Source organism: Pelodiscus sinensis, chromosome 30 (assembly GCF_052426305.1).
Source record: "Pelodiscus sinensis isolate ZL-2025 chromosome 30, ASM5242630v1, whole genome shotgun sequence".
Lineage (NCBI taxonomy): Eukaryota > Metazoa > Chordata > Testudines > Trionychidae > Pelodiscus > Pelodiscus sinensis.
Genome location: NC_143081.1, coordinates 12,235,948 through 12,307,261, shown reverse-complemented (window position 1 = coordinate 12,307,261; position 71,314 = coordinate 12,235,948). Strand labels below are relative to the sequence as shown.

General features: G+C 47.7%; 2 protein-coding genes and 4 pseudogenes across 2 annotated transcripts; all 6 read left to right on the top strand.

Moving 5' to 3' along the window:
* Positions 1 to 2,687: 2,687 nt before the first annotated feature.
* Positions 2,688 to 3,623, top strand: LOC102458765 (olfactory receptor 14A16-like; annotated as a pseudogene).
* Positions 3,624 to 11,715: 8,092 nt separating this feature from the next.
* LOC142821201 (olfactory receptor 14C36-like) lies at positions 11,716 to 12,651 on the top strand. Its single transcript, XM_075912043.2, has one exon. The coding sequence runs from the start codon at positions 11,716 to 11,718 to the stop codon at positions 12,649 to 12,651; it is 936 nt and encodes a 311-aa protein (XP_075768158.2).
* Positions 12,652 to 25,540: 12,889 nt separating this feature from the next.
* LOC142821169 (olfactory receptor 5B21-like) lies at positions 25,541 to 26,521 on the top strand (annotated as a pseudogene).
* A 10,244-nt stretch (positions 26,522 to 36,765) lies between these two features.
* On the top strand, positions 36,766 to 37,728 carry LOC142821285 (olfactory receptor 5AP2-like). Its single transcript, XM_075912132.2, has one exon. It carries the CDS (start codon positions 36,766 to 36,768, stop codon positions 37,726 to 37,728), a length of 963 nt encoding a protein of 320 aa, XP_075768247.2.
* A 4,028-nt stretch (positions 37,729 to 41,756) lies between these two features.
* On the top strand, positions 41,757 to 42,734 carry LOC142821292 (olfactory receptor 6C75-like; annotated as a pseudogene).
* Positions 42,735 to 53,336: 10,602 nt separating this feature from the next.
* On the top strand, positions 53,337 to 54,321 carry LOC142821148 (olfactory receptor 5AP2-like; annotated as a pseudogene).
* The last annotated feature ends 16,993 nt before the right edge of the window (positions 54,322 to 71,314 follow it).

Below are 71,314 nucleotides of genomic sequence, written 5' to 3'. Positions count from 1 at the left end.
GAAAATCAATTTTCTGAGTTTTCCACAACACAGGTTTTCCTTCAAGAGTAACAGAACTCCCCAGAAGTTGTTGTGAGTTGAATCGCCGGTGTTTCTTTGATATAATTTAAACAGAAAATGTCTGAGTTTCCCACACTGGTGTCTTAGATTGAAACTGGATGGGAATGCTGGTCTAGTCTAGAAATAGTAAAATCTGCACCCACTCACTATGTTGCTATGATGTGTTTCTGTTTACTTGTTGAATGGTAAGAAGGAGCAAGCAGCAAAGTGGGAAGCCCATAGCACAGGTATTAAACATATTAATGCCTTCAATGGGAACAGTGAATTGACCCCCTCCACCACTAGCCAAAGCCTGTATCAGTTAACTGTGCCCAACCATATAGGGGAGGTCAATGAGATTAGCACCTAGACAGTCAGCTCTACCATCATATGACCTCTCTACTGCTGTCAGCTAACTACAAGTGCTGCAAAGAGAGGCACCGAAAGCACACATAACGCACAGTGCAACCCCCTGACAGCCAGCAGTCCCAGCAGACAAAGCATAGAAAGGGAGGAAAGGGAAACAGAGGCACAGCAAAGGTAAGTGACCAGCCTGATATCACATGGCAGGTCAGTAGTAGAATCAAGAATAGAATCCAAGTGTCCCAATAGCTCCTCAGAATCAAAGAGAGGTCCCAGATGATTGGGAAAAGGCAAATGTAGTATCCGTCTTAAAGAAAGAGCAGAAAGATAATCTAGGGAACTACAGACCAGTCAGCCTCATCTCGGTCCCCGGAAACATCATGGAGGGGATCTTCAAGGAAACAATTTTGAAGGACTTGGAAAAGCAGAAAGTGATCAGGAATAGTCAGCATGGATTCACCAAGGGCAAGTCGTGCCTGACCAATCTGATTAGCTTCTAGGATGAGGTAACTGGCTCTGTGGACATGGGAAAGTCAGTGGATGTGATCTACCTTGACTTCAGCAAAGCTTTTGATACTGTGACCCCCAATATTCTTGCCAGCAGTTGAGTAAGCATGGATTGGATAAATGGACTGTGATGTGGATAGAAAGTTGGCTAGACTGTCGGGCCAAACGGGTAGTGATCAATGGCTCAATGTCGGGTCGGTGGTTGGTTTGAATCAGAGTGCCCCATGGATCGTTCCAGGGCCAATTTGGTTTAACATCCTTATTAGTGATCTGGATGAGGGGATGGATTGCACCCTCAGCAAATTTGCAGATGACACTAAACTAGGGGAAGAGATAGATACATTTGAGGGCAGGGAAAGGGTCCAGAGTGACCTGAACAGAGTAGAGGACTTGGCCAAAAGATATCTTATGAGGTTTAACAAGGACAAGTGTAGAATCCTGCACTTGGGAAAGAAGAATCCCAAGCATTGTTACAGGCTGGGGACCGACTGGCTAAACAGTAGTTCAGCAGAAAAGAACCTGGAGATTACAGTGGCTGAGAAGCTGGAGACGAGTCAACAGGGCGCCCTTGTAGCCAAGAAGGCTAATTGCATATTAGGGTGCATTGGAAGGAGCATTGCCAGCAGATCTAGAGAAGTCATTATTCCCCTTTATTCAGCTCTGGGGAGGCAACATCTGGGGTAGTGCATTCAATTCTGGGCCCCCCATTACAGAAAGGGTGTGAATGCACTGGAGAGAGTCCATCGGAGGGCAAGCAAATTGATTAGTAGCTGAGGCACATAAGTTAGAAGGAGAACATGAGGGATTTGGGCTTGTTTAGTCTGCAGAAGAGAAGAGTGAGGGGGGATTTGAGAGCAGCCTTCAGCTCCCTGACTTAGAGTCCCAAAGAGGCTGGAGAGAGGCTGTTCTCAGTGGTGACAGATGGTGGAACGAAGAGTAATGGTCTCAAGTTGTAGCGGGTCAAGTCTAGGTTGGATATTTGGAAAAACTAGGATGGTGGGGAAGCACTGGGACGGGTTTCTTAGGGAGGGGGTGGAATTTCCATCCCTAGACATGTTTAAGTCCTGTCTTGACAAAGCCCTGCCTGGGTTGATTGTATTGGGATTGGTCCTGCTTTGAGCAGGGGGCTGGACTCGATGACTCCTGAGGTCTCTTCCAGCCATGGGATTCCATGATTCTATGAGAGGCAATGACACAGCAGGGAGGTTGCTGGGAGCTGTTGCTAGCCCACCTGTTCAGAGAGGTGGAGCTGGGATCTAATGTCATGAATCAATACGGAGGCAGTGGGACGTCCATGGAATGTTGCAATGGAATTTGACAGATGAGCTGCCATGCAGGATACTGAGTCACTATGTGTCTCACATTTCCCCAGAAAGTGGTTTTCAGGCACTGATGGAATTTTTCTTTCATGCCCGTGCCCAGGGCTTGCTGCTTGTAGCAACAGGGGATCCCTCTTGGCTGGAGCTGTTGCAGATGGGATTGTGCTTTGTTCCATCCTTCACAGAGCTTTTAATCCAGCCCGATCCTAAGCCATCCTACACCATTCCCAGGTCTTTGGATGGTGCAAAGAGATGCAGCTCCATGGCCTGACTGGGAGCCGGGCCATTTGATACCCGTGTGTAACTCACTGCCGCTAGGGAGTAGCTGGGACTGACACTGGGCATGGTGGACATCCACAACATGAGAGGGTACTGTAGGCCATTCCATGTAACACTCTAATCCCCACCCTGTCTGTGTCCTTCCCTCCTCAGTCAACACACAGTGAACTGAAGAAGAAAATGTTCAACCAAAGCACCGTGACCGAGTTGCTGCTCCTGGGCTTCTCTGACATCCGGGAGCTGCAGGTTTTGCACTTTGCACTTTTCCTTGTGCTTTACCTAGCAGCCCTGATGGGGAACCTTCTCATCCTCATAGCCATCGCCCTCGACCACCGTCTGCACACCCCCATGTACTTCTTCCTGGGCAACCTGTCCATTATAGACCTTGGCTGCATCTCTGTCACCATCCCCAAATCCATGGTCAACTCCCTCCTAGACACCAGGTTGATTTCCTATCCTGCCTGTGTCACCCAAGTTTTCTTCTTTGTAGTCTTCACTGCAGCAGATCTTGCCTTACTCACCCTTATGGCCTATGACCGATACGTTGCCATCTGCCGACCACTGCACTATGAGAGAGTGATGAATAGGGGAGCCTGTGTCCACATGGCCACTAGTGCCTGGATCACTGCTATTGTCTACTCTGCCCTGCACGCCGGGAACACCTTCACGTTACCCTTCTGCCAGTCCAACGTCGTCGACCAGTTCTTCTGTGAAATCCCCCAGCTCCTCAAACTGGCCTGCTCCGACTCCTTCCTCAGTGAAGTTGGGCTTATTGCCTTCGGTGTGTTTTTAAATTTGAATTGCTTTGTTTTTATCATTGTGTCGTATGTTCAGATCTTCAGAGTGGTGCTGAGAATCCCCTCGGAGCAGGGCCGGCACAAAGCCTTCTCCACCTGCCTCCCCCACCTCACAGTAGTCTCTTTGTTCCTTTGCACTGGCTTCTTTGAATATCTGAAACCCACCTCCAGCTCAGCATTGTATCTGGATCTCACGGTGACTGTTGTTTATTCCCTGGTACCCCCCATGATGAATCCGGTCATCTACAGCCTGAGGAACAAGGAGCTCCAAGTTGCATTAAAGAAACTTATTGTGTGAAGGTTACACGCCAAGAATTAAAGTGCCTCTCATTGTGTCTTGACTGCAATTTCATTCTGAGCTTCTTCATAGACCAAAGAAACTGATCATGTGGAGGTTATTCACCAAGAATTAAGGTCTGGATTGTAATTTCACTGCCTGGACTGTAATTTCACTGAGCTCCTTTGTAGATCCAATAAACTGATGACAAAATTCCCTCCTTGATAAGATAGGATGCACCTTATTAGGAAGTCATAAAATCCAGACTAATGTCAATGGCATTGAATGAGTTAATTTTCAATCGTAACAGTGTAAGGAAGATCTGACTGTAAGTATCTGTCCATAAACATGCCTACAGACCTAGCTATGTCCCTTAGGATGATTATGAATTTAAAACTCAACTCCATGGAGAACGGTAAACTAAGACCCTGATCTGGAAATACACGTAAGCCAATGCTTAACTTTAAAAATGACAAAAGTCCCATGGAAAGCTGAAAGTAAATTACATGATTATGTGGTTTTTTATCTTTTGGATTCGGGAGTTATGGATGTAATTTTCAACTGGGCATTTAGGAATGAGACAACCAACTGTGAACTGAGGAAGAAAATGTCCAACCAAACCACCATGACTGAGTTCCTGCTTGGGGGGTTCTCTTGACATTCGAGGGCTGCAGGTTTTGCATTTTGTGGTATTTCTAGTGCTTTACCTGGCAGACTTGGTGGGGAATCTGCTCATCATCTCAGTCATAGCCCTCGACCACTGTCTTCACACTCCCCTGAACTTCTTCCTAGAGAATCCGATACCTTGGCTCCATCTCTGTCACCATCCCAAAATCCATGGCCAACTCCATCCTGGACACCAGGTTGATTTCCTACCCTGGCTGTGTCGCCCAAGTCTTTCTCTTTGTCATCTTCACTTCAACTGATCTTGCCTTACTCTCCATCATGGCCTACGACTGATACATCACCATCTGCCAGCCCCTGCACTATGAGAAAGCAATGAAAAAGAGAGCTTGAAGCCCACCTCCAGCTCAGCATCTAATCTGGATCTGGCGGTGGGTGTTCTGTACACTGTGGTGCCTCCCATGCTGAATTCGGTCATCTACAGCCTGAGGAACAAGGAGATCAGAGCGGCCCTCAAGAAATGGATGGGGTGGAGGTTTATCTCCATGAAGTGAAATGTCCTTCAGGGTTTGTGATTGCAGCCTCAGCTTCTTTATGATAGATGCACTAGTGCCACTGAAATTAAATGGATTAATTTGGCATTAGACCAGTGTAAATAATAGCAGAATGTGCTCCTCATACCCCTCCATCTAGATACACACCTGTCCCTCTCTCACAGGGATTTAATATCACAATTGCACAACATTTTGCACAGAAGATCAATAGCCACAGCTAAGTCACTAGTGGTCTTTGTGAAGTCTCTTCCTCTTCTCCTGTTCGGGGATAAAATTGTGGTGGGGGTATGAGAACTTTGGCTTAGGTATTTGCTTTTTCCATTTATTGCATTTTAGCGATTCCTTGGCTGCCTTGTTTCTTTGTTCCAGCTGACATTTGTGAGGTAGGAATTTGCTGGATGAAATATGTAGAATTAAGTGGGGGCATCAGTTGATTTTGTCATCTATTCAAGGTGTCAATGTCAGAATCTCTTTGAATGGTTTTTTTTAGGCTATGTCTAGACTGCAGGCTTCTTTCGGAAGAGGTTTTTCTGGAAGAGATCTTCCAAAAAGACTTCTTTTGAAAGAGAGCATCCACATGGATGGGACGCTATCTCACCTTTAAATTCTAATTGCTGCGGACAGAGTGGACACCAGGGCACCTGTGCATTTTCCTGGAGGCCTCGTTTCTTGAAGATGAAAAAAAACCTTTTCCCCATCCACACATGCCTTTTTCTGAAAGGGCTCTTTCGGAAAAAAGGCTTCTTCCTTGTAGAATGAGGTTTACCCCTGTCGGAAAGCCCTCTCTGCTCTTTCGACTTATTGTAGCAAGAATACAATTGCAGTGTGGACGTAAGTGTAGTTTTTCTGGAAAAACGGACATTTTTCTGGAAAAACTCTGCAGTGTAGACATACACTGAGAGACTGGAAGATTTCCTTTCCCCAGGGATGAAGAATTCATGATTTCCATTTAAATGATTTATTTCACGTGGATGGGATGTTAATGTGCTATTTATTATACACTAGTAGAGGTGCCTGGCGTTACTCAGGTCCTTAACTATAGTAAAGTTGGGACTTGTTAATTAAAGGGCAATGTATGTGCTTGATTTGAATGATGGGGCTCAGAGCGGAAGGTGGAGTGTGCAGGAGTCAGGGCAGGAGGTGGGGGTTCAGAGAATGGAGTGGGGTATAGGACTCATGGTAGGGAGAAGGGGTACAGGTGTGAGTGCAGGGGTGTGAGGTGTTGGTGGGGCTCAGGGCAGGATGTAGAAGAGAAGGGGTAAAGGAGTCAGGGTTTGGAGATGAGGAGGGACTCAGGGCTGGGGGTTGGTGTGAGTGGAGGGAGCTGGGGTAAGGCACTGAGGTTAAAGAGTAGCTCAGGACAGGGGGAATAGGGTGTTGAGGTGCAAGACCCAAGCCAGGGGGTGGATGGTGCAGCACTCAGGGTAGGGGGGACTCTGGACTATGGTCCTGGAACATTGGGGGAGCTCACAGGGCTTGACCATGATGGCAAGGGGAAAGCTGGAGGCTTTTCCAGGGTCATGGGGCTGTGCTCCCCAGTTTGAGGCTCCTTCTGAGGTTGGGGGTCAGGGATCCAAGAACCATCCCCGGTCTTCAGCTGGTTCTCCTCCACCCTCCATCTGTTCAGGGGGGTTGGGCTCCACAGGCCGTTCGGCTTCCAGGCTGCCTGGCAGGGGGACCGTGCCCGGCATCTTCCTGCTCTCTCCTCCCACCCCCACCCCAGCCACAGGGCTGCAGGGGTTGTCTTGGCCTGCAGCTGGTCCACTCATCCAGTGGCCGGCAACATGGGAAGCTCCTTCCCCAGCTGGCCACTCTCTTGCTGGTGTTGCCCCGCTCCTGTGGTCATCAGGCGGTATTGCTGTCCCCCGCGCTCGCTGCCTCCAGTGGTCATCCTGTAGTATCGATGTCTCTCCAATCAGCCCCCTCTCTATTCATGTTATGGAAACCAGTCCCATTCAAGGCACTTCTCATCGTCCTGGCACAATCAGACTCTGACCTTGCATTACGTTAGGGAAAGAGAAAATAGCCCTTAGGTGGAGATCTTGGACACATGGACTTGCAAGCAGACAGACAGAAGGACTCTCAGACAGACATATACACAAACTCTTTAAAATACAGTGTAGTGGGGCAGAGTGGCAACCCACGGCCCTAGAGCAGGAGAAGCCCCTCCCAGAGCCTTGGTGGGCAGCGCCTGGCCCCAGCTCATCACCTGACCAGAAGTCAGGAGGTGGGGCCAGAACTATAGAAGACCAGCCTGAGAGGTCCATCAGCCCCCAGCCGCCAGAGGAACCAGGATCCTCCCCTGTGCTTCCAAGCAGGGAGCTGGACCAGACTGCCGGAGCCCAGTTGGGTCATGGCCTGGAAGACCTGTTCACCGTGCCAGCGGTTCCAGTCCTACAAAGCACAGAGGAAATGCCCTGGAGCCAGACACTTGCAGAGGGGTAGAAATGGAAGCAACCCAGGGATCGCCAAAAGCAGTTTGGCTGAACCAGAGGTGGGGTCACTGTGTTGCATTGTGGATCCAGGAGCAGGCCGGGACGCAGTGGGGTGGGTGGGACTACATCCCCCCTGCCACCCAGTCCTGGGAAGTAGCCTTCCCCCTCAGCATTTGCTGGACCCCTGCCCGAGCAAGGAGATCCAAGTTTGATGACCATCTGCTTGTTTGCTGTTGCGTCCTGAACTAGGGCTTGGGCCAGTAGCTCCTATTAGCTATTGGGGGCCTTAAGCCCAGGCCAGGACCCACTGACTACTGGCCCATTGACCCAGAGGGGGAGAAGCCCCTTCCATATCCGACTGGGATAGATAGATCAATAGATTAGAGCAAATGGGTCCTTCTATCATTTTGTATATTTTGGTATAAATACATGGACAGACGAATGAGCGGATGAATACAATATTCTTCTAATGGTCTACTGTTGTAATGTTTCCTAAGGGCAAAATGAGCCTGGCTAGCAAAATCAAATGATTATTCAACAAAATTACTGGAGGGATTTAATTGCTCATGTTTTCTCTGTGTTCCTACCCTGGTCAGTAAATTGTCCCTTTTTTTTGGAGGAGGCCGTCAAACCGGCTACTCACTCCAGCTACTGCAGGTCACAGCTGCTGTGGAAAGAACCGCAGGTACGAAACATGACAGGAGACATCATCATTGGCAGGCAAATTGCTGTCACCCAGGACCCCTTGAGAGGGAGAATTGTGTGATTCCACCCCACGTATTCACCTCAGGGATGTGTTGGTCTTTGCCTGGACCCTACCCTTGACTGGGAGGATGGATGACAACCCCACCTGTGCCCACAGCTCCTTCACTCTCCCGTCCAGAGCCCGGCAGTCACTCCTGATCTGCTCAAGGTCATTCCTCGCAGTGTCATTGGGGTCCATGTGGATGGGCAGCGAGGGGGAGTGGTCAGAGGGCCACGTGATCCTCTGCCTGGCTGCCAACCTCCTGGGAAGCTGGGCCAAGCAGGCGGATGGGTGTCTCCATCCAGCTGAGAAGGGAGCCACAAACCAACTTTGTATCAATTTCCACCAGTTTAGGATGCAGCATTTGTCTCTGGATGCTTCTTCCTAACCCACATCAAACACTCGGGGTGGCCAAAGCCATGAGAGCCTTTGAGGGCTGCATCCCAAGAGATGTGGTGCAACCCCCAGAGGAAGGATTGAAGTCCTGGCTTGGCAAAGCCCTGGCTGGGATGATTGAGTTGGGTTGGTCCTGCCTTGGGCAGGGGGCTGGACTCAATGACTCCTGAGGTCTCGACCAGCCTTGGAATTCCAGAAACGCAGGAGACCAAACGTCTCTGCTCTGCCAGAGCGGAGTCTGTGGGGTTCATGAGGGACCAGGCTGCTCCAAGCCAGCCGAGGCTGTAGGGCCACCGGGCTTTGGGCTATCGTAGGTCCCATCTGTGCCACCAATGGAGAGTTGATTCTGCAATCTCCTTTACCGCCCTTATGACTTCAGCTGAGCTCTGTCTGTAGCCAGGGGTCCTTCCAGGGCTACTGTCATCGCGTGGCACGTGGGGTGGTTCCCCTCAGGGATTGAGAGGTGCCATGGAGACCGGAGTTGTCTATTTAGCCCCAGTACAAGCTGGGCCCCTGTTTGCTGCGTGCGCTGGCTGGGAGCAGTTTCAGAGCAGGGAGGGGATTTCTGCCCCCGTCCTCTGTGCTCCTTCGCCGCTCAGCCCAGCCTGCCCGAGGAGAAGCCGGGAGCAGCCATCTGAGGAGCGGGTCCCTGTGTACTATGAACTGTATGGAAGGGCATGGAGAAAGCAGCAGGATAAGACAGCGATGGGGCATTTCTGGCAGGTCCATGGCTAAGCGATGACTGAAAATCCTGGCGGTGAAATGCATCCCAAGCGGGGAACCATCCGGCAAAGTCCAGCACGGTGAGTTCGTTACTTCAATTAAACGTACTTAGGGGTTGATGTATTGGGGAAAATTAACACTAGAGCTGCAAGTTAGTTACCGTGGGAACTCAGCCAGACTTTTCATGTCATTGAATCAACCTTAGAGCTGCTCAGAGGTTTTTGTTTTCCTTCCTCCAGGAGAGAACAAGGGGCCTTTTTACAGAAATTGAGTGAAACCCAAATTTTTTATTTGGGAACATCTTCCAGGGGGTACAGGAACCCACAAGAGGAGAGGCAATTCTCCATTTAGTCCTGAGTGGAGCGCAGAATCTGGTCCACAAGGTAACTATTACAGGACAGCTTGGGAATAGTGACCATAATATAATAACTTTTAACATTCTTGTGGTGGGAAGAACACCTCAGCTGTCCAAGACTCTGTCATAAGAAAAGTCAAAAAAAGATTTTGAGGAACAGCTAGCCAAAAACTCAAAAAGAAATAGCAAAATGTTTTTTAAGTACATTAGAAACAGGAAGCCAGTTAAACAACCAGTGGGGCCCCTGGATGATCGGAATACAAAAGGAACAATCAAGGATGATAAAGCCATTGTGGAGAGACTAAATGATTTCTTTGCTTTGTTCTTAACGGCTGAGGATGTTAAGGGGATTCCCAAACCTGCACCGTCCTTTGTCAGTGATGAATCTGAAGAACTGTCATTGAAGTGTCATTAGAGAAGGTTTTGGAACAAATTGAAAACTTAACAGTAACAAATTATCGGGACCTGATGGCATTCGCCCAAGGGTGCTGAAAGAACTCAAATGTGAAATTGCGGGACTATTAACTGTGGTTTGTAACCTCTCCTTTAAATCAGCTTCTGTACCCAAGGACTGGAAGACAGCTAACATAACGCCAATATTTAAAAAGAGCTCTGAGATGACAGACCAGTAAGTCTAACATCAGTACCGAGCAAATTAGTTGAAACCACAGTAAAGAATAAAATTGTCAGACATGTAGAAGAACATAATTTGTTGGGCAAACATCAACATGGTTTCTGTAAAGTGAAATCCTGTCTTACTAATCTATTAGAGTTCTTTGAAGGGGTTAACAAACATGCGGACAGGGGGATCCACTAGATATAGTGTACTTAGATTTCCAGGAAGCCTTTGACAAGGTCCCTCTCCAAAGGCTCTTGTGTAAATTAGTTTGTCGTGGTATAAGAGAGAAGATCCTTTCATGGACTGAGAACTGGTTAAAAGACAGGAAATAAAGGGTAGGAATAAATGGTAAATTTTCTGAATGGAGAGGGGTAACTGGTGGTGCTCCCCAAGGGTCAGCCCTAGGACCAATCCTACTCAACTTATTCATAAATGATCTAGAGAAAGGGGGAAGTAGTGAGGTGGCAAAGTTTGCAGACAAAACTAAACTGTCAAGATAGTCAAGATGAAAGCAGACTCCACAGGGTCATGCTCCGTTCCCTGGGCTCCCTGCCCTGCTGAGCCGCCTCCCTGGCTGGTCCGGGCATGAAGGGCCAAGGGGCCTCCAGCCACAGGGGTGGGGTGGCAGGGGGAGGAGGAGAAGAGATGAGCTCTGCCTGATCATCCTTTCTCCTCCTCTCCTTTCCACTCCCCTCCTGTGGCTGGAAGCAGGTCCCATCCCTTCCCCCCACACAGGGCCCAAAACACTGCTGCCAGCTGCATTCTGGGGACACCCATGACAGGAATCTGGTGAGGGGGTATGTGACGTACCCCACCCCACACCAGACACCCCCCCCACATGTTGCCCCAAGATGACGCTGTGGCAGGTACCAGGAAAAGTGGGTCCGTCCAGGCAGCCCAGCCAGGCATGGAGGGCAGAGAGGGGCAGGTAGGAAGGGTTGGCTCAGCCAGTTATACCCCCTGGGAGAGAGGGGTGCAGTGTGTTTGGGGGCATCACCCCTCCTTGTTTTATCCCTTAAACCTCAAAGATCAGAAAGTCAATACAAAGCCTCCAGCTACACGGCTTTTCGCTTCAACCGGTCAGTCCACTCGATGTTCATTTGAACGTTTGTACGATCGGTTGCCGTTGAACTCACTTTAGGATGAGTCATTTGACCAGGTGTCCTGTAATCAGCCTAGGGAAATATGATCACACTATTACGAGCCCAAGGGTGCACTGAGATGGAGGTGGGATCCTGTCTCACTTGATGCGTAAGCCGGCAGCCGGACGTCCCTGCGCCATTAGAGCAGAACCATTCCATTGGAGCGGGCGTGCAAGCTCCTGAGTGAGTCAGATTGCTGCAGAAAGTGTCGGCATTTTAGTTTCATGCCCCAGTTCCGGGCCTGCTGTTTGTAGCAATCAGGGAGCCGTCTCGGCCAGAGCTGCTGCCCTGGGATTGTGCTTTGTTCCAGCCTTCACACAGCATTAGACCCAGCCCTGTCCTGCGCCTGATCTTCAGATGCAGATCCCTGGATGGTACAGGAGTCAGGCCAATGGGCCCGGGATAACTCACCGCTCATGGTGAATGCAGCTGACGAGAGACGAGGGCCTCTGGGTCAGTCAGTACCAAGGGGAAGCACTTGGCCTCTCTGAACCTCACCACTGTCTTTGTCCTTCCCTCCACAGATATCACAGAGAAGGAAATGCCCAACCGAACCACCGTGACCGAGTTCCTGCTCCGGGGGTTCTCAGACATCCGGGAGCTGCAGGTTTTGCACTTTGTGGTGTTTCTGGTGCTTTACCTGGCTGCCCTGGTGGGGAATCTTCTCATCATCATAGCCATAGTCTGTGACCACCGACTGCACACCCCCTTGTACTTCTTCCTGGGGAACCTGTCTCTCCTAGACCTCGGCTCCATCTCCGTCACTGTCCCCAAATCCATGGCCAACTCCCTCCTGAACTCTAGGTTGATTTCCTACCCTGCCTGTGTCGCCCAAGTCTTTCTCTTTTTTTTCTTCGCTACAACTGATTTTGCCTTACTCACCGTCATGGCCTACGACCGACACGTCGCCATCTGCCTCCCGCTGCACTACGAGAGAGTGATAAACAGGAGAGCCTGTGTCCAAATGGCAGCTAGTGCCTGGTTTGCAGGTATTGTCTACTCTGCCCTGCACACCGGGAACACCTTCACTTTACCCTTCTGCCAGTCCAATGACATCAACCAGTTCTTCTGTGAAATCCCCCAACTCCTCAAACTGGTCTGCTCCCACTCCTACCTGAGTGAGGTTGGACTTCTTGCCTGTGGTGTGATTCTAGGTTTAAACTGTTTTGTTTTCATCATTGTGTCGTATGTTCAGATCTTCAGAGCGGTGCTGAGAATCCCCTCGGAGCAGGGCCGGCACAGAGCCTTCTCCACCTGCCTCCCCCACCTCGCTGTGATCTCCTTGTTAATTTGCACTGGTTTATTTGCGTACTTGAAACCCACCTCCAGCTCAGCATCAAGTCTGGATCTGGTGGTGGGTGTTCTTTATGCCGTGGTGCCTCCCATAATGAATCCGGTCATCTACAGCTTGAGGAACAAGGAGATTAAAGCTGCAATGAAAAACTTGACTGGGTGGAGGTTATTTTCCAAGAATTGAAATGTCCTTCAGTGCTTGTGATTGCATCCTCGGCTTCTTTATTGAATCATAGAGTCATACAATGCTAGGACTGGAAGGGCCCTCGAGAGGTCACCGAGTCCGGTCTCCTGCCCTCATGGCAGGACCAAGCACCTTCTAGATCATTCCTGATAGAGGTCTGTCTAATCTGCTCTTAAATATCTTTCAAGATGGAGATTCCACAACCTCTCTAGGCAATTTTCCAGTGTTTAACCACCCAGACAGGGAGGAAGTTTTTCCTGATGTCCAACCGAATCCTCCATAGATGCAGTTTAAGCCCATTGCTTCTTGTTCTATCCTCAGAGGCCAGGAAGAATAATGTTTCTCCCTCCTCCTTGTTACGCCCTTTGAGGGTATGTCTACCCTACACTGCTATTTTGAATTAACTTAATTCAAAATAGCGCATCTACACACAAAAACTATTTCGAAATAGCATTTTGCTATTTTGAAATAGCACGTCCACACTGAGTGGACCCTGAACCAAAGTTAAGGCTGGATGAAACCAGTGCTGGCAGGGCATCAGTTTAGTTCTCAGTGTGCGTGGCTGCTGCCTGAGGTGGGTAGTTGAGGTTTCACCTTTAGAAATAAAAAAGTAAATTGAAAGAGCCAGACAAATACCTAGAAAATTAGCGTTTTGCTAATTTGAACCAGCATGTCCACATTGAGTGGACCCTCAACCGAGGTTAAGGCTGGCTGGAATCAGTGACAGCAGGGCATCAGATGAGGACTTGGAGCGTGGAGCTGCTGTCTCAGGCTAACCGAGGGCTGTGCATAAAAAGGGACCCGACCCCCACCCCGGACAGACAGTTCTTAGGAGTTCCCCGCTCGCTTGTCTAACTCGATGAGAGAAAGCAAAGCAGTCCTGACTTGGAGTACCCTGAATTCCCACACTTGGCACATCACAGCACTCGGCCATCAGCCCGGTGCCACTTGCCGCAGGCTGCCATCTGGGGGGGTTGTGTCAATCAGGGGGCTGCAGGAGATCTTCCACCCTGAGGAGCCCGCAGAGCCATCCCAGTCCTCCCCATCGGGGGCTCGTACCCCATTCCTCCCTAACCTCCTTCCACTTGCCCCTCCCTAGCCCCCCTTCCTGATGTACAAAATAAAGGACTCTCTTTATTGACCAAAACTCGGGGAGACTGGTAAAAGGAGGTGGGAGAGGGGAAGAGAGAGGGTTGGAGAGGGGAGGGCAACTAAAATGATCAGGGGTTTGGAACACGTCCCATATGAAGAGAGGTTAAAGGGACTGGGACTTCTCAGCTTAGGAAAGAGGAGACTGAGGGGGGATATGATAGAGGTCTATAAAAGCATGAGTGGGGTGGAGAGGGTGCATCAAGAAAAGTTCTTCATTAGTTCCCATAATATAAGGACTAAAGGACACCAAATGAAATGAATGGGTAGCAGGCTTCAAACTAACAACAGAAAGTTCTTCTTCACTATTGGCTTTGCGACTAGCAACGGATGTGAAGGATAACAAGAAAGGTTTCTACAGGCACATTAGCAAGAAGTGATAGAAATGTAGCCGTGTTAATCTGGACGCATGGCCAAGAAACACTGGAGACATTCCACAGAGATTTTAACAACCTACACCCCACCATCAATCTTAGCCTGGACCATTCTACACGAGAGATCCATTTCCTGGACACCACCGTACAAATCTGCAATGGAAAATTAGACACCACTCTCTACAGAAAACCCACTGACTCATACAGTTACCTCCATGCTTCCAGCTCCCATCCAGAAAACTCCATATGATCCATCTTCTATAGCCAAGCCCTTCGATACAACCGCATCTGCTCTAATCCCACTGACAGAGACCAGAAACTTCAGCATCTCCACCAAGCATTTATAAACCTCAACTACCCACCCAGTGAAATAAAAAAGCAAATTGAAAGAGCCTGACGAATACCTAGAAACCATCTACTTCAAGACGGACCCAAGAAAACCAACAATAGAACACCACTTGTCATCAGCTATAGCCCCCAACTTAAACCTGTCCAACACATTATCAATAAACTACAGCCTATACTGGAACAGGATTCCAAACTCCGAGAGGCTCTGGAAGACAGATCCATAGTCTCCTATAGATGACCTCCTAACCTCAAGTTGATTCTTACCAACAACAACAGGACATACCACACTAATACCAACCCTGGTACCTTCCCTTGCAACAAACCCTGTTGCCAGCTTTGTCCAGACCTTATTCACTCTGCTGAAACCATTATTGGACCTAACCAAGTGAGTTATAAGATCAAGTACACATATTCCTGCGCACCCAGAAATATAATCTATGCTATCATGTGCCAAAAGTGTCCGTCTGCTTTGTACATTGGACAAACGTCTCAGACACTTCGCCAACGGATCAATGCCCACAAAACAGATATTAGACAGGATCACAAAGAAAAAACAGTTTCTTGCCATTTCAACCAGAAAGGACATTGTCTCAACGACTTAACTACCTGAATCCTGCTACCAAGGCCTTTTCAGACTACTCTTGAAAGAGAATCCTCTGAACTGTCATTCATGCTTACATTCAACACTTTACACCTAAGTTTGAATAAAGACTCTAGTTATCTTTCCCATTACAAGGATAGCTTCCCCAATTATCACCTCTAATATCATTAGCTCACAGACATTTACCTCCCCCCATCTCCCTTCTGTTCTGAAATGTGATTTGTCCGTTTCATATGTGTTCGTTTTTTAAATTGTATCCTTTGGTGTCTATGGTTGTGACTATTTTCTTCCACTATTTGATCTGAGGAAGTGGGTCTGGCCCACGAAAGCTCATCCCCTAATAAACCATCTTGTTAGTCTTTAAAGTGCTACATTGTCCTGCTTTTTGGTTGGTATGAGATGAGCCTTAGGGCAAGGATGGGGGATCTGGGCAGGAGGCTCAGGGCAGGAGGCAGGGAGCCATGGGGGGGGGCCCACCATGGCTTCCTGGGGTGGCCAAGATGTCACTGGTCCAGGGAGAGGGCCAGGCTGAAGTGCTCAGCCTTGAAGTCTTCTCTGGGCCGGTTGTCTCCTCCATGTGTGGGAGGGGGTTAGGCTGTGGCACCGTTCCTATTCCTGACATCTTCCCCAGGAAGGGTGGATCTGCAATTCCTAGTCCTGCGGGGGTCTTCTTTGGGGGGAGGGGCACTGAGCCAGACCCTGGCATGTGCTTTGGGGGTGGGGAGCCATGATTCGTGGTCCCGCCAATGTTCCATGTGGAGCCGGTCCAACAGGGGGAGCAGGAAGGGCTGTGACACTCAGTCCACCTTCTGTCCTAAGAGGGGGCAGGCCATGGCTCCCGGTGCCCCCCCCCCACTTGTCCTGGGAGGGTGGCCAGACCAAACTGTAGTTTCTGGACCCTCTGCCTGTCCTGTGTGGGGTGGGGGTTGGTCAGGCCACTGCTCCTGGTTTCACCACCTATCTTTGGCGGGGGAGGGTGATGGATACTTTCCCCGATCCCAGCATGAGGTCCAGCTGTGGCCAAGGCCGGGCCTTCTTCCGGGCCCTGGCACGAGGTCTGGGGGTGGGTTCAGGGCGAGGGCTCAGGGTGGAGCCAGAGCGGGATGGGCTCCCATCTCTCTCTGCTTGAGTGCTAGGTGAGTGGGAATGCAGTACCTCTCTGAACTCCCTGTCCTGGGCTGGTGTTAGCTGCTCAGGGGAATACGTTCCAACAAGGGGCAACGCTGGTCCCCAAGGCCTAGGAGCTCAGCAAATTTTTCTTAGGAAGCCAGGACATAGTCCACCACCAATTCCCCACGGGGGAGGCCTTCTCCTCCCTCTCAGCTCTTAGCAAGTCCGGGGTCCCCTCACTCTTCTCTCGTACAGAACCTCAAATCCACAGGAACCCTGTGGATTCCTGGGGAACCTTTCTGTGGTGAAGAGCAAGTGGCACAGTCATGGAGGGTACGTCTACACTACAGCACTAATTCGAACTAACTTAGGGTACGTCTACACTACAGCGCTAATTTGAACTAACTTAGGGTACGTCTACACTACAGCACTAATTCGAACTAACTTAGGGTACGTCTACACTACAGCGCTAATTCGAACTAACTTAGGGTACGTCTACACTACAGCACTAATTCGAACTAACTTAGGGTACGTCTACACTACAGCACTAATTCGAACTAACTTAGGGTACGTCTACACTACAGCACTAATTCGAACTAACTTAGGGTACGGCTACACTACAGCACTAATTCGAACTAACTTAGGGTACATCTACACTACAGCACTAATTCGAACTAACTTAGGGTACATCTACACTACAGCACTAATTCGAACTAACTTAGGGTACGTCTACACTACAGCACTAATTAATGCGAACTAAGCTAATTCGAACTAGAGCATCTAGACCTAAAAACTAGTTCGAATTAGCATTTTGCTAATTCGAACTAGCATGTCCACATTGAGTGGACCCTGAAACGAGGTTAAGGATGGCCGGAAGCAGTGCCGGCAGGGCATCAGATTAGGACTTAGAGTGTGGAGCTGCTGTCTCAGGCTAGCCGAGGGCTGTGCTTAAAGGGACCCAACCCCCACCCAGACAGACAGTTCTCAAAGGTTCCCCACTTGCAAAGCAGTCCTGGCTTGGAGTGCCCACACTGGGCACATCACAGCACTCGGCCATCAGCCCGGCTGCACTTGCCACAGGCTGCCATCCGGGGGGGGGGGAGGTCAATCAAGGGGCTTCAGGAGAGCTTCCACCCCGAGGAGCCCGCAGAGCCAGCCCAGTCCTCCCCATCGGGGGCTTGTGCCCCATTCCTCCCTCACATCCTTCCACTTACCCCTCCCTAGCCCCCCTTCCTGATGTACAAAATAAAGGACACGTGTGTTCAAAAATAGAAACTGTCTTTATTGAAAAGGAGGAGGGAGAGGGGAAGAGAGAGGCTGGGAGAGGGGAGGGCAACTAAAATGATCAGGGGTTTGGAACAGGTCCCAAATGAAGAGAGGCTAAGGAGACTGGGACTTCTCAGCTTAGAAAAGAGGAGATGGAGGGGGGACAGGATAGAGGTCTATAAAAGCATGAGTGGTGTGGAGAGGGTGCATAAAGAAAAGTTCTTCATTAGTTCCCATAATAGAAGGACACCAAATGAAATGAATGGGTAGCAGGCTTCAAACTAACAACAGAAAGTTCTTCTTGACAAAGCAAATAGTCAACCTGTGGAACTCCTTGCTGCAGGAGGCTGTGAAGGCTAGAACTAGAACAGAGTTTAAAGAGAAGTTTGATAAAGTCATGGAGGTTGGGTCCATGGAGTGGTATTAGCCAGGGGGTAGAAATGGTGTCCCTGGCCTCTGTTTGTGGAAGGCTGGAGATGGATGCACGAGACAAATGGCTTGGTCATTGTCTTCAGTCCATCCCCTCCAGGGTACCTAGTGGCTGGCTATAGTATGTATAGTGATGCCTCACAGTGAAAATGCAATAATTTGATTTAGAAATGAAATCAGATTGCTCACCCCCATATCTGAGACAATAGGGTTGCTTATTCAATCCAGGAGAGGGAACGACATTCTCTATAGTAATGTTATTAGCGTGAATAGCAAAAAGGATTTTGGGCATGATGGATTACTAGGCATATTTGTGGATAGCTTGTAATTGGTGGAATATGCCATTCTGATTTGGTTTTGTTTCTGAAGTTATGAATATCGACTCTGTGTCTGTTTTTGAAACATAGTTACACTTGTGTAATGCCCATCAGGAAACATGCTGCCATTCTAGGTAGGAGGTTGGGATGGGCCTGTTGGGGTAATTAGGCATTAGGAAACCGATAAACATTAGGGGAACCTCATCTCTCAACTGCTGAGCCATTCTGCAACCTCTCCAGAGACCCTGTCAGTCACGCTTGCTAGGACTCTATAAAGGGAGGGGAGAGTGTCCAAGCCACATGACTCTAGACTCCCTCAAAGAAAGTTTTTATTTGTCTGCTAATCTGGGAATTAACTTTTGAAACAAAGGGTTCCTGCCCCAACTGACTCTCCATATAGCAGAGAGCGAGCTCATCGGTTCTCTTCATTCACCACAGAAGAGAGCTCCTAGAAAGACCCGGGGATCAAAGACAGACCTGAGGGAAGTGCTGGATCGGGGCTAACGGGATTTCCAGCCTTTGTAATTGAGCCTGGGAAATGCAAGCTCCAAAGAAAATGCAGCGTGTGCCTTGAGAATCTACCGGAGGGCTGGTGTCATCAGTGCAGGTGAGATGTGACTCATTCACAGCCAATCCGACCAGCGTGTTTGCTTGCTTGTGGCTTCATGTGTGTGTTTGCTTGCTTGCTAGATGAGTGGCTTTGGCCGGTTTGCTATCTCTTGTCTCTTACCAGCTACCTCTGTAGTTAATAAAAGTGCAGTTTGACTTTAACCAGGGTGACACTAAGTGAACTCTATGCAGGAAAATCTCTCAGCCGGGGAACCAGAGATGAGCATATTTTCCTCCACATTCAGACTGGGAGAGTCAGATTGGGAAACAAACACCTAGTGGTTGTTGTTTGGACCAGGGCGGGATGCTACTCCTGTGGGTTCTTACATGGCTGGCGTTTCAGTAGAGCGGGGGAGGCAGCATCCGTCTGTATCGGGACATGTCTTGTTTGTCCTTCCACTCCCCTGACTATCAGGGAGAAAGGGGAAAGTATTCTATGAATTTCTCCTCCACCCCATCCCTTCACCAGCCAGGAGTGGGAGGCAGGCAGGAAATCCAAGTATTTCCACTCGCTCACTTATCGTTAATGGAACAGGAAGAAAAGCAAGCCACGTCCCAGTATGCATGGCTGCTGTCCCCTCTGCTCCACTGGCATTCTAGGCTGGAGAGCCGGTGGGGATCTGGACTGTCTCTTCTCTAGTGCTGCTCAGTCAAAGAGCTCCCATGTCACCAGAACTAGGTGTGTCCCTGCCCATGTGAATGGGACCGGCCCCAGCAGCCCGGTGTGAGAGGGAGCCCAGTCTGGGGGGCTGGAGGACTCAGTGAAGCCCCAGTTGCAGGGAGAACCCTGGGGGGACCCATCACAGATGGGTTATAGCAAAACATGCCTATGGGAGAGCAGTGAGTAGCTCTCAGATTTAGCCCATAGAAACAGCCATCGTGAGTCAGACCCAAAGTGCTTCTAGGGCAGTCTCCTCTCCTCCAGCTTTGGCAGGTACAAGGCGCTTCAGAGGGAGTGACGTGAATAAAGTGAAGTGAACACGTAATTATTGAGTGACCCACTCGCTTTTTCTTGTCCTGTAGTATGCCTGGGTCCTACTCAATAATCTTGACTCTCATTTGGTCGTGTGGTCTCTTGAATGTATCATAGAAGGAATCAAAATGGGCTTAAACTGCAGCAAGGGAGGTTTCGGTTGGACATTAGGAAAAAGTTCCTAACTGTCAGGGTGGTGAAACACTGGAATAAATTGCCCAGGGAGGTTGTGGAATCCCCATCTCTGGAGATATTTAAGAGTAGGTTAGATAAATGTCTATCAGGGATGGTCTAGACAGTATTTGGTCCTGCAATGGGGGCAGGGGACTGGACTCGATGACCTCTCGAGGTCCCTTCCAGTCCTAGTATTCTATGAGTCTATGAGTCTAAAACAAGGGCGCTAACATGAAAGGGAAAGGAGTCCAGGAGAGCTGGCTATAGTTTGAAGAAGCCTTGTTGAAAGCACAGGAACAAATCATCCTGGTGTGCAGTAAGAAAAGCAAATATGGCAGGTGTCCAGCTTGGCTTGACAGTGAAATCCTTGGTGAGCTTAAACTCAAAAAGGAAGCTTAGAAGTAGAGCAGTTTTTTAACGAAGGGCTGGGGGGAAAGCTGGGTGCGGAGGAGCACATGGATCGGACAGAGACATCTCTTAGAGGAGGGTCTATTCACAGAGATGCTCTATGTTCTAGTCAGGAGGAGAGGATGGAAGTATGGGTCAGATCAGATGAGACACAATCAAATGCAAAAGAGTCTAACACATCAGGAAACAGCAGACAGATAAATAGTGACAAATTATTAAAGTGCTTATACACAAATGCTAGAAATCTAAATAATAAAATGGGTGAACTTGAGCACCTCATTTTAAAGGAGGATATAGATATAATAGGCATCACAGAAACTTGGTGGAATGAGGACAATCAATGGGACACAGTCATAGTACCAGGGTACAAAATCTATCGGAAGGACAGAACAGGTCGTGCTGGTGGGGGACAGGCACTGTACGTGAAAGAAAATGTAGACTCAAATGAAGTAAAAAACTTAAATGAGCCAAAATGTTCCATAGAATCCCTATGGTCATATAATAGGTATATAGCAGTAGGGATATATTATGAGGACAGATATACTGATCAGGACAGTGATAGTGACTAAGGAATGCTAAGGGGGATTAGAGAGGCTATCAAAATAAAAAACTCGATATTAGTGGGGGATTTCAACTATCCCCATATTGACTGGGTACATGTCACCTCAGGACCAGATGCAGAAATAACATTTCTTGGTACCTTAAATGACTGCTTCTTGGAGCAGCTGATTCTGGAACCCACGACAGGAGAGGATATTCCTGATTTAGTCCTAAATGAAGCACAGGATCTGATTCAAGAGGTAAATATAACTTAGAGATAGTGACCATAATGCAATAAAATTTAACATCCCTGTGGTAGGAAAAACACCTCAGCAGCCCAACACTGTAGCATTTAATTTCAGAAAGGGAAACTACACAAAATTCAGGAATTTAGTTAAACAGAAATTAAAAAGTACAGTGAGAAAAGTAAAAGCTCTGCAAGCTGCATGGAAACTTTTGAACTACACCATAATAGAGGCCCAACTTAAATGTATACCCCAAATTAAAAAACACAGTAAGAGAACCATAAAAGTGCCCCCATGGCTTAGCAATGAAGTAAAAGAAGAAGTGAGAGATAAAAAGGCATCTTTTAAAAAGTCGATGTCAAATCTTAGTGCAGAATAGAGGAAAGACCATAAACTTTGTCAAAATAAGTGTAAAAATGTAATAAGGAAAGCCAAAAGAAGAGTTTGAAGAGTAGCTAGCCACAAACTTGAAAAGGAATAGCAAAATGTTTTTTTAAGTTCCTCAGAAGCAGGAAGCCAGCTAAACAACCAGTGAGGCCCATGGATGATCGAGATGCTAAAGGAGCACTCAAAGATGATAAAGTCATTGCAGAGAAAGTAAATTAATTATTTGATTCCGTCTTCATCGCTGAGGATATTGGGGATATTCCCAAACCTCAACCATTCTTTTTAGGTGACAAATCTGAGGAATTGTCCCAGACTGAGGTGTCATTACAGGAGGTTTTGGAACAAATTGATAAACTTAATAGTAACAAGTCACCTGGACCAGATGATATTCACCCAAGAGTTCTGAAAGAACTCAAATGGGAAATTGTGGACCTATTAACCGTGCTTTGTAACCTACCTTTAAATTGGCTTCTGTACCTAATGACTGGAAGATAGCTAATGTGACACTAATATTTAAAAAGAGCTCTAGAGGTATTCCTGGCTATTACAGACCGGTAAGTCTAATGTCAGTTCCAGACAAATTAGTTGAAACTATAGTAAAGAATAAAGTTGTCAGACACATAGATTAACATAATTTGTTGGGGGAAAGTCGTCATGGTTTCTGTCAAGGGTAATCATGCCTTACTAATCTGCTAGAGTTCTTTGAGGAGGTCAACAAACACGTGCACAAGGGGATCCAGTGGATATAGTGTACTTAGATTTCCAGAAAGCCTTTGACAAGGTCCCTCACCAAAGGCTCTTAAGTAAAGTAAGTTGTCATGGGATAAGAGGCAAAGTCCTTTCATGGGTTGATAACTAGTTAAAAGACAGTTTACCAAATGTAGAAAAGCCAGACACACATGGGGCAGGATTTAATGCCTCTGAGGATTCTGAGGGAGTTGGCAGATGTCACTGCAGAGCCATTAGCTATCATCTTTGACAACTCCTACCAATCAGGGGAGGTCCCAGACGATTGGAAAAAGGCAAATGTAGTGCCCAAGGAATCCATTTTGAATCACATGGAAGAGAGGAAAGTCATCAGGAATAGTCAGCAGGGATTCTGCCAGGGCAAGTCAAAGCTCTGTTTATTGTGTGGCTACGTCTAGACTGCAGGAAACATGCTGCCAGTCTAGGTAGGAGGTTGGGATGGGCCTGTTGGGGTAATTAGGCATTAGGAAAAGTTTTCAGTTAAAAGCATTTTCGGAAGAGCGTCTAGATTGGCAGGGCGCTTTCCCAAAAAAGCAATTTTTGCGGAAATGTGTCCGTGGCCAATCTAGACGCGCTTTTCCACAAAAAAGCCCCGATCGCCATTTTCGCGTCGGGGCTTTTTTGCGGAAAAGAAATCTCTACTTTTGCCTGAACGGGAGCAGCGTAGTATTTCCGCAAGAAGCACTGATTTCTTACAGTAGGAAGTCAGTGCTTTTGCGGAAATTCAAGCGGCCAGTGTAGACAGCTGGCAAGTTTTTCTGGAAAAGTGGCTGATTTTCCGGAAAAACTGGCCAGTCTAGACACAGACCAGCTGTTTTCTGGGATACATCCAGTATCCATGGGAAAAAAAGATGGAGAGCGTGCAATTTCTCTTCCCGTCCCTGTAAACTTTGTTTTAGGGGGAAGAAGAGATGGCTCGAAAGAAAAGCTGAAAAAGATATGCAAATTGCAGTTCGCAATTTGCATATCTTTTTCCGACTTCTTTTTTGGAGTGTAGACGTAGCCTGAGACTTGAAGGCTATTGTCAGCTGGGGTGCAGCATCCTTTGCATTCTGCCTGAGCTCTCTCTTCGCCCTTCCTTCTTTTAGCAAACGTAATTAAATCGGTGGTATCCCTTCTTTGGTAGCACCCCTTCCACACCATGCTCTTGTTCCTTTCTCGGGGGGCACGTTGGGATAGGGAGACAGCCCTTTGTACGTGGTGGGAGGGGTAACAGTTGACAAGGGAAGTCTTTGTCAACTACTCCCTTATGCCTCATGAAACGAGGTTGACAGGAGCGGTCGACAAAGACTTCCCTTGTCGACTGATCCGCACTTTGACTCATGCGCTGTGCCAACCATCAGCTGATCTGGCACAGCACGGTGGCCATTTTTATTTTAATGAAGCCGGGGATATTTAAATTCCCACTTTATTGACTATGTCAGGTAGCCTATTTTACATGCCTCTGTTGGCATGTAGACACAGCTTCTGTGGGCACATCATAAGTCAGAGGCTGAGGAAACCAGAAAGTTGGATATATGGAGAAGATTGCAGGGGGAGATCAAGCAGGAGATTTCAGATTTATGAGCTCTGACACTTTTGTTTTAAATGCTTCTACTTCTTTAAAAGGACCTGTATTATCTGCTTCAAAACATTCGGGCTGCGTCTAGAATGATTAAAGGGACAAGAATAATTAAAGGTCTAGAGAACATGACCTATGAAGCCAGGCTTCATGAACTGGGCTTGTTTAGTTTGGATAAAAGAAGATTAAGGGGGGACATGATAGCGGTTTTCAAATATCTAAAAGGGTGTCACAAGGAGGAAGGAGAAAATTTGTTCCTCTTGGTTTCTGAGGACAGGATAAGGAGTAATGGGCTTAAAGTGCAGCAAGGAAGGTTTAGATTGGACATTAGGAAAAAGTTCCTAACTGTCAGGGTGGTCAAATATTGGAATAAATTGCCAAGGGAGGTGGTGGAATCTCCCTCTCTGGAGATATTTAAGAACAGGTTAGATAGACATCTGTCAGGGATGGTGTAGACGGAGCTTGGTCCTGCCTTGAGGGCGGGGGGCTGGACTCGATGACCTCTCAAGGTCCCTTCCAGTCCTATGATTTTATGATTCTAGACTAGCATGATTTTGTGCAAAAGTGGCCACTTTTACGCAAAATCTTGCCGCCTGTCTACACTGGCCACGAGTATTTGCGCAAGAACACTGACTTTATACTGTACAAAATCAGTGGTTCTTGTGCAAATACTCTGACGCTCCTGCTCATGGATAAGCCCTCTTGCGCAAGTATTCTTGTGCAAGAGGGCAAGTGTAGACAGCCAAGTTAATTTCTTGAACAAGAGAGCATCTACACTGGCACAGATGCTTTTGCACAAAAGATGTCTTCTGCGCTAAAGCATTCATGCCAGTGTAGACGCTCTCTTGTGCAAATACTTTTAACGGAAAAAACTTTTCTGGTAAAAATATTTGCGCAAAATCTTGCCAGTCTAGAGAAATAAACAATCTCTTTCTGACAATAATCCTATGTGAAATCCTGGATACGTACACAGGTAGCTATCACAACCCACTGTCTGTATCACATGTTCTCATGGCTAATTTTTTCCTGCTAGCTAGTTCAAAGTGAGTGAACGTACATATACCCAAGTTGTGAATGACTTAACATATATCTCATTTCCAACAGATATTTTGTTATTTCTTCAAGGTGTACGGTGATGATGTAGATGTGATAAAGATGAGTCAGATTTCTACCTAATAAGTCTTTGTTTCAAGTTCAAAAGAGCTTGCAGGAGTTAATAGGACATTTCTTGTAATTCAATACGGCTTCATGCTTCTGACTCACAGGCTACATCTACACTGGCCCCTTTTTCGGAAGGGGCATGCTAAATTTGAAAGTGGGAATAGGGAAATCCGTGGGGGATTTAAATATCCCCCGCGGATTTAAATAAATATGTCTGCCGCTTTTTTCCCGGCTTGGAGAAAAGCCGGAAAAAAAGCATTTAGACTGGCCCGATCCTCCGGAATAAAGCCCTTTTCCAGAGAATCTCTTATTCCTACGGAAGATTCTTCCACCTACTGATATGAGTCTTCCGCTGTTCATTGACAACTTCATTCTTCCAGTGGAGAGACACAGCAGTGGGAATTTACCTCCTCCAGGTTTCTTTCGGTGAAACTGACAGCACAAAACTGCACTTCACCAATATTGATTAATTTTCTATTTCTAGATACGTTGTATGGAGAAAGAAGGAGGAGGAAACCAAACGCACATCATGGAATTCATCCTCCTGGGATTTGGGGAGGTCTCTGAACTGCAGCCTCTCCTCTTCCTGCTGTTTCTGGCCATCTACATTGTGACAACGGGTGGGAACATCCTCATTGTGGTGTTAGTTGTGGCTGATCAGCACCTTCACACCCCCATGTACTTCTTCCTAGGGAACTTGTCTGTCCTGGACATCAGTTATACCTTCACCTTCCTGCCCCGGCTGCTGGCCAGTCTCCTGACTGGGGACAGAACCATCTCTGTTAAGGGCTGCCTGGGGCAATTTTATTGGTTCTCTATCATGGCAACTACAGAACTTTTGCTGCTCACGGCCATGTCATATGATCGATATCTAGCAATATGCCATCCCCTCCGTTATGCTGTTCTGATGAACGGCAGGGTGTGTGCCCAGCTCGTGGCAGGGTCCTGGATAAGCGGCATCCTGCTCAGCACCATAGGAAATAGCTTTGTGTTCTCATTATCGTTCTGTGATTCCAAAGAAATCGACCATTTCTTTTGTGATTTATCGCCCATGATAAAACTGTCCTGCAGTGACACCCGGACTCTGCAACTGGTGACATTTATTGTTGCTACCACAGGGGCTCTTGTGCCCTTGCTACTGACTCTGACGTCCTACATTTGTATCATCACCACCATCCTGAGGATCCCTTCCAGCACCGGGAGGCAAAAGACCTTTTCCACCTGCTCCTCCCACCTCACCGTGGTGTCAGTTTTCTATGGGACTCTAATTGCTGTCTATGTGGTTCCAACAACCAACACTCCCAAAATGCTACACAAAATATTCTCGGTCTTCTACACAGTCCTGAATCCCATGATCAACCCCGTCATCTACTGCCTGAGAAACAAGGAGGTCAAAGAGTCTTTGAGAAAAATTGTTCTGAATCTGGTTGCTTTCAGAAACAGGCGCAGAGTCTGAAAGGACAAATTTTAGCAGTTAGTAAAATAGAAATGAACTGCTCCAGTTTCTAAGGGCTGGTCTACATTTGGAGTTTAGGTTGAATGTGGCTGTGTAAGGTTGATTTTCTGAACTTCGAGCCCACACTGCCAAGACTGTTCCTGTTAATGGCCACTGAAGTCAATTTCAGTACTCCTGTTGTTCACCAAGGCTGTGTCCAGACTCAGGGTTTTTTTCGAAAAAACCTCACCTGCGTCTAGACTGCAGCCGCGTTCTTTTGAAATTAAATCGAAAGAAAGCGGCTTTTCTTTCGACGGCGGTAAACTTCATTTCACGAGGAAGAACGCCTTCTTTCAAAAGTTCCTCTTTCGAAAGAAGGCGTTCTTCAATGTAAATAGGGCTTCTTCGAAAGAGAGCATCCAGACTCACTGGATGCTTTCTTTCGAAAAAGCAAGCCGCTTTTTCGAAAGTTCAACGTGCAGTCTAGACGCTCTCTTTCGAAAGAGGCTCTTTCGAAAGTATCTTTCGAAAGAGCCTCTTTCGAAAGAGGCTTGCAGTCTAGACATAGCCCAAGAGTATCGCAAAATGTTACCTTACATGTCAAATTCACGGCAATGTAGACTGAGCGTTGAGAAAGTCGATGCTTTTGGCCCTTGGGAAGCATCCCACAATCTATTGCCTTGCTCCGCTGCTTTCCAACTGATCAGGAAAAAGCCCGGGAAAGTTTGAATTTCATTTCCCCGAGTGGCACATATGGTGTTGACTATTTGTTGTTTTTTAAGTTTATCTTGTACAGAAGTTAAGGTGACGGTCTGTAGTTCCTTGGGTTGTAATTATCTCCTTTCTCTATAGATGGGCACTAGATTTGTCCTTTTGAAATAATCTGAAATCTCTCTCATATTCCAGGACTTTTTAAAGATAATCGCTGGGGGCTCAGATATCTCTTCAATTAGCTCCTTGAATCGTATGGAAGGCATTTCTTCTGGCCCTTCAAGAAACTTTGTCTAAGTAACTTTTCACTTGTTCATTCCCTATTTTAGTGTCTTAGCATACCCCATTTAAACTGGTATTCTCAATGTTAGGCATCCATTCACAGCCAGTCTTCTTGGTGAAAGCTAGGACAAAGAATTCATTAACTGCAGCTGTCATTTGTACATTATATTATTGTTCTCTCTCTCTCTCTTTCTCTCTCTCTCTCTTTCTCTCTCTCTCTAGGAAGCCTAGTTCGAACTACCTAGTTCGTGCCACGTGTAGCCGCGCGGCACGGGGTTCGAACCAGCCGGGATTTAAAAATGGCGGCGCCCGGCTTATGCAAATGAAGCCCGGGAAATTCAAATCCCGGGCTTCATTTGCAAGTGCGGTATGCCTACATTACCCTCCTACTTCGAAATAGGAGGGTAGTGTAGACATACCCTCTGTGTATATATAAATACCTATATATAAATGTATGTGAATGCATGTGCATGTGTATATATGTACCTACATACATAATATGCATCTGTCTCTGTGTCTCTTGTGAGTCTGTTTATTCGGGAGCATCTCCAAAATGATAAGAGCTTGTGCCACCAAATTTGGTATACACTTACCTCTTACCCGAACCTAAAGCAAGGGCAGGTTGTGGTTCTGCCTGGAAAAGGGGAGGTGCCAGCAATAGGACTATTTCCCTACAATTTGTAGAGGGAGGGGTGGAGAGAGGAGATGTGTTACTGAGTGTGGCCACCGCGGGAAGCAAGCGGGCAGGGGAGAGCTGGACTGCAGGGTAACCAGAGGGGGCAATTGCACCAACTGAGTCTGGCCAGCTGAGGATGGGGCTTTGCAATGGAGCAGGTAAGTGGTTCTTAAAGGGGGCTCCTGCACCCTGGACCTCCCACCCCAGGCCTCCAGATTCCAGCCCTCTCAACCCTGTCTGAGATCTCCCCCCTCCCCCCCGCCAGCCCTCTGCTCCATTTTGCCCATCCTAGGTCCTCCTGCTCCTAACACTGTCTGAGCCCCCTACGCTCCCTGACCTCTCCACCCCCAACTTTTTCTCCAACCTCAACCTCAGCCCCTTCCCCCAGGGGGCCCCACCAGTAGGGGTGGGGGCTGGAAACCATGGCACAGACCAACTCTTTCAGGTTTCTTCCCTTCATTTCTATTTGTTGTTTTTAGGTTTTGTAAAAGACTAACAAAACATGTAGCTGGTATCATGAATGTTCATGGGCACAGACCACTTCTTCAGAGGACCATCTGAAGAAGTAGACTGTGCCCGCAAACGCTCATGATACCATCTACATGGTTTGTTAGTCTTTAAAGTGCTACCAGACTATTTGTTGTTTTTTAAGTTTATCCTGTACAGACTAACTAGGCTACCCACTGAAGCTTCTGTACAAGGAAAGATAATGGAGCAAATCACACAGGGATCAATTTGCAAACATTTAGAAGATAATGGGGTAAATAAAGAACACATCACGTCAAACCAAGTTTATTGCTTCCTTTAACAGGATAAAAAGCCTTGTAGATAAGGGGAAAGTTGTAGATGTGGTATTTCTAGCCTTTAATAAACTGTTTGATACAGACTTGCATGATTTTCTCATTAATAAACTAAGGAAATACACAAACTGTAAGGTTGGTACATAACTGGTTGGATAAGCATTCCAGATAGTAATTAATGGTTCACAGTTATACTACAAAACATAACAAGTGGGGTTCTGCAGGGATCTGTTCTGAGTCTGGCAGAATTTAATATCATCATCAATGATTTAGACAACGCAAAGTACGCTTATGAGTTTGCGGATGATACCAAACCGGAAGGAGTTGAAAGTACTTTAAAGGAGAGAATTGTAATTCAGAATGATCTGGACAAACTGGAGAAATGGTCTGAGGTAAGTAGGGTGAAATTCAATAAACACAAATGTAAATATCTCCACTTAGGAAAGGAACAATCTGTTAAGGTTCATCTGCACTTGCATCCTCAACTCGAAATAAGCAATTTGTCTACACGGTGCCAAATTTTAAAATAAAGTGCAATTCCGACAAGTTCCTTAACCCCCATAGAATAAGAGTTTCAGGGACATCGCAGAATAGTGCACCCCTTGTTTTGAAATCTTTTTTGAAATAACTAGCACATTAAAAGACACAGAATAGCTATTTCCTGAAACTTCCGGTATCCCAAAATAGCTCTGCTGTCTAGACATAGCCTCTGTGACCACCTAGAAAAGATTTGTGCAGAACGAGGTCTAGGGGTCATAATGGATCACAAGGCAAATATGAGTCAACAGTGGAACACTGTTGCAAAACAAATATGCATCATCCTGGGATATTTTAGCAGAAGTGATATAAGTTTAGTCCCCTTACTAAAGGTGCCTCTGCTTATTTTCTGGGAAGACCCTATATGCTGCAATCTAGCCACACAGACTACAATTACCATGAGCCCTGGGGGAAAACAGGAAGGAAGTGACTTCTGTTTTGGAGATCTGGAGTCTCTCCACTTGTGTGGAGGAAGACTGAGCAGTCTGTGAACTCTTCCCTATGTTTTTGGAGCACAAAGGGAGCCAGGCTGCTGTGGAGGTGTTTGATCCAGTTCAGGAGCTGTTATGTTGCAGTTACAGACTGGGACAGCAAGCCTTTGGAACTGGGATATATCAGGCTGCTTCCAATTGCCCTAGAAGGGAGGCCCTTTGGCTGTACTTGTGACTAGAAGCTACTCTGCATCCAGCACACAGAAGGAGGGTTTGTCTACACTACAAAGTTAATTCGAACTAACGGACATTAGTTCGAATTAATTTTGATAGGTGCTACACTAGCGCTCCGCTAATTCAAACTTAATTCGAACTAGCGGAGCGCTTAGTTTGAACTAGGTAAACCTCATTTTACGAGGATTAAGCCTAGTTCGAATTTACTAGTTCGAATTAAGGGCTGTGCAGCCCCTTAATTCGAACTAGTGGGAGGCTAGCCCTCCACAGGTTTCCCTGGTGGCCACTCTGGCCAACACCAGGGAAACTCTATTGCCCCGCTCCCGGCCCCGGACCTCTTAAAGTGGCACGGGCTGGCTACGGTGCCCATGCCAGGTGCAAGCCTGCCAGCACCCAGCCAGCAGACCCTGCACCTGTCACGCCTCGAGCCAGCCACCCGATGGCCCCCAGCCCACCCCCTCTTCCCGGGACCAGGCTGGCGGCTCCTGGGAGCTTGCCCGGGAACGCAAGAGGCGGGCATGCACCTGGTCTAGTGTGGACATCGTGGACCTCGTCCATGACCTCCACACTAGGCACAGGAAAGTGGCCGTCTAGGGCAGGAGAGCTGCCAGCCTGGCCACCCAGGAGCAGGTGTGCATGAAAATCAAGGGGGTCCACTGAGACCCCCGACCCTGAGCTTACAATGGCCGTCCTGGGTCAGACCAAAGGTCCATCTAGCCCAGTAGCCTGTCTGCCGACAGTGGCCAACCCTAGGGACCCTGGAGGGGATGGACCGAAGACAGTGACCAAGCCATTTGTCTCGTGCCATCCCTCTCCAGCCTTCCACAAACTTTGGGCAGGGACACCACTCCTACCCCCTGGCTAATACCACTCCATGAACCCAACCTCCATGACTTGCTCTCACTTATCTTTAAACTCTGTTCTAGTTCTAGCCTTCACAGCCTCCTGCAGCAAGGAGTTCCACAGGTTGACTCTTTGCTTTGTGAAGAACAACTTTCTGTTACTAGTTTGAAGCCTGCTACCCATTCCTTTCCTTTGGTGTCCTCTAGTCCTTCTATTATGGGAACTAATGAAGAACTTTTCTTGATGCATCCTCTCCACCCCACTCATGCTTTTATAGACCTCTATCCTGTCCCCCCTCTGTCTCCTCTTTTCAAAACTGAAAAGTCCCAGTCTCTTTAGCCTCTCTTCATATGGGACCTGTTCCAAACCTCTGGTCATTGTAGTTGCCCTCTCCTCTCCCACTCTCTCTCTTCCCCTCTCCCACCTCCTTTTCCCAGTCTCCCTGAGTTTTGTTCAATAAAGAGAGATTCTATTTTTGAACACATGTTTTCTTTATTTTGTACATCAGGAAGGGGGGCTAGAGAGGGGTAAGTGGAAGGAGGTGAAGGAGGAATGGGGTACGAGCCCCTGATGGGGAGGACTGGGCTGGCTCTGTGGGCTTCTGGGAGTGGAAGCTCTTTTGCAGCCCCCCAATTGCCCCCTCTTCCTAGATGGCAGCCTGCGGCAAGTGCAGCCAGTCTGATGGCCGAGTGCTGTGATGTGCCCAGTGTGGGCACTCAGGGCACTCCAAGTCAGGACTGCTTTGCAAGCGGGGCACCCCTGAGAACTGTCTGTCCGGGGTGGGGGTCGGGTCCCTTTAAGCACAGCCCTCGGCTAGCCTGAGGCAGCAGCTCCACGCTCTAAGTCCTCATCTGATGCCCTGCTGGCACTGCTTCCGGCCATATTTAACCCCGGTTCAGGGTCCACTTAATGTGGACATGCTAGTTCGAATTAGCAAAATGGTAATTCGAACTAGTTTTTTAGTCTGGATCCATTAGTTCGAATTAGCTTAGTTCAAATTAACTAATTCGAACTAAGTTAGTTCGAATTAGCGCTGTAGTGTAGACATACCCGGAGACTGTGAGTAACTGGGCATCTTTGGGGAAATGCTGCCTGGGACAGACCTCAGAGACACAGACTAATTCTGGGTTCAAAGAGAGACAGAGAGGCCAACCCAGTGAACCAGAGGTGCTGCATAGCTTGCACCCACTGTGACGGGCCAGCCCCGTCACCTGCGCTGTGTCCAGGCACGCGGGCAGCTCGCGTGGTGAGCGAAGAGCCGGGGGAGTGCTGGCTGCATTGCCGCGCATGCACCAGCACACCTGGGGGGAGGCACACCCGCGAGTGGGAAACAGCGGCGGAGGATGCTGAGGGGGGGCGGAGGTCCCAGGAGGGGCCGGTGGATCGCGCCGGGGGCTGGCAAGCGGAGGACCTGGATAGCACCTCCCTATCCCCCCGAGCAAGAGGGGGCAACCTTAGGGCTGCGGTGGAGAGCTGAGCTGGGATTGACCAGACCCCAGGCCACGGAAGAGCAACCAGGCGACGTAGGACCACGGGAGGGACGCTCCGACCGAGGCGGTGTCAACGGACTGGTAAGAGCTGGACTGGAGAGAGCACCGGAGACTGGGACCTTTACTGGCCACAGGGGTTAAGTAGGAGGGTCCTGGTCATAGCGGGGCTCGACCCCGATATAAGAGAACCCTTCTACATCCTATAGGCCAAGAGAAAAAGGGTCAGGGGTAGCAGAGAGCCCCTCCGTGAACTGAACGCGGGCTCCCCTACCCCACAACCATACGGGGCTAAAGGGGAGGGGGTGGTTCGCCCCCTGACACCCACATACACCCTCCCTACAGAGAATCTCCATTACAGCTGCAGTTCTTCCAGCGCGCCCATTCAAGCAAAAGTCTGGGACTCTGAGTCTAGGGGTGTGCAAATTCTAGGGTGGAATAAATATTGGCAGTGCAAATGGGAGTTAGATAAGTTCCTTTTACTTCTGTGTACTTTGTCAATTGATGTTATTCACTGTTAATTTGTTATATCCTGTTTCTTTAAGTTAAGTAAAGGTTGTATATTCTAATGCAATCTATTAGAAGTATATTAGTTATGATTTGTAAATGTTGTTCTGAAGTTAGATCTAGTTTACTGTTGGAATAAGTTTATCCCTGGAGGTTCCCAAGTCACACCAGTAAGTGTGTTACAGGGCCAAACTGGTGGAGGCTTCACCATTATATGTTCTTTATGAGCAAGGGACAGCAGCAAGGGGGTGAATAGGGTTTCCCCAACTAAACGACATCACCACTGGGGTACTCAGGATCTCCTTTTATGCTAAAACCATCAGGCATCCAGGCACATCTGTGAGTGTGACCTGCTCCCAAGTAACCCAGGGAGGAAAGAGGAAGTTACATAAGCAAGACACAAGATGTAATTCTTCTGCTGTATTACATGTTGAATTGACCTCAGCTGAAGTATTGTGTCCAGTGTTTAGGAAATATGTGGACAAACTAGAAAAAGTAAAGAGAAGAGCGAAAAAAAGTTATAGAAAACATGACCCTCTAGAATTGGGTTTGTTTCTAGAATTGGGGTAATTAGCCATTAGAGAAAACATCAGCCTTAGGAGAACCTTTCTCTCATCTGATGAGCTTTTCTGAGACCTCTCCAGAGAGCCTGTAAGTAATGGTTACTATGACTATAAAAGTGGGGAGAGGGGAGAGAGTGTCCAAGCCACATGACTCTGGACTCCCTCGTGTAATGTCTTTATTTGTCCATAAATCATCTGGGAGCCAACATTTGAAACAAAGGGTTCCCACCCCGTTTGAATCTCTATATAGCAGGGAGCGAGCTCATAGATTCTCTTCGTTCACCGCAGAAGAGGGCTCCTGGAAAGACCCAAGGAACAAAGACAGACCTGCGGGCAGTGCTGGATCCGAGCTAACAGGATTTCTAGCCTTCGTAATGAACCCTAGAAAACACATATTCTAAAGTAAATGCCGCTTGTGCCTTGAGATTCTGGTATTATCAGTGAGGGTGAGATATTACTTATTCTCTCCTAATCTATCTAGTGTGTTAAGGCTAGTCTGTGCTTTTGTTTATTTGCTAGGCAAGCTGCTTTGACCGGTTTGCTATCTCTTGCCTCGGTAGTTCATAAATGTGTACTTTAACTTTAACCGGTGTGACACTAAGTGAACTCCCCGGGGAAATCTCTCAGCCAGGATACCAGAGACGAGCATGTTTTTTCTCCATGTTCAGGAAGAGTCAGATGGGGAAACAAATTCCTACTTGCTGGTGTTTGCACCAGGATAGGGCGATACATGGGTGGGGCCTTAGGCTGGGGAGCTGGTGGGGATCTGGACTGTCACTTCTCGATTGCTGGTCCATGCAGTGGCCAGTCAGAGAGCTACCATGTCACCACAGCTGAGCGTGTCCCTGCCCGTGTCAATGGGACTGGGAGCAGGGCTGCAGCTGGCCACAGCAGCCCAGCAGTCTAGATAAGGATCTGCTGACCCCAGAACCCTTTTTGTCAAACTTTGTAAGCCTCACTACCATGTGTTTTGTCTGGTTATTTAACCAATTGAAATTAATGCAAGGCTGGAAGCAGGATTATGTAAGTTAACCCCCCCGCCCCATTTACTTCACTTTCTCCTAGTAGCAACAGGAAACCCCCAAGTTGCAACTGCCCAAGTTGCACCTCCCCCCCCCCCGGCACTTACAACTGGTTTTTTAAGTGCAGAAAGGGCTGAAACCCCCCAACTTATGTCCTCGGCACACATTTACGATGGTGCATGATGCCTATTGTAAATGAGGGCTTGAGTTATGACACCCCCGACTTGCGACAGTTCCCCAGAAACCAATTGTCATAAGTTGGTGGGAGCGCCTGTATTAAAAGTTGAAACGAATGGAAAACATAGTGCAAAGATTCTCCTCTTAGCTCCAAACATGTGAAGGAAGGGATCTGGTGAGGTTGTAACTGACAAGAGATCGTAACTGGGAAGGCTAAAACAGCACCGTGAAAATGATACTATCTGGTTGAAAAAGATAAGTGCTTGCTCAGGCATCCCCCATAATCAAAAGAATAGGAGGGCTTCTTCAATCCAAGAGAAAATTCAATGGAGAGAGGTGGGTTTGAGCAAAATATGCTTAGATAAGAAAATTGAATGACACACAGATTTTGAGGGGAAGAACATAAAAACGGCCTTTCAAGGTCCATCTAGTCCAATGTCCTGTCTTCCTACAGTGGCCAATGCCAGGTGCCCTAGAGGGAATGAACACAACAGGGAATTACCAACAGATCCACCCGTTACCTAGTCTCATCCCTGACACACAGAGGCTACGTCTACACTGGCACCCTTTTCCTGAAATGCTTAAAACGGAACAGTTTTCCGTTATAAGTATTTCCGGAAAAAGAGCGTCTACATTGGCAGGATGCTTTTCCAGAAAAGCTGATATAGACGCGCTTTTCCGGAAAAAAGCCCCGATCGTCATTTTCGCGGTCGGGGCTTTTTTGCGGAAAATACTACTGTGCTGTCTATACTGGCCCTTTTCTGGAACAGTTTTCCTGAAAAAGGACTTTTGCCCGAGGGGGAGCAGCATAGTTTTTCCGGAAAAGCAGCTGATTTCTTACAGTAAATCGTCAGGGCTTTTCCGGAAATTCAAGGGGCCAGTGTAGACAGCTCACAGCTTATTCCATGGGCACATCATAAGTTAGAGGCTGAAGAGATCAGACGGAAGGATTTATCAAGATGACTGTAGGGGCAAAGCAACTAAGAGGTATCGGATTCATTGGCCAGGTATCTTTGCTTTAAGAGCAAGGATCTGCTATTATTTCTTTAAACACATCTGTATTATATGCATCATACAATTTGGGGAAATAATCTCTCACTGAGAACAACCCCATGTGAGACCCTAGATACGAACACGGGTGGCTGTGCCAAGTCACTGTGTGTGTCGTCATGTTCCCACTGCGAATTTTATCTTTCTTGGTCAAAGCAAATGCTTGTTCATCTACCCAAGCTAGGAATTTCACCTCCCGACTGCAGACTGGACGTACGCAAGGATGACATCTAAATAGCCCACATTTTTAATATTTTTTTCTTTGTTTTTTCTTCTAGTTATCTTATGATGGCCCTAATGTGATAAAGATGGCCCAGAGTTCTAGCTTAGAAGTCTTTGTTTTAAGTTCAAAAGAGCTTGTGGTAGTTAGATGGGACATTTCTAGTAATTCAATAGGAATCCATGCTATTGATTCACCATCTACTGAAAATTCTGCCACTTTGGGTACGTCTAGACTCCAGGGTTTTGTCGACAGAAGTTTTGTCAACAGATACTGTTGACAAAGCTTCTGTCGACAAAGAGCATCTAGACGACATCCAGTTCTGTCGACAAGCAAGCCGCTTTGTCGACAAAACAGTGTGGACACAAAGGACAGTGTAGATGCAATAATGCCTTCTATCGACAGAACTCTGTCAACAAAAGGCGTTATTCCTCATAGAATGAGGTTTACATACATCAACAAAACTGCTGAGTTTTGTCAACATCATGTCGACATAACTCAAAGGCAGTGTGGACGCAGGTATAGTTTTGTTGAGAAAAGACCACTTTTGACGACAAAATCCTGTAGTCTAGACACACCCTTAGTGATATGAATCTTCCTCTGTGTATAGACAACTTGATTCTTCCAGTGGAGAGATGCACCAGTAAGAGGTGACCTCCTTCAGGTTTCTGCCAGAGTAACTTTCAGAACAATTTGCACTCCATCAATATTTAATAATGTTCTATTTCTAGACAGGTATTATGGAGAAAGCAGAAGGAAGAAACGAAACACCTATCATGGAATTTATCCTCTTAGGGTTTGGGAACGGCCCTGAACTGCAGCCCCTCCTCTTCCTGCTGTTTCTAGTGATTTACATTGTGACAATGGGTGGGAACATCCTCATCGTTGTGCTAGTTGTGGCTGATCAGCACCTTCACACCCCCATGTATTTCTTCCTGTGGAACTTGTCTTTCTTGGATCTCTGTTACAGCTCCTCCATTCTGCCCAGGTTGCTGTCCAGTCTCCTGACTGGGGACAGAACCATCTCTATTGAGAGCTGCCTTGTGCAATTATATTTGTTCGCTATTATGGCAGCTACAGAACTTTGGCTGCTTGCAGCCATGTCCTACGATCGGTATGTAGCCATATGCCATCCCCTCCGCTACGCTGCCCTGATGAACGGCCGGGTGTGTGTCCAGCTCGTGGCAGGGTCCTGGATAAGTGGTTTTCTGTTCAGCATCACAGCACATAGTTTTGTGTTCCAAATAACATTCTGTGATTCCAAAGAAATTGACCATTTCTATTGTGATTTTTCACCCATGATAAAACTGTCCTGTAGCGATACCCGGACTCTGGAACTGGTGGCCTTTACTTTTGCTACCATAGGGACATTTGTGCCTTGTCTACTGACCCTGACATCCTACGTTTGTATCATCACCACCATCCTGAGAATCCCATCCAGCACCGGGAGGCAAAAGGCCTTTTCCACCTGCTCCTCTCACCTCACTGTGGTGACAGTTTTGTATGGGACCCTGATTATTGTCTATGTGTTTCCAACAAACAACACTCCCAAGATCCTATACAAAATATCCTCTGTCTTCTACACAGTCCTGACTCCCATGATCAATCCTGTTGTCTACTGCCTGAGAAACAAAGAGGTCAAAAAGTCTCTGAGAAAAGCTATTCTCACGTTTGTTACTTTCAGAAATAGGCAAAGAATATGAAAGGCCAATTTTTAGCATATAGTAAATAGAAATGAACTCATCTGGTTTCTTAGGCTTGGTCTACAGAGGAGTTTAGGTTGAATGTAGCTACATAACCTTGATTTTCTTAACCATGAGTCCACACAAGCAAGCTTGTTCCATCGACATTACAGGTCACTCAAGCCGACTTTGGTACTCGTGCTATTCATGGAGAAAATTTGAACTTGAATGGTCAAAGTCAGGGTTGTGTATACCCGACACTGAGAAAGTCCAGAACATGCAACTCTACTGGTTTCCAGGTGAACAGGAAAATCCCCAGGTCAGTTTGAATTTCAATTCCCATGTGGCCAGCATTGCAAGTAGACCTCAGCGCAGACAACACTCCTGAGCAGAACACATGGGCATGACCTTCATTAATTCAACTTCCTTGGGCGCCAGTTCCCAGAGATGCAAAATAGCACCATCATGGAGAGTCCAGCAGATCTTGGACCTCATTGGAGAAGCACATAGTGGGAGAGGGGAAGAGGAGAATGAGGAAAATGCCAGCTGGTGAGCAGCGAGAGCCAAGAACTTTTCGTGACTTTGGAGACAATCCCCTCTTCACATGACATCTCACAGCTGGGCGCTGAACCCTGGGAGGACACTTCTGGGGAACTCATAATTTTTTTCTTGCTACAAGAGGGTTAAGGCATTTGAGCGTGATGTGTTGTGTGTTCTCTGCCTGCACAGTATGGGAAGCCTGGAATGGCTTGTTAACTTGTCTGGAGATGGAACAGGAATCCTTCCTGCACATCCCATCATGCTCTGAGATAGGAACTCTTGGTGATGCTGTATGACATTGTTTTATGGATACAAATATGTCTAACTTGAATATGCTTTGGACAAAATACTTCATGTCATTTTAATGCTGAAGTCTGCTGTGTCTGTATGTCGTAGTTTGGTGCATGTATCACTCTTGTATGGAAAGTTAGAAATATAGGGTAGGGAACGGTTTAGGGTTTTAAATACACAATTGAACGCCATCAAAGGTGTTTCCAATGCTGGGGTACCTCCATTTCCTAGTGGTCACCTGTAAATAACCTCCTTTGTCCTCTAAGTGTAAGCAGGGGTTGGCCTTGGGACAACATGGGAACACCCCAACTGGTAGAGTCTGAGCAGGGAATTTTCCACGGGAGAGAGAACAAGAAGTTCCTACCCACAGTGAAATCAATGAAACAATAGGAAACGAGCTGTCCCTTTGTCTTTGGCTGGCTGGACAAAACCAAGGAAATAACCAGAGACCAAAAGGGAGAAAAGGATGTTCCCTGGCTTGGGGTTTTAGCCGAAACTGCAATAGCTGTAGGGAAACGTTGCAATGAGCTTTAATGTGTCCACTGGCTGTGCACTTTCAGTTTATTATAAATTTGTCTTTCACTTCGCTCTGTCGTCACTTGCAAACACTTGAATCCTCCTGTTTGTACTTAATAAAATTATTTATTTTTACTATTGCCTGTAAATAATTGTTACTTGGGGGAGCAACCCGCGTGTGCATCCATCTTGCATTGTGATGGGGCTGAAGGGGGCTTGTCTGAGTGGTTTATTTGCAGTTCAGATCCCAGTTCAGGTCTGGTTGCCTGGATACTGGGTCTGAAACTGCATTTTCCTCAGACCTGAAGGCTGTGTCTAGACTGGCAAGTTTTTCCGGATGATTTTCCGGAAAAACTTGCCAGCTGTCTATACTGGCCACTTGAATTTCCGAAAAAGCACTGACGATCTCATGTAAAATCATCAGTGCTTTTCCGGAAAAACTATGCTGCTCCCATTCAGGCAAAAGTCTTTTTCCGAAAGACTTTTGCCCAAAAGGGCCAGTGTAGACAGCATACTACTGTTTTCCACAAAAAAGCCCCGATCGCAAAAATGGCAATCGGGGTTTTTTTTGCAGAAAACCACGTCTAGATTGGCCACGGACCCTTTTCCACAAAAAGTGCTTTGGCGGAAAAGCATCCTGCCAATCTAGACATGCTTTTCCGAAAATGCTTTTAACGGAATTCAGAAATTCATGCCAGTCTAGATGTAGCCGAAGTGTTTCAGTGTCTCTGTTGCTTTGGGGTAAGTGTATGTGAGCTCAGCTCGGTGCCTTGCCTGGGGGAGACCAGGAGACCAGGCCCAGTAGGACCGGGTGGTGAGAAACCCCTGAAAGTGAGGAGGCGAGTGGCAGTGACTTTGTCAGCACATTGGGAAGCAGCCCTAACGGGTCTTCTGTGATCACCCCCATCACCATCTCTGAGTCTTTTTACAAGGTTCTTGGGAGGTTCTCCTGGTTTATCTGTCCTTCCCATGCCAAGTGCAGTCAGTGGTCTGCTGTCCTTACAACACAAAGCGGTGTAACAGATTTCTGGCCACATTCAGTGAGCATCAGCTCCTGATCACTGTGTGGTTTACACAGCACTCTGGATGAAGGAGGAGAGGAAGCCAGTAGTTACGGCCTCTTGCAATCCCTCTTTCCCTCCCACCCTCACACCCACAGGCTTCCACGAGATGGGTAAGTAGCATGCTGCTGGGAAACAGGATGTGGCAGACAAGGAGGACGGATTTCTGGCCCCAGCCTCTGTTGAAGGCCCCTGAGGGCAGGAAGTTCCCATGCAGGGGGAGTGGCAGAAGGGGCAGAGGGGCTGAGAGAGTGCTAGGAGCCTGGCACTGTGGGCATGGGATGGGGGAGGAAAAGGGGATGAGGGCTGGAATGATCAGAGGGGGGGGGGGTTGGGAGGGCTAGGGAGCTCCACAGGAGGGTGTGGTGTGGGGGGTAAGGTGGGCTGGGACTTCGCCTAAGGGCCACTTACCTGCTCCATAATAGAGTCCTGGCCTCAGACGGACGTTCTCTTGCTGGTGCACATGCCCTCTCTGGTCACCCTGCAGTCCAGCTCTCCCCTGCCGGCTCGCTGCCCCCAGTGGCCACGCTCAGTATCACATCTCTTCTCTCTGCCCCTCCCTTTGCAAATTCTGGGGAACCAGTCTCATTGCGGGCACCTCTCATTTTGCAGGCGCAACCCCATCCTGACCGTGCTTTACGTTAGGAGAAGAGGAGGCTGCATTCCGAATTTGGTGGCCCTTAATCTACATCCCTCTGTTGGTTTCATCCTGGGGAGGCTAGGGGCAGGGGGCCAAGGAGAGAGCCTTTTGTATTTTCTGGGAGGGGTAAGGAGTGGGACTCATTTTGATCATGGTACTGGTCCCCCTACCTCCAGCCACCCAGGCCACCATCCCCACCTCAGACATTGACTCGAGCTAGGCTGCTGCCAGCCCCACCAGCCCTGGTCCTTCTTCCACTACCTCCTAGCAGGGCTCCCAGCCACCTGCCCCCTGCCATCTGGCTCCTACCCACCAGCTCCCGACCAGGGCTCTGTAGTATAGAGACATCCATTGTCCTGCCGAACCACCAAAGTTGCCGGACCAGAGAGGCCCGGTATAATGAAATTAAGAGCGTTAGGTTTTAGCAAAATATGCCCATGAAAGGGTATTGAATTACTCTCAGATTTTGAAGGTAAAATCATAAAAGCTGCCTTACAAGACCCGTCTAGCCCAGTGTACCATCTTCCAACTGTGGCCAATGCCAAGTGCCCCAGAAGGAATGAACCAAACACAGAATCTTCAATTCTCCATCCCCTTTAATCCATTCTCATCCCTGACGAATAGATGCTAGGGATGCCATTCTTGCCCATCCCAGATAATAGCCATTCATGGAAGTATTTTTCAATGAATTTATCTATTTCACATCTTGTGTGTGTATTTTATTCTCGGTCTCAGAGGAATACCATGTTAGCTTGTAACAAGAACGAGTGGCCCTATAGCACCATAAAGACTTCCAAATATGCATGTGTACCATGAGCTTTTGTGGGCAAAGCTCGTTTCTTCAAATGAGCTTGAGTGGAAATGGCATTGTGGGCACACAAGCTCATCTGAAGCAGATGCAGCCATAGAAGGTTATCGATTCCAGGTTTCCATCAGTGTAACTGACAGCATGAACCACTTTCCACCAGTTTTTAACAATGTTCTATCTCTAGATACGTGCTATGGAGAGAGCAGAAAGAAGAAACCAAACACCCATTGTGGAATTTATCCTTCTGGGATTTGGAGAGGTCCCGGAACTGCAGCCTCTCCTCTTCCTGCTGTTTCTGGTCATCTATCTTGTGACAATGGGTGGAAACAACCTCATTCTTGCATTAGTTGTGTCCAGTCGACACCTTCACACCCCCATGTACTTCTTCCTGGGGAACTTGTCCTTCCTGGATCTCTGTTACAGCTCCTCCATCCTGCCCAGGCTTCTGACCAGTCTCCTGACTGGGGACAGAAACATCTCTGTTAAGGGCTGCCTGGTGCAATTGTATTGGTTCTCTATCATGGCAGCTACGGAATTTTGGCTGCTGACGGCCATGTCTTATGATCGGTATTTAGCAATATGCCGTCCCCTCCATTACGCTGCTCTGATGAATGGCAGGATTTGTGGCCAGTTAGTGGTGGTGTCTTGGATAAGCGGCTTTCTACTTGGCATCATAGCCAACAGCTTTGTGTTCCAATTAACATTCTGTGATTCTAAAGAAATCGACCATTTCTTTTGTGATTTCTCACCCATGATAAAACTGTCCTGCAGCAACACCCGGACTCTGGAACTAGTGACATATAGTGACTCTACCATAGGGGCACTTGTACCCTTGCTACTGACCCTGGCATCCTACATTTGTATCATCACCACCATCCTGAGAATCCCTTCCAGCACCGGGAGGCAAAAGGCCTTTTCCACCTGCTCCTCCCACCTCATTGTGGTGACAGTTTTATACGGGACCCTGATCGCTGTCTATGTGGTTCCCACAAACAACACTCCCAAGGTCCTACACAAAATGTTCTCGCTCTGCTACACAGTTCTGACTCCCATGATTAACCCCGTCATCTATTGCCTAAGAAACAAGGAGGTGAAAAAGTCTCTGAGAAATGCTATTTTGAAACTGGTTGCTTTTGGAAACAGGCATCAAATCTGAAAGGACAAATTTTAGCACATAGTAAAATAGAAATGAACAGATTTTTAGGCCTGGTGTACACTAGGAGTATGTCTACACTACATGGCTCTGTCGACAGAGCCATGTAGATTACCTTTGTAGACATAGGAAAATGAAGAGGCGATTTAAATAATCGCCACTTCATTTAAATTAAAATGGCTGCTGCACTGTGCCGATCAGCTGTTTGTCGGCACAGTGCAATAGTCTGGACGCTCCGTGGTCGACATCAAAGCCCTTTGTTGACCTCCCCGTTATGCCTCATGGGATGAGGTTTACCGGGGAGGTTGACAAAGGGCTTTGATGTTGACCGTGGAGCGTCCAGTCTATCGCGCTGAGCAAACCACTCATCGGCACAGCGCAACAGCCATTTTAATTTAAATAAAGCAGTGATTATTTAAATCGTGGCTTCATTTTCCTATGTCTACAAAGGTAATCTACATGGCTCCATGTAGTGTAAACATACCCTAGGGCTGTGTCTAGACTGGCAAGTTTTTCCGCAAAAACTTGCCAGCTGTCTACACTGGCCGCTTGAATTTCCACAAGAGCACTGACTTTGTAATGTACAAAATCAGTGCTTCTTGTGGAAATACTATGCTGCTCCCATTCGGGCAAAAGTTTTTGCACAAAAGGGCCAATGTAGACAGCTCAATTTTGTTTTGCGCAAAAGCGCATCTAGATTGGCACAGACGCTTTTCTGCAAAAAGTGCTTTTGTGGAAAAGCGTGCCTGACAATCAAGACGCTCTTTTCTGCAAATGCTTTTTAAAAAAAACTTTTCCATTAAAAGCATTTGCAGAAAATCATGCCAGTCTAGACCTAGCCTAGGAGTTTAGGTAGACTTTAGCTTCATAAGATCGATTTTCTAAACCACTGGTTCCCAACTTTTTTATACCATGGACTGACAAACTCATTCAAAAGCTATTGGCATACCGGCACTAAAAATGTGTATATTCAGTATGGTAACTTTGAGAGGTCACATGTCGTTTTACATCGCATCTGTACACACATAATACATGTCATTGCAATGGTAGCCCCTGGCAAATAAGGCATATCAAAGGAAGGGAGACAAGATGGTTAAGAAGAATTAGAAAACCTGCTGCACATGTATATTTGAAAAAAACAATAAAATAGGTGCTAATATTTGTTAAAGTATATTCTCTTGCTCTAAACTTTGGTCTCAACGGTACCAGAATTAAACAGGTGGTAGTTAGCAGGTCTGACTGGGCTGATACATTCTACACCAGACTCAACACACAGCCCGTGGGCTACACAGAGTCCATGGCTTGTTTGTTTGCAGCCTGCAGTACGATTTGGGTTTACACGGGGCTCAACACGCGGCCCAGAGCTGGGATCCTTTGAACATGGCCTCCACTGGGAACACGCGCCTCAACAGTGAGTCAATATAATGGTCTTTTGTTGATATGCTCTTTAGTAGTTGAAGTCCTGGACTGTCATGTCATTGCTCATTAAAAGTGCTGTCATGTGGGTAGAAATTGGGTAACTATTGCATTGTATTAATATCAGAACTGATTTACATGGGGCCTGTGCCTTATGTAATCTTGCCTTAATCTTTGTATTTATGCCCAGCCATATGAAATTATATATTTGCATCTATTTGCATGTAGATGCAACCACACTTAAGTTGCGGCCCTCGGCATGTGCTGTGAATATCACTCTGGTCCCTGGGGCTTCCAAAGTTGAGTAACCCTCCTCTCCACATTTATATTTGCGTATGCACTTAATAATGAATAATAATAATGTGTGTGCACAAGCTGGAGGCCAAGGGGAGGCTCCCACAGAGCAAGGAGACAGGAGAACGGGGTTGCAGTGACAGCTGCCCATCCCATGGTGCTCAGCTGTGCTGGCCAAGGCAGCCACTCAAAATGCCGGGCCAGGTAGCAGCCATTGGAGCTGGAACTAGGGCCCGGCTCCCATCACAGCACAACCAGCTACCAACTGCCCCAATCACACTGCTGCGGCGTAGGGAAGTAGGGGGGTAGAGAATTCCTTGGGAACCCCATTGGGTGGAGCTAAATAAAAGCTGGGGGTGTGGCCAGTCACAATCCACACATCGGTGGGTGGGAACTGCTGTTCTAAACCATGAGTTCCAGCCCACCAACATCCTTTATAAAATTGCCTTTATGGGCAGAGATATGCATCTAGCAAAGATGCTGTGGACAACATATCTCATGTAACCTACTGCCTGTAACGTCCCAGTCTGCTGCACCTGTATATGTTCCTCCTGGGCATGTATCACTCTTGTGTGGAAAGTTAGATACGCAGTACAGAATAGCTTTTGGTTTTAAATGTGCGATTGAAACCCATCAAGGGAGTTTCCAGTTCTTGGACACCTCCATATCTGGGGGATCACCTGTAAGCAGCCTGCTTTGTCCTTTGAGTCTCAGCGGGGGTTGGTCCAAAGAAGACATGTGACCAGGGAAATTCATGGAAGTCGGGAAAGAGAACAAGTTCCCAGCCGAAGGGGAATCTATAAAACAATGGGACTGAACCGTTGTTTCTAAACTAAACACCTTGGCTGGCCAGACACACCCAGGGAAATAGTGAGGGACCCTAGAGAGAAAAAGATCTTCCCTTGCTTGGGGGTCTGGCTGAAATAAAACCGTTTGTAATAAGTTTGCAATAAGTTTTAGTGTGATAGACCTGGCTGTGCATTTTCTGTTATTTTAAATTTGTTATTCACCGTGCTCTGTTTTCTCTTGAAACCTATGAAATCCTCCTCTTTGTACTTAATAAAATCACTTGTATTTCCTATCCAGCCCCGTGTAAATAAGTGTTACCTGGGGGAGCCATCAGTGTGTACGTTCTCGCTTTCATTGTTAAAGAGGGCTTGCTGGAGTGGTTCATTTGGGGTTCTGATCCGAGTTGGGGGTTGGTTTCCTGGAAGCTGGGCCCGAACTGCATTTCCCCTGGACCTGAAGAGATTGCTCTTCGTCAAGGGGTCAGAGGTCTCAGCTCGGTGCCTCGGCTGCAGGAGACAGGGAGATCAACACTCCAGGAAGCACCTGCAAGAAGTCATCTGTAACTGCCCCTCCATCACACCCTTTGATTCTTAGAGGGAGAATGAAACAGTAACAGGACACGTGCAGATGGAAGGGGCAATTAATGATTTCTTTGTCCTGGCTTTCACCAAGAAGGGAGGCCGAGCATCAGCAATGACAGTTTAAATGGGGTAGGTTCAAATGCTCAAATAAGGGAAGGACAAGACAAAAGTTACTTAGACAAGTCACCAGGGCCTAAGAAATGCATCCTGCATTATGATTGTAGGGGTCATACTGGACCACAAGTTAAACACGAGTCAACAGTGCAACACTGTTGCAAAAAAAAGCAAACCTGATTCAGGGAGGCATTAGAAGGACTGTGGTGAGTAAGACACAGGAAGTCATTCTTCCACTCCGCTCTGCACTGCTCTGATGAGGCCCCTACTGGAGTATTGTGTCCAGTTCTGGGCACCACATTTCAAGAAAGATGTGGAGAAACTGAAGAAGGTCCAGAGAAGAGCAACAAAAATGATTAAAGGTCTAGAAGACATGAAGGAAGACTGAAATAACTGGGTTTGTTTAGTTTAGAAAAGAGAAGACTGAGAGGGGACATGGTAGCAAAAAGGGTGCTACAAGGAGGAAGGAGAAATATTGTTCTTCTTGGCCTCTGATGACAGAACAAGAAGCAATTGGTTTATATTGCAGCAAGGGAGATTTAGGTTGGACGTTAGGAAAAACTACCTAGCTGTCAGGGTGATGAAACACTGGAATAATTTGCCTAGGGTAAGTAAGACGGTGCCTGGTCCTGCCGTGAGGGCAGGGGACTGGATTCGATGACCTTTCAAGGTCCCTTCCAGTTCTAGCATTCTGTGATTCTACTCCAGGAGCTGATTGAGGAAATATCTGAGACATTAGTGATTATCTTTGAAAACTCAGGGAATTTGAGAGTGATTCCAGTTGACTTCAAAAGGACAAATACAATGCCCATCCATAGAAAAGGGAAAGAATCACAATCCAAGGAATTCCAGACCAGTCACTTGAACTTCTCTACAAGGAAAGAAAATGGAGCAAATCCCTCAGAAATCTATTTGCAAACATCTACAAGCAAATAAGTTGATGAGTGCAGAACAAATCATGTCAAACCCATTTCATTGCTTTCTTTGAAGGGGTAACAAGCCTTGTGGGTAAGATGCAGATGTGGAATTTCTATCATTTCATTGAATCATAGAGTCATAGAGCTGGAAGAGACCTCAGGAGGTCATCAAGTCTAGCCCCCTGCCCAAAGATCTTAATGACTCCTGAGATCTCTTCGGGTACGTCTAGACTACCGGGTTTTGTCGACAGAAGTTTTGTCGACAGTATCTGTCGACAAAACTTCTGTCAACAAAGAGCATCCAGACACATTGAGTTCTGTCGACAAAGCAAGCAGAACTCTGTCGACAGAAGGTGTTATGCCTCGTAAAATGAGGTTTACCAGCGTCGACAAAACTGCTGACATAACGTCGACAGAACTCAGCGGTAGTGTAGACGCTGGTATAGTTTTGTCGACAAAAGTCCACTTTTGTCGACAAAACTCGGTAGTCTAGACACACCCTTCCAGACCTAGGATTCTATGATTCTGTGATCAGTTCTGACTACGCTAATTTTCTTTTGAATGAGACATTCCCTTTTTCTCTATTGGTTTGTCTTTAGGGTCAACAGTTCTCCTGTCTCCATTATTTTCCCTTTGAAATCAGTTGTCTTCCATGACTTGCCCTTTGAGGTTAGTACTAAGACTGTCCTAGTGCCATAGTTTTTCTTTTCTAAAAATAAATATTAACTTTCCCTGCACAATAATGTAAATTTTCACCAACATCTATGTTCAGGTATCTGGAGGAAAAATTACTAGCCAGGAGAGACATTACCAACAAGGAAATACACTAAGAATCACTGTAGGGTCTAGGTGGGTCGGCCAGATCCCAAAGCTCAGTTTCTGTGGAGGATTGGTCACTGCCAAGGATAGCAGAGAATGAGAAATGTAATGAAAAGATTATCATATTATTTCAGAAAATCTGAAGAATTAGGCTGAAGGTGCAGCTGGTTTGGACAGGTTGTGACTGGCTGAATATGCTCTCCTTATTTGTGTTTGATTCTGCAGTTACGAATATCGACTCTATGTTACACCGTTGTCATGCCCACTGGGAAAGATGTTGTCAGTAGGATGTTGGGATGGGCCTAGATAGAAGGCTGGGTTGGGCCTATTAGCGGTAATTAGCCATTAGAGAAAACAACAAGCCTTAAGAGAACCTCAGCTCTCATCTCCTGAGAACTCTCCAGCGGTTGCTATGACACTAAGAGAGAGGTTGGGGGAGTCACCAACCAACATGACTCTGGACTCCCTCACGTAATGTCTTTATTTGTCCATAAATCATCTGGGAACCAACTTTGGAAACAAAGGGTTCCCACCCCATCTGAATCTCTATATAGCAGGGAGTGAGCTCATTGGTTCTTTTCATTCCCTATAGAAGAGGACTCCTACAGAGACCCACAGAACAAAGACAGACCTGAGGGAAGTGCTGGATCCAGGCGAAAGGGATTTTTAGCCTTTGTAAAGGAACACAAGTTCCAAAGCAAATGCAGCATGTGCCTTGAGAATCTACCGGAGGGCTGGTGTCATCAGTGCAGGTGAGATGTGACTCATTCACAGCCAGTCTGACCAGCGTGTTTGCTTGCTTGTGGCTTCATGTGTGTGTTTGCTTGCTTGCTAGATGAGCGGCTTTGGCCGGTTTGCTATCTCTTGTCTCTTACCAGCTACCTCTGTAGTTAATAAAAGTGCAGTTTGACTTTAACCAGGGTGACACTAAGTGAACTCTATGCAGGAAAATCTCTCAGTCGGGGAACCAGAGATGAGCATATTTTCCTCCACATTCAGACTGGGAGAGTCAGATTGGGAAACAAACACCTAGTGGTTGTTGTTTGGACCAGGGCGGGATGCTACTCCTGTGGGTTCTTACATGGCTGCCGTTTCAGTAGAGCGGGGGAGACAGCATCCGTCTGTATCGGGACATGTCTTGTTTGTCCTTCCACTCCCCTGACTATCAGGGAGAAAGGGGAAAGTATTCTATGAATTTCTCCTCCACCCCATCCCTTCACCAGCCAGGAGTGGGAGGCAGGCAGGAAATCCAAGTATTTCCACTCGCTCACTTATCGTTAATGGAACAGGAAGAAAAGCAAGCCACGTCCCAGTATGCATGGCTGCTGTCCCCTCTGCTCCACTGGCATTCTAGGCTGGAGAGCCGGTGGGGATCTGGACTGTCTCTTCTCTAGTGCTGCTCAGTCAAAGAGCTCCCATGTCACCAGAACTAGGTGTGTCCCTGCCCATGTGAATGGGACCGGCCCCAGCAGCCTGGTGTGAGAGGGAGCCCAGTCTGGGGGGCTGGAGGACTCAGTGAAGCCCCAGGTGCAGGGAGAACCCTGGGGGGACCCATCACAGATGGGTTATAGCAAAACATGCCTATGGGAGAGCAGTGAGTAGCTCTCAGATTTAGCCCATAGAAACAGCCATCGTGAGTCAGACCCAAAGTGCTTCTAGGGCAGTCTCCTCTCCTCCAGCTTTGGCAGGTACAAGGCGCTTCAGAGGGAGTGACGTGAATAAAGTGAAGTGAACACGTAATTATTGAGTGACCCACTCGCTTTTTCTTGTCCTATAGTATGCCTGGGTCCTACTCAATAATCTTGACTCTCATTTGGTCGTGTGGTCTCTTGAATGTATCATAGAAGGAATCAAAATGGGCTTAAACTGCAGCAAGGGAGGTTTAGGTTGGACGTTAGGAAAAAGTTCCTAACTGTCAGGGTGGTCAAACACTGGAATAAAATCCCTGTGGTAGGAAAAACACCGCAGCAGCCCAACACTGTAGCATTCAATTTCAGAAAGGGAAACTACACAAAATTCAGGAAGTTAGTTAAACAGAAATTAAAAAGTACAGTGAGAAAAGTAAAAGCTCTGCAAGCTGCATGGAAACTTTTCAAAGACACCATAACAGAGGCCCAACTTAAATGTATACCCCAAATTAAAAAACACAGTGGCTACATCTACACTGGCACCCTTTTCCGGAAATGCTTAAAACGGAAAACTACATTGACAGGATGCTTTTCCATAAAAGCACTTTTTGCGGAAAAGCGTCCGTGCCAATGTAGACGTGCTTTTCTGCAAAAAAGCCCCGATCACCATTTTCGTGATCAGGGCTTTTTTGCAGAAAAGAAATCTGGGCTTCCTGCCCTTTTCCGGAACAGTTTTCCAGAAAAGGACTTTTGCCCGAATGGGAGCAGCATAGTTTTTCTGGAAATACACTGACGATTTTACATTAGATCGTCAGTGCTTTTCCGGAAATTCAAGGGGCCAGTGTAGTCAGCTGGCAAGTTATTCCGGAAAAGCAGCTGATTTTCCAGAATAAGTGGCCAATGTAGACACAGCCAGTAAGAGAACCATAAAAGTGCCCCCATGGCTTAACAACGAAGTAAAAGAAGAAGTGAGAGATAAAAAGGCATCTTTCAAAAAGTCGATGTCAAATCTTAGTGCAGAATAAAGGAAAGACCATAAATTTTCTCAAAATAAGTGTAAAAATATAATAAGGAAAGCCAAAAGAAGAGTTTGAAGAGTAGCTAGCCACAAACTTGAAAAGGAATAGCAAAATGTTTTTTAAGTACATCAGAAGCAGGAAGCCAGCTAAACAACCAATGAGGCCCATGGATGACCGAGATGCTAAAGGAGCCCTCAAAGATGATAACGTCATTGCAGAGAAACTAAATTAATTATTTGATTCCGTCTTCATCGCTGAGGATATTGGGGATATTCCCAAACCTCAACCATTCTTTTTAGGTGACAAATCTGAGGAATTGTCCCAGACTGAGGTGTCATTACAGGAGGTTTTGGAACAAATTGATAAACTTAATAGTAACAAGTCACCTGGACCAGATGATATTCACCCAAGAGTTCTGAAAAAACTCAAATGGGAAATTGTGGAACTATTAACCGTGCTTTGTAACCTATCCTTTAAATTGGCTTCTGTACCTAATGACTGGAAGATAGCTAATGTAACACTAATATTTAAAAAGAGCTCTAGAGGTATTCCTGGCTATTACAGACCGGTAAGTCTAATGTCAGTTCCAGACAAATTAGTTGAAACTATAGTAAAGAATAAATTTGTCAGACACATAGATTAACATAATTTGTTGGGGGAAAGTCATCATGGTTTCTGTAAAGGGTAATCATGCCTTACTAATCTGCTAGAGTTCTTTGAGGAGGTCAACAAACATGTGCACAAGGGGATCCAGTGGATATAGTGTACTTAGATTTCCAGAAAGCCTTTGACAAGGTCCCTCACCAAAGGCTCTTAAGTAAAGTAAGTTGTCACGGGATAAGAGAAAGTCCTTTCATGGGTTGATAACTAGTTAAAAGACAGTTTACCAAATGTACAAAAGCCAGACACACATGGGGCAGGATTTAATGCCTCTGAGGGTTCTGAGGGAGTTGGCAGATGTCACTGCAGAGCCATTAGCTACCATCTTTGACAACTCATACCAATCGGGGAGGTCCTGGACGATTGGAAAAAGGCAAATGTAGTGCCCATCTTTAAAAAAGGAAAGAAGAATCCAGGGCACTACAGATCAGCCAGCCTCACCTCAGTATCTGGAAAAATCATGGAGAGGTTCCACAAGGAATCCATTTTGAATCACATGGAAGAGAGGAAAGTCATCAGGAATAGTCAGAAGGGACTCTGCCAAGGCAAGTCAAAGCTCTGTTTAATGTCAGGCTACAGACTAGTCTAGACTGCAGGTGTTTTCTGGGACACGTCCAGTATCCATGGGAAAAAAGGATGGAAAGTGGACGAGTTCTCTTGCCATCCCTGTAAACTTTGTTTTAGGCGGAAGAAGGGATGGCTCGAAAGAGGACGTGTTTCCACCTCTTTCGAAAGAACAGCTGAAAAAGATATGTAAATTGCAGATCGCAATTTGCATATCTTTTTCCGACTTCTTTTTTGGAGTGTAGACGTAGCCTGAGACTTGAAGGCTATTGTCAGCTGGGGTGCAGCATCCTTTGCATTCTGCCAGAGCTCCCTCATCGCCCTTCCTTCTTTTAGCAAACTTAATTAAATTCCTCCTTTGGTAGCACCCCTTCCAAACCATGCTCTTGTTCCTTTCTCGGGGGGGGGGGGGGGGCAGCCCTTTGTACATGGTGGGAGGGGTAAGCAGATCAGTAGACAAGGGAAGCCTTTGTCAATTACTCCCTTATGCCTCATGAAATGAGGTTGACAGGAGAGGTTGACAAAGGCTTCCCTTGTCGACTGATCCGCGCTTTGACTCACGCGCTGTGCCGACAATCAGCTGATCCGGCACAGCTTGGAGGCCATTTTTATTTTAATGAAGCCGGGGATATTTAAATTCCCACTTTATTGACTATGTTGGGTAGCCTATTTTACATGCCTCTGTCAGCAGAGGCATATAATCTAGATGTACCCCTGGTGTAGACACAGCTTCAGTGGGCACATCATAAATCAGAGGCTGAGGAGACCAGAAAGTAGGATATATGGAGAAGATTGCAGGGGGAGATCAAGCAGGAGATTTCAGATTTATGGGCTCTGACACTTTTGTTTTAAATGCTTCTACTTCTTTAAAAGGACCTGTATTATATACTTCAAAACATTTGGGCTGCATCTAGACTAGCATGATTTTGCGCAAAAGTGTCCACTTTTGCACAAAATCTTGCCGCCTGTCTACACTGGCCGTGAGTATTTGAGCAAGAACACTGACTTTGTACTGTACAAAATCAGTGGTTCTTGTGCAAATACTCCGACGCTCCCGCTCAGGGATAAGCCCTCTTGCGCAAGTATTCTTGCGCAAGAGGGCAAGTGTAGACAGCCAAGTTAATTTCTTGAACAAGAGAGCATCTACACTGGCACAGATGCTTTTGCACAAAAGATGTCTTCTGCGCTAAAGCATTCATGCCAGTGTAGACGCTCTCTTGCGCAAATACTTTTAAAGGAAAAAACTTTTCCGGTAAAAATATTTGCGCAAAATCTTGCCAGTCTAGACGCAGCCTTGGAGAAATGAACAATCTCTTTCTGACAATAATCCTATGTGAGACCTGGATATGTACACAGGTAGCTATCACAACCCACTGTCTGTATCACATATTCTCACGGCTAATTTTTTCCTGCTAGCTAGTTCAAAGTGAGTGAACGTACATATACCCAAATTGTGAATGACTTAACAGATATCTCATTTCCAACAGATATTTTGTTATTTCTTCAAGGTGTGCGGTGATGATGTAGATGCAATAAAGATGAGTCAGATTTCTACCTAATAAGTCTTTGTTTCAAGTTCAAAAGAGCTTGCAGGAGTTAATAGGACATTTCTTGTAATTCAATATGGCTTCATGCTTTTGACTCACAATGTATGGAAGATTCTTCCACCTACCTTCCGCTGTTCATTGACAACTTCATTCTTCCAGTGGAGAGACACAGCAGTGGGAATTTACCTCCTCCAGGTTTCTTTCGGTGAAACTGACAGCACAAAACTGCACTTCACCAATATTGATTAATTTTCTATTTCTAGATACGTTGTATGGAGAAAGAAGGAGGAGGAAACCAAACGCACATCATGGAATTCATCCTCCTGGGATTTGGGGAGGTCTCTGAACTGCAGCCTCTCCTCTTCCTGCTGTTTCTGGCCATCTACATTGTGACAATGGGTGGGAACATCCTCATTGTGGTGTTAGTTGTGGCTGATCAGCACCTTCACACCCCCATGTACTTCTTCCTAGGGAACTTGTCTTTCCTGGACATCAGTTATCCCTTCACCTTCCTGCCCCAGCTGCTGGCCAGTCTCCTGACTGGGGACAGAACCATCTCTGTTAAGGGCTGCCTGGGGCAATTTTATTGGTTCTCTATCATGGCACCTACAGAACTTTTGCTGCTCACAGCCATGTCATATGATCGATATCTAGCAATATGCCATCCCCTCCGTTATGCTGTTCTGATGAATGGCAGGGTGTGTGCCCAGCTCGTGGCAGGGTCCTGGATAAGCGGCTTCCTGCTTGGCACCATAGGAAATAGCTTTGTGTTCTCATTAACATTCTGTGATTCCAAAGAAATCGACCATTTCTTTTGTGATTTATCGCCCATCATAAAACTGTCCTGCAGTGACACCTGGACTCTGCAACTGGTGACATTTATTGTTGCTACCACAGGGGCTCTTGTGCCCTTGCTACTGACTCTGACGTCCTACATTTGTATCATCACCACCATCCTGAGGATCCCTTCCAGCACCGGGAGGCAAAAGACCTTTTCCACCTGCTCCTCCCACCTCATTGTGGTGTCAGTTTTCTATGGGACTCTAATTGCTGTCTATGTGGGTCCAACAACCAACACTCCCAAAATGCTACACAAAATATTCTCGGTCTTCTACACAGTCCTGAATCCCATGATCAACCCCGTCATCTACTGCCTGAGAAACAAGGAGGTCAAAGAGTCTTTGAGAAAAATTGTTCTGAATCTGGTTGCTTTCAGAAACAGGCACAGAGTCTGAAAGGACAAATTTTAGCAGTTAGTAAAATAGAAATGAACTCCTCCAGTTTCTAAGGGCTGGTCTACATTTGGAGTTTAGGTTGAATGTGGCTGTGTAAGGTTGATTTTCTGAACTTCGAGCCCACACTGCCAAGACTGTTCCTGTTAATGGCCACTGAAGTCAATTTCAGTCCTCCTGTTGTTCACCAAGAGTATCGCAAAATGTTACCTTACATGTCAAATTTACGGCAATGTAGACTGAGCGTTGAGAAAGTCGATGCTTTTGGCCCTTGGGAAGCATCCCACAATCTATTGCCTTGCTCCACTGATTTCCAACTGAACAGGAAAAAGCCCGGGAAAGTTTGAATTTCATTTCCCCGAGTGGCACATATGGTGTTGACTATTTGTTGTTTTTTAAGTTTATCTTGTACAGCAATTAAGGTGACGGTCTGTAGTTCCTTGGGTTGTAATTATCTCCTTTCTCTAATTTCAAAATAATTTCAAAATAACGGATGGCTTATTTAAAAAACTGTAAATCTCATTCCATGAAGAATAATGCTTATTTCGGAATAGCAGTGGTGTGACACTAGATATTGTGGGTTGTTGCATCATAGCACTACACAGTTATGATGCTATGCCATGTTCTTTGAGTGCTTGGCAATCCAAACACACCTCTGTTGTCAGGATCCAAAACAGTTCATACAGAAAAGAAGGAATCCTTATTTACTTAGTGGCATTTGAGAAAAGCACACAACTCTCCTGCAAATGCATTTGGGGCCTCGCAGTTTACTGAATCTTGGATAACAGAAAATGTTCTGCTGTGGTGGGAGTAAAATAAATGATGAGAGCAAACCAAAGAAACAGAAAAGGACAGGGAAAAGAAGTTCAGCAAAATAACCCCAAACCCAAACAGTTTGTCCTTTTATCAGGAGAGCAGGCATTCTCCTTTCAAGGGCGGCCATTTCCACGAGGCGTACAGATAGTTCGGATTAGAAGCCTAATCCGAACTATCTAGTCCGTGCCGCGTGTAGCCGCGCGGCACGGGGTTCGCACTAGCCGGCTTTTAAAAATGGCGGCACCGGCTTTATGCTAATGAAGCCCGGGAAATTCAAATCCCGGGCTTCATTAGCAAGTTCGGTATGCCTGTATTACCCCGCTAGGGGGGTAGTGTAGACATACCCTCGGTGTAGCTCTGAGGCCCTGCACCTTCCAGGAGGCCCAAAACCAGCCTGTGACCACATATCAAGATTCCTGAAGTGACCCCCCCCTACGGTGAAAATTAATATCCACCCTGGGGTTAGGGGATTGGTCTTTTCTGGCCTTACAATCTGCAAAGCACACGTGGCACTGAGCAGCCTCTGATGATTCCATGTGCAGCTGCTTGATTCCTAGAACTAACATTGAGTGAGTAGGGGTAATGCAGGGGGAGAGGCTCAAATATGCAGAGGGGCTGGCCAGGGGCAGGACAGGGTGTGGCAGTGACATCACAAGGCCTTTTTCGGCATCTCCGCTGATTGGTTAAAGGATGTTGAGAGGTGGTGAACTCATAGAGAGTCCATGACAACGGCCAGGCTGGACAGGATGCAGGGCTGGGGCAATTTCAGACTCCCGTAGCTTTGCAACCGGGAGTCATCTCGAGGTTTGCTCTTCCCTAGAGCACTCTCAGGCCTCGAACATGGACACAAGGAGGAATTTTATTGGACTTTCCTTCAAATCCAATGCTGAAAAAAGACACACATCTCTGCGGAGAAGGTAAGAGCCTGGGATAGATCTGGTGCTGGCCAAATGCAAGTTGTGGGAAACACTAAAATTGGAACTATTATTTTCCCACCGAGGCTTTTTGTTCCTCACCACTGGGGACAGTGGAATTTGTGTCTTTTGTTTCCCCTTTCCCATAGCTTCCTGCCCGGCCAGAGTCTCACTGTGGAGTGGATGAGAGAGTGATAGGGAGAAGACTCAGGACTTTGTTCTCTTTGGGACCCAGCAAAGGAGCCAGAATGTATCATCTGCTTGGGGAACTGTTCTGCTTCTCTGCATTGGTTGGGTCTGAGCAGTTCCTGATTCTGTCAGGAATGGATTGTTACACCCGACTATCTGCCCTGTGGCTAAGGAAGTTGAGGATCTGTGTGTGTGTGTGTGTGTGTGTGTGTGTGTGTGTGTGTGTGTGTGTGTCACTGCCAGGAGTGTATAATACGAGGTGCCCTATTATCTGGAGTCCTTACAGATGATGTGCTGCTGTAGATCCCCATTTTTCCAGCCTTCCATTGTGCAGCTTTCCATGTTGACCTAATGACCAGCGCATGCAGGACCAGCAGCAGGCATCCTCCCATGGCCACTAGATGGCGATGCGGCCTCCCACTTCCCTACTCCCCTGACTATCTGAATTTTTGATCATCTGGTTGGGTGCTGGTCCCAATTTGTCATGACAAGCAGGGCTCTGCTGTGCAATAGCTAGGGGGTGCCACATGGTTTCAACAAAAATCCCCGACACACTTGACATGACACCACAATCTCCATGACATCTCCTGTAGAAAATACCAGACATGTGATATTTTCTCATCTATATCTTCTCAGTTTGTTTCCCAAACAGCTCAAATACTGGATTGTCTGGTTCAAAACCAGACCCCTAGCAACCCCAGTAATAGCTGGAGCAGGCAATTTTATTGGTATTTTATGACGTATAAATCTATTAAGAGGAGCAATTCCTTAGCCCAGGGGCAGGCAAAATCTGGCCCAGCAATCCTTTCAATCTGGCCCGGGGAATTCTTGAGGGAAAGCTAGCTTAATGAATAATATTTTGCTGTGAAAGTCGCGATGTGAGTTATCCCTTCTCCAAAATCTCATTTTGATTGGTGCATTGAGCCTTTTTGATGTCACAGCTACACAGCACGTGGCAGCTCCCTCTAACGTGTTTAATTGGTAGAGGCTAAGATTCAGGAACAAAAGGAAGCAGATCTTGAGAGAGTCTTTAAAAGAGGCTGCAAAAGTGACGAGGAGTCCTGTGGCACCTTATAGACTAACTGAAGTGTAGGAGCATAAGCTTTCATGGGCAAAGACCCACTTCGTCAGAGGCATGCGTCTGACGAAGTGGGTCTTTGCCCACGAAAGCTTATGCTCCTACACTTCAGTTAGTCTATAAGGTGCCACAGGACTCCTCGTCGCTTTTGCAGATTCAGACTAACACGGCTACCCTTCTGATACTTTAAAAGAGGCTGCTGGTTACGGGTAGAAGGAGGTGTGAATGAGGTGCTGAAAAAGTAACACCATTTCCAGTTCCATTGACCTTGGAAGAAATGTCTGACTCTCTTCTTCGGTCTCTCTTACATGTAGCTGCTTTAAATGGAGTAGGTTCCAAATGTCTTGAACTAGTTCACGAAGTTTTATCAAAGAGGGTGAACTGAAGATAATTGCTAAGTTTTAGAAACAGCTCCTGCAAGAGTGAGGAGTGCTTCCAGGAGATGGCAAGAGAGAAAGGTGACTGAATAGTTGAGGAAACCATTTCTCTTTTAAAAAACTGAACAATAAAATCTGTGTCCTTTTCATGTCTGCTCTGGGGCGGTATTTCAAAATAACAAGGCAGCATCGACACTACCAAGCCTGTTATGAAATAAGCTTATTTCAAAATACCCCCATTATTTCAAAATAGTTACGAGTTATTCTTCCTCACAAACAGGAGAGATTTGGAAATAACTTATTTCTAAATAACCTGGCAGTGTCGACATAGCCACATGGACTAATCACAATCAAAAGATGCTGAGTGTAAATGACTGTTTTAAAATGTAAAGAACAGTTCTCCAATGCACCAAGGAGTGCAGTAGAAGAGCAGTAGTATGTCCCTAGGGTGTGAAAATACTGGTCGGTGCCAGAGTATTAGCAGCTAAACTACGAGTCCCTCTCCCATTTCAGAGCTGTAAATGCTCCAGCCTTGCTCAAACTGCCTCTAGTGTTTGTTTTTGTGAATGTTTCCGGGATTATCTACTGACATCTCCTGCTCTGTCAGACTTGTCTCTTCTTGGAATGCGATTTTAACCCATCCCCTCTTTTTCAGCGGTGTTCAAAGTCCAGCACGGGGGACATCGCAGCTTTCCCGGGTGGTGGCATCGCAACCCTCCCAGGTGGTAGCGTCGCAGCCCTTCCGGGGTATGTCACAGCCCTCTCCAGTGACGTCGCAAGAGCCCTCCCGGGTGACGACATCAAAACAGCGCTCCGAGAGGACATCGCAGCCCACCCGGGTGACAGTGCCGGAGGCCACCCGGGTGACAGTGCCGGAGGCCACCCGGGTGACAGTGCCGGAGGCCTGTCACGGGACATCGCAGGTCTCCTGGGTGGTGGTGTCCCAGCCCTCCCGGGGGATATCACCGCTCTCCCGCGTGAGTGCTTCTCTGGCCCCACCACCCGCTCCTCCTGCCCCCACGCCCACTCCTCCGGCTCAGCCCTGCGGCCGTCGCCCCTCCAACTCATGGCGCCGGGGCCACCGGCCCCGGGCGACGCTGGACGCTGAGCTGGCAGGGGAAGCAGAGGGGTCAGGCGGCACCACCACGCCCCTTCCACCCATCCAGCCTCCCGCCGCTGCCGCCGCCATCCCTGAGCAGCCTAAGGAGGAGGTGCCTATGAATTTAGCACCGCCGCCCAGAGAGAGGAAGGTGCGGTGGGCGCCCCAGGCAGGGACTGGCCCCTTGCCCGACTCCCGCCTCTTCTCCAGCGGCGTTCCAACTCCCGCACAGGGGACACCGCAGCAGCCCTCCCAGGTGGTGACGTCGCAGCAGCCCTCTCGTGTAGTGACGTCGCAGCCCTCCCAGCCACCTGCTCCCCCCCCGACACCCACTCCTCCGGCTCAACCTTGCTGCCGCCGCCGGTTACAGCAGTGCTTTTTTCTTCTGCCGGAGGGCTACTTAAGCCTGGAGAGGGAGCGGATCCGCCAGCCCCAGGCGAAGCTGGCTGCTGAGTCAGCAGGCGGAGCAGAGGGGTCACGGAGCAGCGCCATGCCCCTACCATCCATCCAGCCTCCCTCTGCTGCAGCCGCTGGCCCCACCACCACCCGGGCACAGCCTAAGCAGCAGGTAGGGCCTGAGGGTTCAGAACCGCCACCCAGAGAGAGGAAGCCGCGGAGGGCGCCGCAGGCCGGGACTGGCCCTTTGCCCAACTCCCACCTCTGCACCTCTCGGCAGCAACAGCTACAGCCGCAGCCGCCGCAGCCACCACGGAAGTCGTGCCCAACACGTAGCCGTGGTCGCGCCGTCAGGAACCCAGGCATGGTGGCGAGGCCGGAGCCGGAGGCTGCAGTCCCCACAACCAAGTACGAAATTAAGCTATCAGATGACGCGACCTCGCTGCTGCTGCGCCGCCACCTGCAGAACAAGTGTGGGTGTACGAACCCCGTCGTCGGCACCAGGCTCCTGCCGGGCTCCCAGAGCAGAGCCGGCCTGGACCTCACGTCCTGTATAAAGATCTCACTCCTGAATGACCAGGACCGGTACGACGACGAGGACTATGACGAGGATCCGGCGCCGGGGGTCGTGGACCAGGAGCTGGTGCGCAGGTGCACAGAGTGGCTGGATGGCATGAAGAAAGAGAAGAGAGGGGACAGGCTGGGAAAGCTGCGCCACCCGGAGAACTCCTGAGCCCGAGGGGCGAGAACCATCTCGCTGCCGCTCCTCGCGGCAATAGCCGGGCTGCCCGTGTGCTGTGTCTGGGAGCAGAACTCCTCCAGCCTCACCAACACCTGGTCTGACTGTCCCATTCTGCTCCGCACCTTCTTGTCTGCAGAATCAGCCACGAGAGGAGTCTAAGTGCCGGGTTTAACCTGACCGGAAACGAACTTACTCTGCCCAGATAGAGGCGACGGACAGCTGTCCCTGCAAAATGCACGGGGACCCACAGGGGTCTGTTTTATGGAAACGGGGGGAGGGTGGGTGGGAGAAAAAATAAATATTCATAGTTGCTATGGCCTGTGTATTTTCTTTCGCATGTTGTGGCATTTGGGAAGAGAAACAATTGGGGCAGAGTAATCCGTGTTGCACACATGCTTCTCCCGATCCAGCTGAGATGCTGGATGTTTTTCATCTGAAAGCGGGAGCAGCTAGTTCACTTACTGTAACACAACAGGTGCTTCATATTCTGCCATATTCATGCCAGTGTTCTTTGTAGCAAAAGCTGACTCCTGACACTTGCAGGAATTGTTTACCATTTCTGGGTCTGGTTAGGGAGGAGACGATGAAGAAACTTGCTAAAACTATAGAGCCTTTATCAGAAACTATCACGCAAGTATCTTTGTGTTAAATAACAAAGGGCAGTCCAACAAACAGAAAACAAAATCCTCTATGCAATACAGAGACTCAAGGCCGTGTTCAGTTACTGAAGGAGGATAAATGTTTTGATTTCCTTTTTAAAAGAAACTACTTTGTAAATAGAGGAAGGGTACATTGATTTTGTGTGTTTGAACAGAAAGAAAACTTTTTTATTTATTTGAATAAATAATTAAAGCCTGTTGTGTTGCAACAGCAGTACCTTGGGAACTGTGAACGGGACTGTTAATTTGTTGCAGGCGTCTGATTTTATTCAGTTCTGGGTTTGAAAGATAAACAGCGATTACAGAAAGCTAAGGATGGGCTGATTCAGAGCCGGAGAATGGGCAGGTTATGTTGGATAACTTCAATTTCCTTCCTCGACTAAAGTGTCTGGAAGTTAGAGAGCTCTTATCCGGACATACAGGTTGGGCAGGGGTGGCTGGGAGAGGAAGGCATTGTGCATCAGTATATGAATGGTCCAACACAAGGCTACTCAACATGCCACCCGTGGGCCGACCCGTTTATTTGCGGCCTGTGGTGCAGTTTGGGTTTATGTGAGGCTCAACATGCGACCCACAAGTGGGAGCCAAAACAAAAAAGTAGTCTTCTCTTGACATGCCCCAAAATATTCCTGGTTCATAGGGCAGTACAGCCTCTGAAAGGGTAAGTCTTTAGAGAAAGTTACGGGTGTGCAAACAAGATGGTTAATTCGCCTTCTCAACTACTTGTTGCCACAACAATACTATCATTCAATAATTTAAGAATTTACTTATGAATTTTCTAAGATGCTATGGCCAACCTCTTTCACAAGAAATACATTTGATTAAACAGGTATGAACACGTTAAGGTGAATTTATCAAATATGCTGTAACAGTAAAAGCGGGTGTGTGACACCCTGGCTTTACTGTGGTCGGAGGGAGTTGTATCATAGATTTTAATGGAACCAGGATTTCACCTAATATTATTCTTAAGCGGGAAACACCATGTAGTTTTTGTTGTCGTCTTTTAAGATCTTCAGAGGGGTAGCCAAGTTAGTGTGCACCTATTTAAAAAACAACCAATAGTCTAGTAGCACTTTAAAGCCTAACAAAACATATAGACGGTATCATGAGCTTTGGTGGGCAAAATCCACTTCTTTAGATCACCGGATTATTAAAAGTCCAGATTCAAGAATAAATAAGGAAAGGCGGGGGGGGGGGGGGGGGGAAGGGAGAAGTAAAAAAACAGTGAATAGATTTACAAGAGTCAATGGACAGAAATCAGATATCCTAAAAGGCAACACCCAGAAACCTCTTGGAGAACACTTTACTCTGCCTGGATATTCATTCATGGATTTCCAAATCACCCTGTTGTTTCAGGCCTCTTGCCATTCGACAATGCTGCTTCTTTATCAGGCTGGAGCTGGGCTGGAAGGGTTTAAAAAACATCTCCCCTCTCTGACCAGCTGCCTAGCACCTTGTGCTGCTGCCTCAGATAAAGAGCCAGACCTGGTGTGAGCTGGAACTAAGCCAGACTGCTGGCCAGCCGGCTAAAAAATGTACTGGCAGGACTGGGGAATACATGCTGTCTATAGCATGAACCTACACTTTTGCTTTTGCTTATCGGTTAATTGACTACACTATTACATCCCTAATGGATAATAAAATGAACAATAGTTAAGCTCTACTTAGCCACCTTTCTGGTATCAGTGATTGTCCTTAATTTTGCTTCGTATTTCTTATGTCGTGTCAGCATTTTCATTTGGGCCACGAAGATAATTGATACATTTTGGACTCCACAATTCATTGCACATGGCAAAGGTTGTATCTCCATGTGTAACCCCATATGAAATCCTTAGCACCCCTATAAAATCCATGGACACAATTGTCATAAAGAGTGCATAGATCAGATTGCATTTTCCGTATGCATGTCTATGCGTCGTCAGGGCTGCACTGGAACAGTTACAATGGTACAGTCAGTCCTTCCATCAGCATCCTGTTGTGCAAACTGCCTCACCAACCCTTGGCAAACTTAAGAACTAGCCACTATGGTACACTGCAAAGTTTACATTCTCAGAGGGTACGTCTACACTACAATGTTAATTCGAACTAACTTAGTTCGAATTAGTTAATTCGAACTAAGCTAATTCGAACTAACGCGTCTAGAACTAAAAACTAGTTCGCATTAGCGTTTTGCTAATTCGAACTAGCATGTCCACATTAAGTGGACCCTGAAGCAGGGTTAAGGATCGCTGGAAGCAGTGCCGGCAGGGCATCAGAGAAGAACTTAGAGCGTGGAGATGCTGTCCCAGGCTAGCTGAGGGCTGTGCTTAAAGGGACCCGACCCCCACCCCGGACAGACAGTTCTCAGGGGTGCCCCGCTTGCAAAGCAGTCCTGGCTTGGAGTGCCCGGACTACCCACACTGGGCACATCACAGCACTCGGCCATCAGCCCGGCTGCACTTGCCGCAGGCTGCCATCTGGGGAGAGGGGGCAATTGGGGGGCTGTGCTGCAGAAGAGCTTCCACCCCCAGAAGCCCACAGAGCCAGCCCAGTCCTCCCCATCGGGGGCTCGTGCCCCATTCCTCCCTCACCTCCTTCCACTTACCCTTCCCTAGCCCCCCTTCCTGATGTACAAAATAAAGATAACGTTTCTTCCAACACTGACTCTGTCTTTATTGAACAAAACTGGGGGAGACTGGGAAAAGGAGGTGGGAGAGGGGAAGAGAAAGGATGGAAGAGGGGAGGGCAATTAACATGATCAGGGGTTGGGAACAGGTCCCATATGAAGAGAGGCTAAAGAGACTGAGACTTTTCAGCTTAGAAAAGAGGAGACGGAGGGGGGACAGGATAGAGGTCTATAAAAGCATGTGTGGGGTGGAGAGGGTGCATGCAGAAAAGTTCTTCATTAGTTCCCATAAAGAAGGACTAGAGGACACCAAAGGAAAGGAATGGGTAGCAGGCTTCAAACTAGTAACAGAAAGTTCTTCTTCACAAAGCAAAGAGTCAACCTGTGGAACTCCTTGCTGCAGGAGGCTGTGAAGGCTAGAACTAGAACAGAGTTTAAAGGGAACTGAGATCAAGTCATGGAGGTTGGGTCCATGGAGTGGTATTATCCAGGGGGTAGGAGTGGTGTCCCTGCCTGAAGTTTGTGGAAGGCTGGGGAGGGATGGCATGAGACAAATGACTTGGTCACTGTCTTCGGTCCATCCCCTCCAGGGTCCCTAGGGTTGGCCGCTGTCGGCAGACAGGCTACTGGGCTAGATGGACCTTTGGTCTGACCCAGGACGGCCATTGTAAGCTCAGGGCTCAGTGTCAGGGATCTCACTGGACCCCCTTGATTCTCTTGCACACCTGCTCCTGGGTGGCCAGGCTGGCAGCTCTCCTGCCCTAGACGGCCGCTTTCCTGTGCCTAGTGCGGAGGTCATGGACGAGGTCCACGATGTCCGCACTAGTCCAGGAGGGTGCCCGCCTCTTGCGTTCCAGGGCAAGCTCCCGGGAGCCGCCAGCCAGGTCCCGGGAAGAGGGGGAGGGCTGGGGGGCATCGGGTGGGTGGCTCGATCCGTGCCAGGTGCAGGGTCTGCTGGCTGGGTGCTGGCAGGCTTGCACCTTGCATGGGCACCGTAGCCAGCCTGTGCCCCTTTAAGGGGGCCGGGGCCGGGAGGGGGGCAGAAGTGTTTCCCTGGTGTTGGCCAGAGTGGCCACCAGGGAAACCTGTGGAGGGCTAGCCTCCCACTCGTTCGAATTAAGGGGCTACACACCCCTTAATTCGAACTAGCTAGTTCGAACTAGGCTTAATCCTCGTGGAATGAGATTTTCCTAGTTCGAACTAAGCGCTCCGTTAGTTCAAATTAAATTTGAACTAGCGGAGCGCTAGTGTAGCGCCTATGAAAGTTAGTTCGAACTAACGTCCGTTGGTTCAAACTAACTTTGTAGTGTAGACATACCCATCTAGAGGTAGCCTTTTATATCCCATGTGTGTCTATGTACAAAACTAACTACAGAAGCTACAGCGACATCCAAAGACACTTGACTGTGCTTTGTTAAGAAAAGCACCGAAAAGAATGGTAAACATTTATGACACTTCCATGGGCTGAATTACACCCTGAAATCTGTTCCTGAGAAGTTAGGTAAGGCACATTCAGCTAGGTCCCATACAGCTTGGCAGCGCACAGCTTTTCCTGGATTGAAAAACCATTTTCTGAATTGAAAACTGTCATTTGGAAGAAATTTGGACCAAAAACCTCAATTTTTAAAAAACATCTCTGGAAAATAATCCCGCTTAGCCAAAGCAGCCTCTGCCTAGCAGCCTACCTCTGTCTCCCCTCCCCACGACAGGCACTGCCTGCTCTGGATGGGCTGGAGCAGCCCTGCTGGTGATAGGCCAGAGTACCCTGTGGAAACAGCCTGGCTGTGTCTACACTGGCTGCCTGTTGCTGTGCAAGTAAACTGACGTTCTAATGTATGAAATCAGGGCTTCTTGCTCCAGAACTCTGACGCTTCTGCTCAGCAATATCCCTTTTGCACAATTGTTCTTGCCCAAAAGGCCAGTGTAGACAGGAACATGAATTTCTTGTGCAAGGAAGCCTGATGGGTAAAATGGCTTGGATGCTGTTGCGCGTATCTCTTGCGGAAAAGCACATGCCGGTGTAGACGCTCTCGTCTGGAAGAGTTTGTGCATGAGGACACGCCAGTGGAGACATGGCCCCTCTCTTCATGGGTTTCCCAGCCCAAGGAAACAGCCTCTGTCTGTAGCTCCCCCATGCCAAAGCAGCCTCTGCCTACCAACCTACTTCTTTCTCCCCTCCCCACTACAGGCACTGGATGGGCCGGAGGAGATCCTGCTGGTGGTGGGCCAGAGTACCCTATGGGAGCAGCCTGGGTGTGTCTACACTGATGCGATCTTGCCCAAAAGCGGCTGCTCTTGCGCGAAAACTTGCCATCTGTGTACACGGGCTGCGTGTTCTTGTGCAAGTAAACTGATCTTCTCATGTAAGAAATCAGGGCTCCTTGCAGCCGAGCTCTGACGCTTTCCCGCTCAGGAATAAGCCCTTTTGTGCGACTCTTAGAGTGGCCTTCTTTTGTTGTGCTTCTCACTCGTGTACAGCCCTGACCGACTTTTCTGTGGGTCTGATGCCCTGAGCCAGCAAAGGTTCCTGATCCCTGAGTTTGGATCTTTAACAATACTTGCAAAAATATATCCCATGAAATGAGTAAACGTTTGTACTAGTGCGTTTCCTAAATAAAAGAAAGGGAAGTTGTAAAATGGCACGTGGCTATTTGAAGATCACAATGCAGTTGATTTTGAGAGAGAACAGGAAGATAGCAGGAACACGATCCACACCCTGTGCCACAGCACTGCTAGATATCAGCAAGAACAGTTTGAATACTGTAACTATTAGCCAACATGGTCAGAGATCTAACCGCACGCTGCATGTGTCCCTAAAGCTTTGGCTATTATTAGCTGTGCCTGGCAAACAGGAAATGGATCCTGTTCTCTTCAGTCTCTCTGACTTATCTGGTACCAGGCACTGTCAGAAGACAAAGATTCTGGGCGGGATGCATGGGCATGTACAAGCATGTGAGGGCTCTGCAGAGGCACGTTAAATCCATGACTTGGAAGAAATATGGTGTAGACCCTCACTCTGACAAAGCTGTGCTAATCAAAACTACTTGGTTGTCATAGCTAGGGATTCATTGTAGCACAAAGCGATCAGTTAGGGGCCTGATACCTTCTCTGGCTGCACAGGGAGCGAGAGCCAGAGGAGTTTCCTTTTTCTCTAGGTTTGCCAACCCTCCTGGATTGGCTGGAAATCTCCCAGAATTAATTTTGGTCTCCCACAGAAACTACTGAAAACCGTCTGGAAGATTTTAGGCTACTAAAAGTCTGGTGGCGCAGCAGAGCAGGCAAGGCCTGTGTGGCATCCACAATCAAGCAGCAGCATGTCCGGTGCCTAGGCTCAGGTATGGCTCGGGAGCTTTCGGTGCGCATCCTGTCACGAGGGCTCAGACCGCAGTCCCCTTTGGCTTGTAATCACAGCCCCTGGGAGGGAGCTTTGAAGGCAGTGCCTGTGCGCAGCGGCAGCATGCAGAGCTGCCTGGCCACCCTTGAGCCTAGGACGTGGCATGGTGGCTTTTCCGGGAGCTACCTGAGGTAAGTGCTGCCTGGCTGGCTGCCTTCTTGCTCCCCTTCCTGCACCCTAATCCTCTGCCTCAGTGCTTAGAAACGCCCCCATCTAAACTCCCTCCCAGAGCCCATACCCCACATTCCCTCATGCACCCTAGCCCGTTACCCCAACCCTCAACGCTTTTTTCCGGAAAAGGCTTTATTTTCTGGAGAATAACGTCTAGACTTTCCCCAAGCCGGAAAAAAGCGGCAGCCATGTTAATGCAAATGCCGCGGGGGATATTTAAATCCCCCGCGGATTTGCCTATTCCAACGTGCTACATTAGCATCCCTTTTCCGAAAGGGGTGCCAACGTAGACACAGCCAAGTATATTAAACAGGAGACAAAGATAACCGAGACAAATATAACAGGACAGGGTAAAACACTATTTTGAGGGTCTTCAGGCAGGAATCAGGCTGTTTCAGTCCCGGAATTTCCCCTCACCGCGAAGGGGTGCAGGGCTCAAGGTGCAGGCCACACAGCTGCACCAAAATTCAAACTATACCCTCCCAGCCCAGCATTCAGACCCACACAGCAGGCCTGAACTAGCAGATAGAGCCGACTGACCATGCGGTGACTGGTCTCACCCAGGGAGCGGGAGCCAACTCAGCCTGGCTGGGGAAGCCTCCCAGCAAACTCCACAAACTGGGAATCAACAGTGGAGACATAAAACCCAGCTGAGGGATCCTGCCATCAGGTCCCTAGAGGCCAGTTCTCAGGGGAACCCTGCATGCAGGCCTGGGGCTCACTAGCTCCCACCCAGCCAGCCTTTCCCTGGCCCTGCTGGCTCCAGACTCCCCTCAACAATGGCCTCTCCTTCCCCTCCTGAACTCCCTGGCAGGGGCATCTCACTCCCTATGGGTTGCCAGGCAGACTCTGGCCCTGCTAGGGAGGGGGAGCCAAGGCAAATTCAGAGCCTGTCCCTGAGCTGCCGGCAGACAAAGCCCTGGGAATCTAAGTCATCTCCTTGGGGGTTACACTCTCCCTGGGCGAAAGTTCTTGCCGTCCTCGGCAAGGGTCGTTTAACCACAGCGCAAACATGCAGGGTCCTTTTCATCAGGCAATAGTATACATTGTTTAGTTGACAATAAATATTATTAGCCAATAAGTAGGTATTGCTGTGTCCACATACAATATTAATTGAAAACATTAAATTGTTATTCAATTTACATGAATAACATTCTTACTGTATTGAAATAAATGACTCTGAGACTCTGAATGTACTGGAGATAAGTTGTTTCGCTAGCTTCATCAGAGGATATCCCAAAACATAAGTCAATTGGTAGCCTTGCTTCTCTACCACACATTAAATAATAAGGCGAAAATCCAGTGGACTCGTTTTTAGTGCAGTTATAAGCATGCACAAGGTAACTGACATGCTCACTCCATCTGGTCTTTTGGGATGGATGTAGTGTTCCCAACATGTTTAGCAAAGTCCGGTTGAATCTCTCCGGATGTGGATCTCCCTGAGGATGGTAAGGAGTGGTTCTGGACTTCCTTATTCCCAGGGTTTTGTAAGTTCATGAATTAGTCTGCTCTCAAAATCTCTTCCCTGGTCAGAATGGATTCGGGCAGGGAAACCATAATGTACAAAGAATTTGCGCCATCAAATTTTGGCCACTGTACTGGCTTTTTGGTCTTTTGTGGGAAATGCTTGGGAATACCTTGTATAATGGTCAGGAACTACAAGTATACTGGAGTGGTTCTTTCTATCAGGCTGCAATGACAAAAAGTCAATGCACACCAATTGCATGGGTGCATCTGTAGTGATGTTCACCATAGCCGCTGCCTTTTTTGGTCTTCCGCTTAACACACCGAGAGCACCCTTTGCAGTGGTCTTCCACAGATGCTGTCATTTTGAGCCAATAAAACCAGTCTCTGACCAGTTCCAAAGTCTTATCTACCCCCAAGTGACCATGCTCATCGTGCAGAGACTTCAACACCATCTCCTGGTATTCCTGGGGTAAGACCAGTTGTTTCCACACATGGCCCCTTACAGTCTGGATGGTCCGGAATAACAAACCTGTGTTAATCACTAAACGATCCCACTCTTTTAAGAGAAGAATTGTGCCGGGGGAAAAGTTAGCCTTAGAGATGGGTTTTTCACCCTTTCTACAGCTTCCAGCACAGGTCCAATATTTGAATCTTTCCGCTGAGCTCTTCTCAATTCAATCGGAGTTAACTGGGGCAATTCAAAAGTCTTTAGCCCAACGAGGTTTGCATAAATGGTAGGTATAGCCTTCTCAGACAAGCCCAGTGTGTCAGCATATCTCTCCTCATTTACATAAGGGGACTGCACTTTTCCTATTACGGCCTTGCAGGTGGCACGAACAGCAGGCGACGGTATCTCCATCCACTCAGACTCTTCCTCGAGCGGGTTATGAGGACGACGGGACAATGCATCTGCGTCTGCATTGGTTTGACCCAAACGGTACTGCAGCTTAAAGTCATAAGCAGCCAAGGCTGCCATCCATCGCTGACCAGTAGCATCTAGTTTAGCCATGGTCCGCACATAAGTAAGTGGGTTATTATCTGTTTTTACTACAAAGGTCGCTCCGTATAGATAATCATGAAGTTAGCCCACAACAGCCCATTTGAGAGCTAAAAACTCAAGTTTGTGCACGGGATCGTGTCTTTCAGAGGCAGTCAGCCCTCGACTGACAAACGCCACAGGTTTCCATTGATTCTCATAATTCTGAGAGAGAACTGCTCCTAATCCATCAAGACTGGCATCTACGTGCAGCTCATAGGGCTTGGTAGGGTCTGCAAAGGTTAACACTGGTGCAGTGGTTTGTTTCTCAATAAGGGCATGGAAAGCGTTGTTGCATTCCTCAGCCCAACGGTCTCCAAATGGTTCATTCACCTTGAAATACCTCTCATTAGGACTTGCAAGCTTATCTTGGGGCGATCTCTTCCACGTTGGGGGGTATCCCCTTGTCAAATTGGTGAGAGGTCTCACAATGGAGGAGTCATTTTTTACAAATCGGCGGTAACATCCACAGAAGCCTAGGAAAGACTGTAAAGCTTTCAGGTCTTTGGGTATAGGCCAGGTGGTTAATGCCTCAATCTTCTCGGGATCAGTCGCCACAGCTTTGGATACTCTTATAACTTTCCCTAGTGATTCATCGACAGAGCTATCATGGTCAGAAGGCATCGTGGATGAGCCCAGGGTCGATTCTCTCCATGGAGGGCGAACCACATCTGGGGTCTTCTGGCCCAAACGACCACAAAGTGTGGACAAAGACTGGAACGTATTGCTATTGGTTCCAATCAAGATGGGAATGCCATCAGAATTTTGTGTCTCAGGACAAATCAAAGCCAGAGTATCACAATCCTGGAGACAGCCAGCCAGTTCTGCAGGAAAACGTTGAGTCACTAGTACATATCCATCGTATGGGTAACTAGCATTGCTAAGGCCCATATTGCCAATCCTTCTAGAGCAGTGGTCTCCAACCTTTTTACATCCAAGATCACTTTTTAAATCTCAGAACAGGCGAAGATCTACCGCCCCGCCCGTTCCTTGAAGCCCCGCCCTCTCTAGTCTCCTCCTGTCCATCACTTGCTATCCCCAGCCCTTACTTACACACTCTGATAAACAGTTTATTTTTAAATTATGCGATACATACAATTAAAATCACGTGTTTATAGTTATGAAATAAATGGTCTGGTTTTTATTCATGCTATTTACATCTAAAATGAAGCATTTATAATTATACATTTTGTGGGACAGAGTACTGCGGCTGGGGGCAGAGGAGAGGGAACAGGGTGCTGGGAGGGCAGACGACAGAGTGCCAGTGGGGACAGAGTTCGGGGAGTGGGGACGGGAATGGGGACCGAGTTCTGTAGCTGGGGACAGGAGAGTGGGGACAGAGTTCGAGGAGAGGGGACAGGAATGGGGACCGAGTTCTGTGGCTGGGGACAGGAGAGTGGGGACAGCGTTCGAGGAGAGGGGACAGGAATGGGGACCGAGTTCTGTGGCTGGGGACAGGAGAGTGGGGACAGAGTTCGAGGAGAGGGGACAGGAATGGGGACCGAGTCCTGTGGCTGGGGACAGGAGTGGGGACAGCGTTCTGTGACTCGGTAGTGGGGGCTGGGGAGTGGGGTGCCAGTGGAGGCAGGGAGTCCCCCGCATCTCCCTCCTCCCAGCATTCTCTCCCCCCCGGGAAACCAGTGCACACCTGCCCCAGGGCTGACCCACCCCCCCGTGCAGGGAAGCACTGTGCGTGCGCACCTGCCCAGGAAGCCAACCCTCCCACCAGCGCAGGGAAGCCGCGCGCGCGCCTGCCCAGGAGCCAACTCTCCCCGCCCCCGGCCCCCATGCAGGAAAGCCCCGCACACGTGCCTGCCCATGGGGCCGACCCCCCCACCCCACGCAGGGAAGCCCCGCACGCGCCTGTCCCCGCGCCAACCCTCCTGTGCCGGGAAGCCCCGCGTGAACACCTGCCCCGGGGCCAACCCCCAGTGCGCGCCGGAAGCCCCCTGCGCGCCTCCCGCGGGGCTGACTCACCCCTGCTGTGCGGTGCAGGGGGCCAGCAGAGCAGCTAAGCACACTTCTGGCATTGCCGGAAGTGGCGCTAAGCTGCGGGACTTCTGAAGCCGACACTA

What these genes read in the sequence shown, in the direction of transcription:
- LOC142821285 (XM_075912132.2), top strand. Translation starts at nt 36,766, where the DNA reads ATGGAGAAAGCAGAAGGAAGAAACGAAACACCTATCATGGAATTTATC.
- LOC142821201 (XM_075912043.2), top strand. Translation starts at nt 11,716, where the DNA reads ATGCCCAACCGAACCACCGTGACCGAGTTCCTGCTCCGGGGGTTCTCA.